The 72089-nt window shown below is 39.8% G+C and overlaps 2 protein-coding genes, 1 non-coding gene and 1 pseudogene across 5 annotated transcripts in view; 2 read left to right on the top strand and 2 right to left on the bottom strand.

The window, feature by feature from the left end:
- Window positions 1-5264: 5264 nt before the first annotated feature.
- LOC103001874 (52 kDa repressor of the inhibitor of the protein kinase-like) lies at window positions 5265-6047 on the bottom strand (annotated as a pseudogene).
- Window positions 6048-30361: 24314 nt separating this feature from the next.
- Window positions 30362-45317, bottom strand: GATM (glycine amidinotransferase). Its single transcript, XM_007169721.2, has 9 exons — window positions 45153-45317; window positions 43444-43662; window positions 37465-37660; window positions 36416-36606; window positions 35302-35439; window positions 34996-35160; window positions 33644-33707; window positions 33066-33182; window positions 30362-31099 (listed from the first exon to the last, which is right to left on the bottom strand). The coding sequence occupies exons 1-9, from the start codon at window positions 45219-45221 to the stop codon at window positions 30987-30989; spliced, it is 1272 nt and encodes a 423-aa protein (XP_007169783.2). The 5' UTR covers window positions 45222-45317; the 3' UTR covers window positions 30362-30986.
- Window positions 45318-52878: 7561 nt separating this feature from the next.
- Window positions 52879-52982, top strand: LOC114236262 (U6 spliceosomal RNA). The gene has a single exon (XR_003622238.1). It is a non-coding gene; the product is annotated as a U6 spliceosomal RNA (small nuclear RNA).
- A 12784-nt stretch (window positions 52983-65766) lies between these two features.
- AFG2B (AFG2 AAA ATPase homolog B) overlaps window positions 65767-72089 on the top strand; it is a 15780-nt gene continuing 9457 nt past the window's right edge. For all 3 annotated transcript variants that reach the window (XR_009007768.1, XM_007169698.2, XM_007169697.3), the window contains exons 1-2: window positions 65767-66917; window positions 67919-68104. Coding sequence is in view for 2 of the 3 variants with exons in the window: in XM_007169698.2 (XP_007169760.1) it covers window positions 65823-66917; window positions 67919-68104 (1281 nt within the window). In the remaining variant the exon portion in view is untranslated. The remainder of the gene's footprint in view (window positions 66918-67918; window positions 68105-72089) is intronic.

Genomic DNA, 72089 nt, shown 5'->3' with positions numbered 1-72089 from the left:
TTCAGATTCACAGCAAAATTGAGCAGAAAAGGCAAGATTTACCATATTCTTCCTTCCTGCCCACCCACAGCCTCCTCCACTATCAACATCCCCCCACCAGAGTGGTACATTTGTTACAATCATTGAACCTCATTGACGTATAATAATCACCCAGAGTCCACAGCATGCATTAGCTTTCCCTCTTTAGTGTTGTACATTCTATGGGTTTGACAAATGTATAATGATGTGTATCCACCATTATAGCATACGGAGTATTGTCACTGCACTAAAAGTCTTTTGTACTCCACCTCTTGGTCCCTCCTTCCACCCTAACCCTGGCAATCACTGATCTTTTTACTATCTCCATAGTTTTGCCTTTCCAGAATGTCATGTTGTTGGAATCATAGAGTATGTAGCTTTTACAGATTGGCTTTTTTTACTTAGTAACATGTACTTAAGTTTCCTCTGTGTCTTTTCATAGCTCATTTCTTTTTAACACTGAATAATATTCCATTGTCTGAATGTACCACAGATTGGGACTTCCCTGGCGGCCCAGTGGTTAAGACTCCACGCTTCCAATGAAGGGGGTGCGGGTTCAATCCCTGGTCAGGGAACAAAGATCCCACATGCCACGTGGCATGGCCAAAAATAAATAACTAAAATGTACCACAGTTTATTGATTTGCCTGCCGAAGGACATTTGATTGCTCCAACTTTTGGCAACTATGAATAAAGCTGCTATAAACATCTGTGTGCACGTTTTTATATACATATAAGTGTTTAAACTCCTTTGAGTAAATACCAGGGAGTGTGATTGCTGGATTATATGGTAAGAGGATGTGTTAATTAACTAGATGGGGAATCCTTTCACAAAGTATACGTGTATCAAATCACCACAGTGTATACTTTAAGTATGTTACAATTTTATATGTCAATTATACTTCAATATAAAGCTGATTTTTTTAAGTATTTTTTTTTTAAGTTTTGTAAGTAACTGTCAAACTGTCTTCCAAAGCAGTTGTACCATTTTGCAATGTATGAGAGTTCCTGTTGTTCTATGTATTTGCCAGCATTTAGTGTTGTCAGTGTTCTGGATTTCGGCCATTCTGGTAGTTGTGGCGATCTCACTGTTGTTTTAATTTGCATATCCCTGAAGACATATAATGTGATGGCATCTTTTCATATGCTTATTTTCCTTCTGTACATCTTTTTTGATGAGGTGTCTGTTAAGGTCTTTGGCCCATTTTTCAGTTGGGTTATTTGTTTTCTTATTGTTGCGTTTTAAGAGTTCTTTGTGTATTTTGGGCAACGGTCCTTTATCAGATGTGTCTTTTGCAAATATGTCTGTCTGTGGCTTCTCTTCTCATTCTCTTGACGTTGTCTTCCACAGAGCAGAAGTTTTTAATCTTAATGAAGTCTAGGTTATCAATTATCTCTTTCATGGATCATGCCTTTGGTGTATCTAAAAAGTTACCCCTATATCTAAGGTCAACTAGGATTTTTGCCTATGTTATCTTCTAGGAGTTTTATATTTTTGCATTTACATTTAGGCCTGTGATCCATTTTGATTTAGTTTTGGTGAAAGGTATGAGGTCTGTGTCTAGATTCCTTTTTTTTTTTTTTTTTGCATGTGTATGTCCAGTTGTTCCCAGTACCATTTGTTGAGAAGACTGTCTTTGCTCTATTATATTACCTTTGCTCCTTCATTGAAGATCAGTTGACTGTATTTATGTGGTTCAGTTTCTGGGCTCTGTACTCTGTTCCCTTGATCTATTTCTTTATTCTTATGCCCATACCACTCTGTTTTGATTACTGTAGCTTTATAGTAAATCCTGAAGTCTGGTGGTATCAATCTTCCAGTTTTGTTCTTCTCCTTCAATGTTGTGTTGGCTATTCTGGATCTTTGGCCTCTTCATAGAAACTTTAGAATCAGTTTGTCAACATCTACAAAAATAACTTCCTGGGATTTTTATTGTGATTGTGTTGAATCTATAGAGCAAGTTGGGAAGAACTGATATCTTGACAATATTGAGTCTTCCTGTCTGTGAACATGGAATATCTCTCCATTTATTTAGCTCTTCTCTGATTTTGTTCATCATAGTTCTGTATTTTTCCTCGTATAGACCTTGCATATATTTTGTTAGATTTATTCCTCAGTATTAGATTTTTTAAGTGCTAATGTAAATGGTAGTGTGTTTTTCATTTTAGATTCCACTTCTTCATTGCTGGTACATAAGAAAATGATTGGCTTTTGTATATTAACTTTGTATCCTGCAACCTTGCTATAATTGCTTATTAGTTCCAGGATTTTTTTGGTTGATTCTTTCACATTTTCTACACAGACAATTACCTTCTCACCATTAAGTATTTTAGTTGTATTCTGTAGATGTTCTTTATGAAGTTGAGGATATTTCCCTCTATTCCTAGTTTTCTGATAGATTTTATTAGGAATGGGTGTTGGATTTTGTCAAATGTTTTTCCTGCATTTATTGATATGATCATGTGATTTTCTTTAGCCTGTTGATGTGATGGATTACATTAGTTGATTTTTGAATGTTGAACCAATCTTGCATACCTGGGATAAATCCCACTTGGTCATGGTGTATAATACTTTTTATACATTATTGGATTTGGTTTGCTAATATTTTGCTAAATATTTTTGCATATATGTTCATGAGAGAGATCAGTCTGTTGTTTCCTTTTCTTATAATGTCTTTGTCTAGTTTTGATATCATGGTAATTCTGGCCTCATAAAATCAGTTAGGAAGTATTTCCTCTGCTTCTGTCTTCTGAAAGCGATTATAGAGAATTGGTGTAATTTTATCCGTATTAAAAGTTTGGAAGAATTCACCAGCAAACTCATCTAGGCACAATGTTTTCAAAATGAAATTTTAAAACAAATTTATTGAAAAGCCAAATCCTTATTTTATTTATATTGAAATAAGCTTATTTCATTGAAATAAGATGAAATAAAAATTCATTTAGATTAAAATAAAATTTATTTTCCTTACTAAAGACTGTTTTATTCCTAAATGAACCACCAAATATTTATTTTTGCAAGTTTTCCAGCTCAAGATGAAGTAAGTGTAGTCAGAGAAAAAGCAGAAGAAAACAGTAAATCAGTTGTATCCATTGCCTCTAATTCTGTCTTGAGCATGATGCAGAAGTGTTTAACATATACCTGATAAAAAGGTTAGGATAGAAGAAGGTGTAGGCTCCACAAAGTAACGTAAATAGCAGCAACCAGATGTGGAACAACAGTGGTGGGCTCTTCATTTGAACTTCAATTGTAACTTGTTCCTTTAGGTTCACTTTATAAAGACAAAACTACACTGTTTAACCAGCTCACAGTTTCTCTCTCTCTCTCTCTCTCTCTCTCTGGTAATTCCCTTCACTGTACATTACAAATGTTTAACAATATACTTAAACCTTCAACTACTCAAAAGTCAGTTGTGAGATTCGTTGTAATATTTTATAAAATGTATTCCTTCCTCCCACACCTCCCCCAAATTTATTCCTTCAAAGAACTGATAACTCAATACAGTAGGGTCCACAGTGATAACAAATGCTATATTGAAATGACTTTGAACAATTCCAGAGTGCCGGTACCAGAGATCACGCAGAAATGAAATGTGACGCTTTCAGTACTATCTTCTGGAAAACCAGATAAGTTTTCAAAGTGTGAGCGTTAAAACGGTGGTTGGGGCTTCCCTGGTGGCGCAGTGGTTGAGAATCTGCCTGCCAATGCAGGGGACACGGGTTCGAGCCCTGGTCTGGGAGGATCCCACATGCCGCAGAGCAACTGGGCCCGTGAGCCACAACTACTGAGCCTGCGCGTCTGGAGCCTGTGCTCCGCAACAAGAGAGGCCGCGATAGTGAGAGACCCGCGCACCGCGATGAAGAGTGGCCCCCGCTCACCGCAACTAGAGAAAGCCCTCGCACAGAGACGAAGACCCAACACAGCCAAAAATAAATAAATAAGTAAATAAAACAAACAAAAAAAACGGTGGTTGTTTAAACAGGTAGATTATCAATGGCTAATGTATTTAGTCAGGGCCCTGTAGGCAAAAATATTCAAAGATTAAGGTGCCTACGTGCACCTTACAGCTTTTCCTTCAAATATTAAATATAGGAGAAAACCTATTTTTAAACATTCTTTTAGGTATTTTGATGGTTTATGAATTATCTGTAGGAAGCATAGTTGTATAGTTTGATATATGTGTCTACCATGAAATCCAGGTCATGTTTTATATAAAAATTCATTTTGAGCAAAACCAAGTTACTTGAGCTTAGGTCTGTCAAAGTGTTCCTCAGGTGTGCGTTGAGATGCTTTCCTCCATTTTCATGGGGCTCATTCTCAACCTCCATCACAGGAAGAATGCAAAGGCCCTTCAGCAATGCATAAACATTAGGAAAAAACTTGAGGCCAGGCAGGTGGAGGGCTTCATAAGGGGTGGATGGAAGCTCTACCTCTGTCCTTCTGTGTTTCTGCTTGATTCTCCAATTGTGGAGCTGGGCTGAGAGTGTGTCAGGGTTGGCTAAGTCACTTGTGTACACGTCAGCATGCTATTCCTCTGATGTGTTGAATTTGAGCTGTGCTGTGACCGATGGTACCAGAGATAAGCATTTACAGGCTTTGGGGTGTTGTTCTGAATATATACAGTTGATACTTGAACAGCTTGGGGGTTCGGGGCACCAACATTGCCTGCAGTCGATCTGCATGTAACTTACAGTCAGCTCTCCCTAACCACAGTTCCTCCCTATCCATGGATTTGCCCAACTGTGGATCACGTAGTACTGTGGTATTTATTATTGCAAAAATCCCGTATAAGTGGGCCCGTGCAGTTCAAACCTGTGTTGTTCAGGGGTCAGCTGTATCTTTAAGTTCTCGAGTAATGTGCTCCACTGTTGGAACACATAGGGATTCTTCAGAGTAAGTCTCAGAGGTTAATTGAGATTCCAGGTTACCTTGCTGAACTCTGTGGAATTTCCCAGGGAGTTTCATTTGAATATCAGGTTTGGTTATCAAACTTATGGCTTCCTCAAACCAAAATCCATGGTAAGTTTTAATATTTTCCATCACCTCATTAGTGAATGCAACGCTGCAATCATTCTACTGACTGCAAAGAAAACGTCAAAGATTTGCCCCCTGGAGATTTTCTCCAAAGACTCTTGAGAAAAATAGAACTTTTTAAAGAGGTTAAGATAGGACACTTTAAAGGACAACAGTGACAAAAATGAAATAAAAATCTGTTGATACACTGCCAAGGACAAATGCTCAGCCAGCTAGACGGTTATTCCATCTAAACATAAAGTAAGTGCTTGCAGGAGATCTATTTAAATTTCAAAAGCATCATTCTTGTCTGTCCACTGAGAATGATAAATTTCCTTCAGGTCATTATCCTTTTCATTATTCTGAGAAGAGACAGAAATTACATTGTCAAGTTCTAAAAGAGTCATGGTAATTGATGGATAAAAGAACAAACTTCCTCAGTTGTTCCCAATGCAACAGGTACGCCCCTAACAGGCACTGATTTTGCCAACCACATATGTAAGGCACAGGAAGAACAGAGTGTGTAGACAGTTTAGGGATACTTCCCTACAAGTCTTAAAGCAACAACTTTCATTTTTGAAGAAAATCTACTGGATACAACGTCTGCCTGGCCATGACAGTGCTCCATATTTAGTCCCAGTGTGAAATTACACAACCAGAATTTCTGTGTCAACTTGATGAGGAAGGAAGCCTACAAATTCTTCTCTTGAGTATGAAATTCATCAGCAAACCTCACCAGGACGGTCTGGTGTTCTTCCCCAGCTATGTTCACACATCGTCATGATCATGAGTCCCTTACTTCCCTGAGGGTTTCTTCCTGAATGAGGCTCTCACGGATCTCTAGCAGCTGATTCTGCTGTTTGCCAACAGAGTATGTTAACTGTTGTTGTCTCAAAATGCCTTCTCAGGACCTCTTCACCAGAATTTTTCTTGCATTTCTACAGTGCTTGAGAGTTATCAGAAGTCAAGAGAATTTACGGGAGTTCATCAGCCTCATGTCCATCCAGAGGTAGGTTTTGTTTTACATAAGAATTGAAATTTCAATACAAACTACTATGTATAAAATAAATAGTAAACAAGGACATACTGTACAGCACAGGGAAATATAGCCATTATGTTGTAATAACTTTAAATGGAGTATACGCTATAAAAGTATTGAACCACTATGTTGTACACCTGAAACTAATATAATATTGTAAATCAACTATACTTAAATCTAAAAAAAAAAGTTCTTTTAAGGAAATTTCAAATAAAGGTTTTTAGGTATTGTTTCCATTCTCTTCAAGAGTTAAAGATAAAATGTCTTCATCCAGTTCTTTACCTCTTTCTTCTGCACCGGGGGTCTGAGCATCACTTTGTATCCTTATATTTTTGTTCCTGTTCAGAAGTTTTGTTGATTTTGGTTTTGGTTTTTATGTTTCAGTGTCATGATTTCACCTTCACTCAATTCTTTTGTTTTCTGTCTGTTAGGCAGATTGTTCAGATGACTGGTGAGATAAAAAAGTGTACTATAATGACTATTTCTACAGATCATAGAGGTCTCAAAGTGTTTGGCACATCACCAATAATGTTTTATCTTCTAAGTTTTATATATATATATATATTTTTTTAAAGTCTATTTATTTATTTATTTATTTATGGCTGTGTTGGGTCTTCGTTTCTGTGCGAGGGCTTTCTCTAGTTGCGGTGAGCGGGGGCCACTCTTCATCGCGGTGCGCGGGCCTCTCACTATCGCGGCCTCTCCTGTTGCGGAGCACAGGCTCCAGACGCGCAGGCTCAGTAGCTGTGGCTCACGGGCCTAGCCACTCCGCGGCATGTGGGATCCTCCCAGACCAGGGCTCGAACCCGTGTCCCCTGCATTGGCAGGCAGATTCTCAACCACTGCGCCACCAGGGAAGCCCGAGTTTTATATTTTTAAATCTGCTTTGCTATGCTTCTTCACCTGCTCTGCATCTGGCCAGGTCCTCCAGGGAACTTAAAGACCAGCTCTGACTCTTCCTTGTGCAGTGGGGGCCATGAAGGAGTTAAGCGTCCTCATCTCTCAAGTCTTGCTTCCCCCTTCCTGTCTCCTCAGGGTATCCCACCCTCAGGCAAGGTTGGGGAGGAGAACCAGCCTAACTCTGCCAACCTAGAATTCTATGCCCAAACTATCAATTAAATATGAGAGTAGAAAAAGACTATTTTAGGTATGCAAACATTCCCCCCCAAATTTACCTCTCTTGCATTCTGGGGTAGGCACGCTTCTAAACTGCCCCCCAGTGATTTTGCCTCTGTGTGTGGGCTGGACCTAATGGTTTGCTTCTAATAAATAGAACATGGCAAAAATGATGGATATCACTTCCAAGATTAGGTTACAAAAGACTGACTTGGTCATGCTTGCATTCTCTCTTGCTTGTTCTGATGAAGTTAGTTCATTGTAATTTAAATGTGACTACTAGCATAGTTCATACTACTTAAAGTTTGAAAGCTTTTCCAGTATAGACTAGCATCATAAATTTTGTTTTAGTATTGCCTACAAAGTATCTGAAACCACAGCAATGTCAAGCATTGAATGTTCTACACATACAGAAACTCTCTTTCCTGAGATTTTTAGCCTTCCACATGTGCTCTTGCATTTTGTTCATTCAGTGTCTGTTCTAATTATTTATTGCTGCACACCAAACCACTTCCAAACCTAGCAACATAAAAACAAAAGTTTTGTTATCCTAATGGAATTCAGATAGGGCATGGTGGGGACGTTTTATCTCTGCTCCACGATGTCCAGGGCCTCAGCAGGGAAGACTCAAAGGCTGAGGGGTGATTTGAAAGGCTGGAAACTGGAATCACATGGAGGCTTCCTCACTCCATGCTGGCACCTGGGCTGGGATGACATGAAGGCTGGGCTGGCTGGGGCTGTTGAGATGAGCACCTATGTGGGGCCTCTCTCTGGTGTGGGCTTCTCCCAGGATGGTGGCCAAGTTCCAAGAGGAACCTTCCTGAGCATGAGTGTTCCAGGAGACCCAGGCGGGAGCTCTGTGGCCTTTTGTGACCTCACTTCAGCAGTCACAGAGCATCACTTCTTCCACACTCTATTGCAGGGGTCAGCAAACAGTGGCCTGATGCCTAATCCATCCTGCCACCTGACTTTGTAAAGAAAGTGTTATTGGAACATAGCCATGTCCGTTCGTTTATGTATCTTCTGTGTCTCCTTTCGTGCTCTGATGCAGAGTTGAGTAGTTGCAACAGAGACCATATGGTCTGCAAAGCCTAAAATATTTACTATGTGGTCCTTTACAGAAAAGGTTTGCTGAGCCCTGCCCTATTGGTTAAAGCAGTCACTAGCTATTCTGTGTCAAGGGGAGGAAACAAACCCCACTCTTGGAGGGGGGGTGTGTCAAAGAAGGTACAGCCATTTAAAAAAAAATCACCATGGCACCTGTTTGCCTCTCAGATTTTAATCCTTGTTTGGTTTTTAATTTTGTAAGCTATTTAAAATAGCTCTTCTATTTGTATACTAAAGTTCTGTTAGAGAAAGTTAAAAAGTGAGAGTCAACTATGTTACTTCAACTTTTATTCTTTTTTTCTTTTCTTTGTTTATTTTTTTTTTAGGCCGTGCCACGCAGCATGTGGAATAGTTACCCAACCAGGGATTGAACCCGTGCCCCCTGCATTAGGAGCGCAGAGTCTTAACCACTGAACCAGCAGGGAAGTCCCTCTTTTTTCTTTTTAAACTTGCTTGTGTCAGCTCCTGTGGGTAAATATTTGGCTGGTAATTCTTTCAGAGAAAGGTTAGAAAGGTTAATCCATGTTCACAGAGTTAATATCAGAGATAAGGAAGACCTTTAGTCCTCTCCCACCCCCCCAAAAAAGTGGAAATGGTAAACAGTTGTCCAGACAGTTAAGTCTCCCTTGGTCAAGAAGTTTCAGGTTTTAAAAATTATTAACTACATATTTATGAAAAATTTTTTTACTTAAATATGCTGTATTGGTGCCATTTTAATTAACCCCCCATTTTCCTCATCTGTAGAATGAGGGGGTTGGGTAGTTGGTGGCTCTCAACACAGGCTGCATATTCATATCATCAGGATCCCCATCCTAGATAATTAAATCAGAATGTCTGAGTATAAGCTGAGATTGAGCTCAATAAATACTAGAGGAGAAAGAAATTCATAAACTTTAAAAGATATTATCTCAATATATTTTCTTGAAGTATTTCCTACAACCACAGAGTTCTGTCAAATCATTCCTGGGTGGCGATGATGTGAAACTATTGTAGCTCACAGCTACTCCACGAAAGGTCTGCTTTTACTTCAATTCGCCACATATTCTGAGCCAAACTGGAATGCCCTGGAATTCTTCAAAGGGAAAAGAAATGCTCAGATGAGCAGACCTCTCCCATTGGAATTCTCCTTAACAGCTGACACAAGACTAAACAAAACCTCTTCCCCAAAGGCTTATCTTCTGGGTCTACCCTGAAGGTAAGAGGTCCCTTAGCCACCCTACAGTTTGTAGACAAACTAGAAATCCCCAATCTCCCCACAAGTTCATGACTGGATGCAGGACAAGTACACCAAAGGGATTCCTTATGATAGTGGCTTCTGGAACACACTACTGGAAAGTTAGGCTACCTTGAAAATAGTTATTGATATTCAGACAGTGTTCCTAGGGATAAATTAGACTAGACCAAAGAATACTGCATTTAGGGTACTTGTGTTCTAGGAATTGAGTGGAAAATTCCCCTGGGGTCCTCATTCCTTTACCTTTGCCTTCCCTAAAGAACCAAAGCACTCGTTAAAACCAGTAAGGAAATGCCTACATACATGGTCAGGATCCAGTACTCTAGAAGGGGCAGTTGAATGACCATATTACATGCCTGATATGCTATATTAGAAGCTTACATTCCTCAGTGTCTGGTGCTCTGGCTTTTGCCAGAAGCTTAACAAAAGACATGTAGACATCCATCACACTCCTTGCAGTGGTAGCAAAGTCACCAGTCATCAAGGCATGGATTTCAGAGAGCAATAGCCTGCAATGCACGGACAAATTAGAAGTGCCGCTGTATGCAAACTAGAACGATAATCAGGATTGGATGTGGGCAGCCACAGATGAAAGAACACCAGCTATTCTGCTCATGAAACAACCCCAGAAGTAGAAGGAGCAAGTTATTTTACTGTGGGAACCTGAATTCGGAGAATTAAGTAGTCAACCATTAGGAAAACCTCAAGTTAACTGAACGGCAGGGATGAGTTTCTATCATTGTGGAAAGTTCCTACAAAAAAAGTTATTGAAAAACCTTCTATACCCAGCAGAGCTCTGGGGACTCTGAGATGTGTTTATAAAAATATCTGAGATTACCTAATGAAAAAGATACATGCTACTTACTATACCCACAAGAATTGTTTCCCGCTGCCCTCAGAGTTTTTGTGGCTGCTATGCCTGAAGTAACCTACATTAACCAGGCAATCTGCAAACAAGATGGCAAAGTAAACAATAAAAATGTATTCTCCTTCCTACTTCCATTAATCCCCAGAACTAAATACTGGTATGATATGGGTCAGTTTTCTGGTCTGGACACTAGTTTTGCTTTGGCTTCAGTGAATGCCCCTGGAATTTACTTTATATGGAGTATATTGGGTTGGCCAAAAATTTCTTTTGGGTTTTTCCATAAGAGTTTACAGAAAAACCCAAACAAACTTTTTGGCCAAACCAATACTTCCCAGGTTCTTCCTAAGGTTCCCCAGTGTAAGGATGGCTACTTGAACCAGCACAGGGGAAACTGCTTCATTTTATTAACACACAGAGTTGACTCAGTTTCCCATTTGCAGATTACCGCCCTGAGGTCATTTATGAACTCAACTAATCTCATCATATTGGCTTTTTAGCCAACCATAGTAGCTGAATTCATTTTTTTTTTTCTAAATTAGTATTTTTATGCCCCTATTGTAATGAAAGCCAAGCCTCTTTGCTCTATAACTATGACAGGAAATTATTAGTCTACAGCAAGCCTTCTAGAGAGTGAAAGAAAGACGGGGGTGTTAACTCATTCTCTAAACTGAGTTCCTTGGAAGAATCAGAAGTCATCCTAGATGCCATCCAGTAGTGGGTGGCAGAGCATTCCCATCAACCAGGAATTTCAGGATAAGAAAGCGGTCTCTGTTACACTGACCTTGCAAACTGACTCTTCATCTTTGCTTGCTGCCTCTGAAATGGCTGCCCCCGGAGGCTTTGCCGTATTGAAACTGATCTATCTGGCAGTGGAAGAGTCCAAATCCAGGATAAAAAGTAGACAAATGGTAGAGGAAGAAAATGAGTAGCTTCTACATTCCACTGCACATTGATATCCCATTATAATAAAAATGCTCTTTCTTATCACAGCCTCTCTGACATTTTACCATACTCATCTTTGGGCAGAGCTTACTCTCTCATTATTTCTAGAAGAATCTTTCTTGTCAGACACTATGGACAGACACTTGGCCCTGAATTCTGCTTTTCCCCCAAATTTCCTTGTGTAAGGTATAGCAGTTTTCTCTCGCTGAGTTGTTTATAGGCCCATAAAATCTTTTTTTTTAAATTATTTATTTATTTATTTTTGGCTGTGTTGGGTCTTCGTTTCTGTGCGAGGGCTTCCTCTAGTTGCGGCAAGCGGGGGCCACTCCTCATCGCGGTGCGCGGGCCTCTCACTATCGTGGCCTCTCTTGTTGCGGAGCACAGGCTCCAGACGCGCAGGCTCAGTAATTGTGGCTCACGGGCCTAGTTGCTCCGCGGCATGTGGGATCTTCCCAGACCAGGGCTCGAACCCGTGTCCCCTGCATTGGCAGGCAGACTCTCAACCACTGCGCCACCAGGGAAGCCCGGCCCATAAAATCTTAACGGTTTTCAGAAAATGTGCCATAAAAATAATTTCTAACACAACAAGGAGGCGCAGAACCTCTTGGCAGCTGCTACCAGTGGAGCATCAGCCCATCCCGTAGCCGCTGAGATGCTGTGGATTAAATTTCTCTGAATAAGTTTGTGGCCTGTCAGTAGTTGTTCCAGCATAAGAATAAATGTCTCTCTGGAATAGAAGAATGGGCAGGGAATGAATAACGGTACATTTCTGTACGTAGGCTACCCACAAAAGTATACAGTCACATCCATACCGGCTTGTGTTAACAATAAAATGTGGAAGAGAACAATATAATCCCCTCCAATGTAGTATGGAAACCAACGCAGGGTTGGTGCCTAGAAATGAAGACAGATCTACGGGAAATGATAATTTGAATTTTAATTCTTTTCCATGTTTCAGCCCGGGCTGAAGGTGCTAATGAGCACTAAAAGTTCTGTAAATAACTAGAGAGCAAAGAGAAAGAAAAAAGGAAGAGCCACAGACTTAATAGCCAGCCCTTTAGAATTGATAATACATTCCTTTCCTAGTTAATCCACCCCATTCCCAGAGTTAGCGATATCACTGGCCCCAACAATATCATATAATAGTTTTCAAATCCATAGTGTAAAGAAGGCCAGCTTCCCTAGCCTGTCAATAAAGGATAGAGTCACTATTCTAATCTTTGACAGTTTCCCATCCCTTAATCTGCGTTTTTCTTAAGTTTTTTTTTTTTTCATATAATTGGGATGATGGAAAGACTTTTGGCAGGAGAAACAGAACTTCTCACATCTACTTTCTCTTTCTTAGTAAAGAGCTTGTTCTTTGTGGATTTGCCAACCTGGGCCCCGGTAGGGGTCATGTGAGAAAACTTGAGTGAGCACAGTAGGAACTCCCCACTTCCTTTTCCTCCTATTAAACCTCTGTAATATTACAGACAATTTTAGAAATGGGTATATTTCATTAGGGCCAAAGTGAAGGCCCTGGTGGAAGATTTGTTTCTATACAATGTAAAGCATGAATACTGAATTTATTAAAATGATCAGGAACCAGGAGAATAGAAATGGTGTCAATTCCCTATGCCCTTGCTAAGTAGATGAACACAGGATTAGTAATGGAAGGCATAACAAAAGGATGTTTCTTAAGAATGTGTGTTGTTCTTCGCTAAAATTCAAAGAAGAGGAATAAGGGGGAAGAGTCAAGAGTTAGATGTTTAGAAGGAATATTTTAAAGCAACAGTTTGGACTTTTGCTCTCACATGATAGGTTTTGGCTTAGATTTGCAAAGTTAGCGTTCCAGAAGTTGTTTTATTTCTACTTAGGTATTAATTAAGCTACCACTAGGTGCCATTCTCACAGACAGTGGTTAAGAGGGTCAAAGACTGATGGGCTTTTGATTTTTTAAAAGAAATAGTACTCTCATAAAGGACCTAGACATAAATAATTCCTAGAATTCTCCTGAAGTGTAAAGCATTATACACAATTGGAAGCACTTTCAAAAAATACCTAGGTATAATTAATTTTATCCCATACTAATTTCGATGTTATCGATTATTGCTTATTCTAGTATTACCTTGCTTACTTCACTTTATCTAAGCCTTAAGAAGAACAGAATTTTCAAATTCACCCTGAACTCTTCTTGAATTTGGTCTTCCAAGGGCCCTAGTCACAGTTCTGGGACCTTCAGCAGCTTTGTCAACTACCAAAACCTGTTACTTCTTCCGCTGAGGCTTTAACTTAAGCTTTCGGCTGGTGTCTGCTAGTCTTGAGCAAGCTTAGGTAACTTTGCCCAGTGCCCCACGTCCCTGAGTACTCAGAGCTGTTTCCTTCCTCAGCTGAAGAAGAGCTGGAGGGAGAACACGCCTTCTTGACTTCCTCTGTGATGGTTAACTCTGTGTGTCAACCTGGCCCAGTTGTTTGGTCAAACACCAGTCTAGATGTTGCTGTGAAGGTATTTTTAGATATGATTAACATTAAATCAGTAGACTTTGAATAAAGCAGTTTACCTTCCATGATGTAAGTAAGCCTCATCTAAACAGTTGAAAGTCTTAAAATCAAAGACTGAGGTTTCCTAAAGGAGAAGGATTTCTCCTCAAGACTGCAATAGAGAAACTCTGCCTGCCTGCCCTAAAGACTGCAGACTCTCTAGCCTCTAAAATTCCGTGAGCCAATCCTTAAAATAAGTCTCTCTTCTCTCTCTGTCTCTCTCTCTCTCTATCCTATTGGTTTTGTATCTGTGGAGAACCCTGACTAATACAACCTTTCTACTAAGAAAGTTATTTCTAGTGAAATAAGTCAGACAGAGAAAGACAAATACCATATAGTATTACATATTTGGAATCTAAAAAAAATGAACTCGTAGAAACAGAACAGGTTGGTGGTTGCCAGAGGTGGGGGATGGAGGGGATGGGTGAAGGGGGTCAAAAGATACAAACTTCCAGTTATAAGAAATAAGTTCTGGGGGTGCAATGTACAGCATGATGACTATAGTTAACAATACTATATTGTATATTTGAAAGTTGCTAAGAGAGTAGATTTTAAAATTCTAATCACAAGAAAAAAACATATGACTATATGAGATGACGTATGTTAACTAGACTATTGTAATCGTTTTGCAGTGTTTACATAAATCAAGTCATTAGGTTGTACACCTTAAATTAATACCATGTTATACATCAGTTACACCTCAGTAAAACTTGGGGAAAAAAAAAAGTTATTCCTCTATCTTTGCTTTTAGCATTTTTTTCTTTGAAACCAGAATTGAGCTTCTAATCTGCATCAGTCACTTGCACTTATTTACAGGCATTTCTTCGTGGGTTCATGGGTTTCCTTAGTAATAGCTCTAACAGATTTCTATTGTGCAGCTTCTTTTTTTTAAAGAGCCTTATCATTCATGTATCTTTTCTAGGAAAGAACATTTCAAAATTACATTTAACAGAAAGTAAAGTTAAAACATAAATACTAAGTGATTTTTTCATACTCCTTTGTCACAATTTTTTCAGATGGAGCTCTTAAAAATATTTTAAGTCTTTGAGGATGTCTGTCAGATAATGTCCCATTTCTTTTTTATCAGAATCACTTATGTATGTTGGATTGTGGGTAGGGAAGAAGAAATGTATTTAAATTAACTTAAGACACTAAAGACTGCAAGGTTGATAGTAAAAATGATGACAGAATACAAATGCCAATTTGCAAAGGAGAAGGCAGAGCTGTTAGTAGTGATAAACTAAGAATCCTATCAGAATTTCTCCGAATAAACTGGTAGCATACAGAACACTTGGCTACCTTAAGTTCCTTTCTCCTCATCTCCCCTGTTGCCTGAAGCCTCAGTGATGTCCCACCAGAAGAGCAACTTTCCAAGACTGCATGAGTGCCTTCTTCACTGGGGCTTGTGTATCTTTACCTGCTTGTGTGGCAAGTAGGTGCTTCTTTGGGTCTTGGAGATAGAAACACATAGAAATATGATTTAGTCCTTAAAGAATAAAGGAACCCACCCAGTTCCCAAGGGAGAGGATAAAGTTCAGAACAATCAGCAACATTTTTTTTGAGTACCCATCACATGCAAAGCACCTCACTCAGGCTCTTGGGAGTGGTACAAAAAAAAGTAGAAAACAGATCTCTTATCTTCAAAGAAATTACAGATGGGCTGATTTTCAAAAAAGCCGAAGACATACTTTACTGTTTAAAAACTCCCAGAGGGATTTGAATTCTACATTCTACCCGTGGGAGCATGTTTCCCCACTACTTGGGAAGCCTCTCTGTATTGATACGCCCCCAGAGGGGGTGAGGCCAGCTCTGTTTCTCCAATACAGGTGCCCAGCAGCAACTATGGCACCTACGTGCTCTGCAAAGAACTTTTCCAGCACTTGGTGTCTCCAGGGCCACAGAGCTGCCCTTTAGCACTCGGTGGGAAAGTTGACCACTTGAGAGTAGAGAATAAAAGAAACGTGTGTGAAAATATTTGGCGTATATAAGTGGTGTGTATAAAGGGAATGTGATGTCCAACCTTGTGTTTTTCCTTCCTTCCTGGAACCAGTTTGAACAATCGTTACCCAGTTAGTAGAAGTTGCAGGTCTGAACAGAAGCTTCCTGGTCTCTCCAGAGGGTGATTATAGCTGATGGTTGGAAGCTTGGCATTTCTAGAGAGAAAGAGGTGGCAGTAGCCCTTTTGCAACTTTTAGGCAGTGGTAAGATTTCTAGGCCTTTATCTTTAAGCATTATGTTGAGCAGACTTCAACGTTTTCTTTCAGCATTTTATTCAAGAGAAAGAGAGGAGTGAAGGACAATGGGTCCAAAGTTTTTAGCCTGAGCCACTGGAAGGATGGAATTACTTTAACTAAATAAGCAGAGGCAGACTCAGGGAGAAGCAGGTTTGGGGGGAAAGATCAGGAGTTCAGTTTGGGACATGAAAATTGAGACGCCTATTAGACATACAAGTAGAAATGTGGGGCAGGCAGGTGAACATATGCGTGTGGACAGGTCAGGGCTGGAAATGTGCATTTCGATGTCATCTACATGCATGAGACTGAATGAGATTCCCCAGGAGAAATTGTAGTCTAAGACAAAGAGCCAAAACTGAACCCTGGAGCAGTCCTGTGTTTCAAGTCAGAGAGACAGGAGGAACCAGGGAGACCGAGTAGCGGCCATTGAGGAGAGAGGAGAGCCAGGAGAGAGGGGTGTCCTGAAAACCAGAGGCAGAAAGTGTTACAAGGGAGAAAAATAAAGTGATCAATTGTCGAGGACACTGCTGATGGGTCAAGTAAGGATAAAGAAGATGTGCCTTAGATTTTACAACTTGGGAGACATTAATAGACCTAACAAGGGCAACTTATGTGAAGAGGTCGGGGTAGAAGCCTGAGTGAGTGGGCTCAGAAGAGAAGGGGAGAGGAATTGCAGACAAGGGGGGGTAGATGATTATTTTGAGGAGTTTTTCTGCGGCAGGAACAGAAATAGAGCAGTCAGCTAGATGGGGGAATGAGGTCAGGAGTGGTTGTTTGTTTGTTTTTTTTTTTTAAGTGGAAGAAATAGTACTATATTTGTATACTAGTGGAAATGTCTAGTAAAGAGAAAAAAAATATGGATGCATTACAGAGGGGAGAATTGCTAAAGCAATTCTCAGAACGCTGAACACATTCTAACCTTGTGCCAGGAGTTTGTTCCCACTCTGTGCGCAATAAGCGCCAGCAATTCTGGTTAAGGAAATAGTTTCTGTAGGGACAGAGTGGAAAGACTTGTGGCGCTCACTTGAAAGCCACAATCGCTGCATCCTGGAGCCCAAGGACAGGATGGGATGAAAATGCTGACCTCGATGTCTCAGCTTTGACCAGACGATACATTTTTTTCTGGGCATCCCCACAAATACCACCCAAGCATCCTTTCTGTGCAATGTAGGTTATAATAAAACCTTCCTAAAACAGATTTGACTATTTGTGATCAGTTGGAGGGACAAAATCAAAGTTTCCCCTTTTACCTTAGAGATAATTGTTCCCATAGAAAATTTAGGCTGTCTACAGAATTATACAGGAAATTTTACTTAGTTTTTTAAAAGGTTTCAGGCATTATCTTCAATGTCTATGCAAATAATAAATTTCAGTTTAGGAATTGATTTGTGGTAAGCCCATAGTTTCTTACATCAATTCATTTTTTACCCCATTTCACCGATTCTCTATTAGGCAATGCTTTCTTAGCCTACTTTGAATACACTAGAGTATTAGAAAATAATAAAACTACTGTTTATGTAAAAATATTTTGTTAGCCTGATTTTTAAATAACTGAGAAGAATTTCTCCCCATAGGTATGGTTTAGAGAAGTTTTAAATAATTGATACCTTCCTAAGCTTTCCTTAAAAAAAAAGAAAACCAGTTCAATCAGGACTTTTCAGTATTTTCCACCAGTTACCCCTCCTAGCAGAGGAGAACAAATCATACTCTGGAGATTACGGGGGTATGGCCAAAGTAGCCAATAAAATCATTAAGTTTCTTTGAAGTCTCTTTTTGAAATATTAAAATCAAGTATTTCATTTTATACTATAATAACAGCATATTTTAAAATATATTAAAATGTTTTAAATTATCATTCAGGGAAAAAGAAATGTTCCGCTTGTATCATTGGTTCAATGAAGAGGCTGCTTTTCTTGGATTCTGTCCACGTCAGAAAACTGGGCTGCACCGAAGGCAGCTGACACCAATATCAGATTCATCATCTCAACAATGTCTCTTCTCTATTTTGGAGTCCCAGTGTCTCTAGAACCCACATCCACAAAAAAACGGCAAACAGTTTTTCACTGCTTTATGGGCTATAAAAGGGTAAATGCTGAAAAAATATTTGTAGGATGCTGCTGGAGAGAGAGTGATGGTGCAATATTTTCAGGTTCCTGTGATAAACAATTCTGAGAGTTGCAACATCCTGCTCACAGGCCAAGTAACCAGTGTCATATGATCTGCTCTCTGACCCAGTCAGCCTTTTTTACTATTTCCACAGAATTCTTGTCAAAACACTTTTATGTTGAAGAAAGATGAGTAATGATGTTTTCTATTTCACTAAAGCCAAAACTTTCACTATGCTTAAATGAACCGAGAATCTCAATGATATAGTCCTTATGATTTCCATCTAACTCTCAATCTTTATTATTATAGCAATTTTATTGGTGTTCACAAAAAAAAAAAATTAACAGTTTTGCTTTGCAGTTGTTATCTGAAATTATTTATACTTCAAACAAATAAGCCAAAAGCTATTAAATAAGAAAATTGAGTGAGACTTTCTTTATCACCACAATGAACAAGTTAGTCAAATTATCCAGGTTTTTGTCTTTGGTCATCACCTCTCTTTTCTTGCCTAATGAAAAGCAAGTCGACCTTGAGTTTGAAACCTTCCCCCATCCCATATTATTTTGAACCAAATCCTAAATATCATATGATTTTATCCAGAAATATTTCAATATACCAAAACATTTGAGGGCAGTTATATCAGGAAATGGAGCTGATTTGCAGGAGCCAATGGTTTTGTGTATAATCCAAGTAGTAACAATGATTTACGAGGTGAGAAACTTATAAGGTAGATAAATATCTATTGTACAATAGATATCTCAGCCTTCTTGGACTCACTGAGAAGTCACATGTTCAAGTTTGTCTACTCTGGTCAAAGTATAAACCATGTGGGCCACAGATACCCACAAAATTTGTTCTTGCCTCGTGTAGCGTCTTGCATTCACTTAAGGAGACTCCAGAGCTAATATCAATGGGTTCCCCGATTACACCAAAAAATGCCGGAGTTTTCAATCACTCTCTACACATAAAAAATTTTCTACTCTACAGTATGCATTCAAGAAAAACACAAGTTTGACTGACATGGAAAAGCAGAATTTTGCTAATTTTACTTGTACATGTGTCACAAAACCCTTTTAAGGGGCAAACATTTTAAACAGTTTTTCTCCAAATCCTGGAATAAAATTGACACTCTCTGAAAATGTACCATAGTTATCCTGGAGCTTTGAGAACTGCAGTTAGAATCCTGCAAGAATAAATATGCCCCTGCTTGAGAAGAGAACGAATCTGAAACCTTTGTGGTATGTGTGAAAGCTGGCTAGAGAAGGAAAGATGAAAAATGCTCTAGGGCATGATGTGTGTTAAGACTTCAAGTTGATCCCTCTCCGTGTTAGCAGATACAGTATCGATAATATCTGCTGACACATCAAGAGCCAAGGAAAACCACTCGAAATCATTTGCCTTCTTGTTTAATTGATTATTGATGTTGCTCCCAATGTCCTCAACTCTTAGAGCAACGCTTCACACCAAATGGCTAATAGTTTTAAGCAAGTGTGTGTTTTCTGGACAGATTCCTTCAGCTGCTGCAATCCAACATGATCTAGTGAACTTACCAGCAGTAAATGGCTTTCCTCGCTTGGCTAACAAATGAGCCAGTAGGAAACTGGCTTTTGTTGCAGCCTTATTTTCATTTTTTATTTTTGTGAAGAAATTTTTCGGTGGTGAGATATTCCATTTAAGATTTTCCAATTTTTCTGACTGTTCCTCTCCTGTGAGGTTTGAATATTGTGATCAGGCTTAGTCTGGTAATGTCAGCACAGCCTTAATGTCATTGTATAATGAACACAATGCTTTGCCATCTAATTTGATCAAAATAACCCACATTCCACTGTGCCTTAGAGGCATGACATTTGAAGTCCACTTTTCTTGTTTTGACATGCTGGGTATGCAGTGGCAGTGAAAAAAATAAAATGTCACAGATACAGTGATACATAAGGCACTTGAAACACTGTCAAGTTCTAACTGTGACAGTGGGATCTGTCAAGTTCTAAGTGTGTCAGTGTGATTCATAGGCCGCGAGCGGCATTGCAAAGCAGTGATAGCAGCACGTAAGGCCTCTGTCCCAACTTACTCAACTCTGCCATTGTGGCACCGAAGCAACCATAGACAATACAGAAGTGAATACACGTGTCTGTGTCCCATAAGCGTTATTTATGGACACTGAAATGAGAATTTCATGTAATCTTTCACATGTTGTGAAATCTTCTTCTTTTGACTTTTTTCAACTATTGAAGAATACAAGGGCCATTTTTAGCTCCAAGGATGTTGAAAACATTTGCTGAATCCTGCTCTAGAGGATGAGCCAAGGGAAGAGGTTTTTAAGAGAAAGTCTGGAAAATGGCACTGGAACTCTCACTTCTGTGCTGAACTCGGAGGAGGCAGTTTCTGACAATGTCGTGGGGCAAACTTCAGGTATAAGTGGATGGTAAGAAAATGATTATGGGAAATACAAGCAATCCTTTCATGAAATTTCCCTCTGCATGGGGGGAAGGAAATGAGAGGTAGCTGGGGGATGATGTGATTTAAGAGAAAATTGTTGTTGTTGTTGTTGTTAAAATAGGAGAGATTTGGACATGAGCACTTAACCTTTATTTTCTCTTCCTTTTTTAATAAGAAAAATAATACCTATCTTGAAGTTTTTTAGAAAGGTCAAATGAGATAAAGCATGTTTTGTACTCAAGATGATGCCTAGCTTATGGTAGATTCTCAATAACTCATATATTAATATTCATATATGTTCATTATTTTTTTTTGGTTAAAAAACCCAACAGAGTCTATGCTTCCCAGATTACTTTGCTATTAGGTTCCTAAACTATCTTATTTAAAATCAAGACTGTACTCTTATTGAGGTGTTTTGAAAATGGTTAAATAAATTGGAAGTTGACCAGTTAGTCAAGATTTTGTAACTTCAGTCATTTTGATTTTGTAACTTCCTCAGCTTTCCTTCTTCTAAACTGAGTTCAGTGAATTTAGTCTATCTTCACATGAGAGCCACTTTGCCCTTCAGATCCTTTTCATCGTCTTTTTCAAGCCGTAATACAGTCATACCAACTATTATACAAATGAATCACACAAATCATACACTGATTTGGTATATTAGTAGGTTTATTTTTATTCTTAATAGTTTTTTTGGGGGGGGGAAATGTAAATTTTTTTAAAATTTAATTTTATTTATTTTTTTATACAGCAGGTCCTTATTAGTCATCAATTTTATACACATCAGTGTATACATGTCAGTCCCAATTGCCCAATTCATCACACCACCACCACCACCCCCCGCCGCTTTCCCCCCTTGGTGTCCATACGTTTGTCCTCTACATCTGTGTCTCAATTTCTGCCCTGCAAACCGGTTCCTCTGTACCATTTTTCTAGGTTCCACATATATGTGTTAATATACGATATTTGTTTTTCTCTTTCTGACTTACTTCACTCTGTATGACAGTCTCTAGATCCACCCACATCTCTACAAATGACCCAATTTCGTTCCTTTTTATGGCTGAGTAATATTCCATTGCATATAGTTACCACATCTTCTTTATCCATTCGTCTGTCGATGGGCATTTAGGTTGCTTCCATGACCTGGCTATTGTAAGTAGTGCAGCAATGAACATTGGGGTGCATGTGTCTTTTTGAATTATGGTTTTCTCTGGGTATATGCCCAATAGTGGGATTACTGGGTCACATGGTAGTTCTATTTTTAGTTTTTTAAGGAACCTCCATACTGTTCTCCATAGTGGCCGTATCAATTTACATTCCCACCAACAGTGCAAGAGGGTTCCCTTTTCTCCACACCCTCTCCAGCATTTGTTGTTTGTAGATTTTCTGATGATGCCCATTCTAACTGGTGTGAGGTGATACCTCATTGTACTTTTGATTTGCATTTCTCTAATAATTAGTGATGTTGAGCAGCTTTTCATGTGCTTCTTGGCCATCTGTATGTCTTCTTTGGAGAAATGTCTATTTAGGTCTTCTGCCCAGTTTTGGATTGGGTTGTTTGTTTTTTTAATATTGAGCTGCATGTGCTGTTTATATATTTTGGAGATTAATCCTTTCTCCGTTGATTTGTTTGCAAATATTTTCTCCCATTCTGAGGGTTGTCTTTTCATCTTGTTTATGGTTTCCTTTGCTGTGCAAAAGCTTTGAAGTTTCATTAGGTCCCATTTGTTTGTTTTTATTTCCATTACTCTAGGAAATGGGTCAAAAAAGATCTTGCTGTGATTTATGTCAGAGTGTTCTTCCTATGTTTTCCTCTAAGAGTTTTATAGTGTCCAGTCTTATATTTAGGTCTTGAATCCATTTTGAGTTTATTTTTGTGTATGGTGTTAGGGAGTGTTCTAATTTCATTCTTTTACATGTAGCTGTCCAGTTTTCCCAGCACCACTTATTGAAGAGGATGTCTTTTCTCCATTGTATATCCTTGCCTCCTTTGTCATAGATTAATTGACCATAGTTGCGTGGGTTTATCTCTGGGCTTTCTATCTTGTTCCATTGATCTATGTTTCTGTTTTTGTGCCAGTACCATATTGTCTTGATTACTGTAGCTTTGTAGTATAGTCTGAAGTCAGGGAGTCTGATTCCTCCAGCTCCGTTTTTTTGCCTCAAGACTGCTTTGGCTATTCGGGGTCTTTTGTGTCTTCATACAAATTTTAAGATTTTTTGTTCTAGTTCTGTAAAAAATGCCATTGGTAATTTGATAGGGATTGCATTGAATCTGTAGATTGCTTTGGGTAGTATAGTCATCTTCACCATATTGATTCTTCCAATCCAAGAACATGGTATATCTCTCCATCTGTTGGTATCATCTTTAATTTCTTTCATCAGTGTCTTATAGTTTTCTGCATACAGGTCTTTTGTCTCCCTAGGTAGCTTTATTCCTAGGTATTTTATTCTTTTTGTTGCAATGGTAAATGGGAGTGTTTCCCTAATTTCTCTTTCAGATTTTTCATCATTAGTGTATAGGAATGCAAGAGATTTCTGTGCATTAATTTTGTATCCTGCAACTTTACCAGATTCATTGATTAGCTCTAGTAGTTTTCTGGTGGCATCTTTAGGATTCTCTATGTATAGTATCATGTCATCTGCAAACAGTGACAGTTTTACTTCTTCTTTTCCAATTTGGATTCCTTTTATTTCTTTTTCTTCTCTGATTGCCGTGGCTAGGACTTCCAAGACTATGTTGAATAATAGTGGTGAGAGTGGACATCCTTGTCTTGTTCCTGATCTTAGAGGAAATGCTTTCAGTTTTTCACCATTGAGAATGATGTTTGCTGTGGGTTTGTTGTATATGACCTTTATTATGTTGAGGTAGGTTCCCTCTATGCCCACTTTCTGGAGAGTTTTTATCATAAATGGGTGTTGAATTTTGTCAGAAGCTTTTTCTGCATCTATTGAGATGATCATATGGTTTTTATTCTTCAATTTGTTAGTATGGTTTATCACATTGATTGATTTACGTATATTGAAGAATTCTTGCATCCCTGGGATAAATCCCACTTGATCGTGGTGTATGATCCTTTTAATGTGTTGTTGGATTCTGTTTGCTCGTATTTTGTTGAGGATTGTTGCATCTATATTCATCAGTGATATTGGTCTGTAATTTTCTTTTTTTGTAGTATCTTTGTCTGGTTTTGGTATCAGGGTGATGGTGGCCTCATAGAATGAGTTTGGGAGTGTTCCTTCCTCCACAATTTTTTGGAAGAGTTTAAGAAGGATGGGTGTTAGCTCTTCTCTAAATGTTTGATAGAATTCACCTGTGAAACCATCTGGTCCTGGACTTTTGTTTGCTGGAAGATTTTAAATCACAGTTTCAATTTCATTACTTGTGATTGGTCTGTTCATATTTTCTGTTTCTTCCTGGTTCAGTCTTGGAAGGTTATACCTTTCTAAGAATTTGTCCATTTCTTCCAGGTTGTCCATTTTATTGGCATAAAGTTGCTTGTAGTAGTCTCTTAGGATGCTTTGTATTTCTGTGGTGTCTGTTGTACTCCATTTTCATTTCTAATTTTATTGATTTGAGTCCTCTCCCTCTTTTTCTTGATGAGTCTGGCTAATGGTTTATCAATTTTGTTTATCTTCTCAAAGAACCCTTACTAGTTTTTTTTTAATGTAACTTTTTTTTTTCTTTCTGTAAGTAGTACGTGGAGTTACCATATGACGAAGCAATTCCAATTCCACTCTGGTATTGCTGGGTCCACACAAAAACTTGCACACAAATGTTCACAGCAGCACTATTCATAACTGCCCCAAAATGGATACAACATAACTATTCACCAACTGATGAATGGACAGATAAAATGTGGAATATCCATATAATGGAATTTTGTTCAGCCATAAAAAAAGAATTAAGTGCTGATATGAGCTACAAAGTGGATAAAACTTGAAAACATTTTGCTAAGTGAAAAAAATCCCATCACAAAAGACCACATTTTGTATGATTCCATTTATTAAATTTGCAGAATGGATAAATCTATAGAGACAGAAAGTAGATTAGTAATAGCCTAGGGCTTAGAAGAGAAATGGAGAATGACTGCTAATGGGTATGGGGCTTCTTAGCGGGAGGGTACTTTATAGTCTGTTGTCTGATAATCTGATATCTGGAGTCTCTGTGGATATATTTCTGTTGAATGTTTTGCTGAAAGGGTCTTTACTCTTCGTGCATCTGTCTATCTTTGGTTGTGTATGGGACTTTGTATATGAAATCTTATTTTTAGAAACAATCTGAAGCCTAGACAGATGTTACATTCCCTCAAAGAAGAATTCTGATTACTTTTTTCAGGCACCTGGGAGTGCCAGCAATCAAGTATCACTTTAATCCAATTCCAAGCTAGAGATTTTCTGGGCTACTCAAATGATGTGAAGCTGAGCTGCAGACGGTGCAAGGACTGGTTCACTTCCATTTCACCTTAATTCCTGGTGTGCAACCAGGTTGTGCGATTTGGGGGAAATTCCCTCAATTTCTTCCTTTATCATGCTATTTAGAATTAACTGTCTAAAGACTAACACATGATTAGGGACTGAATTGGATTAAAAATAAACATTTATCTTCACTTTCCCCTGAAACTGCCCTAAAATGATAGTAATGGAATAACACGGTAAAAACCCACAAGGACTAAGAGAAAAGAGAGAACAGGGGATGAGAGCTGCCTATAAATTTTTGGAAGACAGGACAGCTGATGGAGGAGTGATACCTAATCCAGATAGCAGGGTAAAGGAAGCAGAGACCAATGTGGGCCAGTTCACCACAGAATCCCACAGAAAATGTGCTGTTCCCATTATCAGTCGACAGGGGGAGGCAACCACAACTTGCATTGACGTGTTATGGTCTGTAATACACAATTACTGTATCACATCAAGGATATTTGAACTTGCCCATGTATTTTCACAGTCTGGTCAGGTGGGCCCTAGATCTAATACAACTGGACAATGTTCGAATATGCTATATTGGTGATATTATGGTTATCTCAAAATCTGAGGATCAAGCTAAAAGAGACCTTACTGAGGTCATAAATCATATAACTAATTGGGGATAATTGATTAACTCCAAAAAAGTCCAGGGCTGTACACAGACTATGAAATTTGGGGGGACTGCATACTGTAGACAATGAGCAATAAATTATTGCTTCCCACCTCTCAGGCTATAGGGACTCAACACCTAGTGGGTCTGTTTGGCTTTTGGAAAAATTGTATCCCTCACTTAGGGATACCGTTAGTTTCAGTTCATAAGATTACCCAGAAAAGGGCTATATTTGACTGAGGAGCTGAATAGCAGCAAGGCTTCTTAAAACCGCAGAGGGCTGTAGCCCAAATTATCCCATTAGGACCTTATGATCCTAATGATGAAATAAAATTAGAAGTGTTGGCTGCCTGCACTCATGCCAACTGGAGTCTCTGGCCAAAGGCAATATCTATTGCTCAATGGTGAACTGGACTTTTGAACTAGAAAAGTACCAAATGCTACTCTCTAGTATATTCCTTTTGAAGACAGTTACAGGCTTGTTATTGAGCATTTATGGAACAGCTCCAGTAACAGAAGGATATAAGATTATATTAAGACCTGAAATACCAGCATGTCATGGGTGATGTTAGAAAAGCATTCCAACAAGAAGGACAATGCCCAAACAAGTTCCATCCTAAAATGGATTTGGTACACAATGGGAGCATGTTCCTGGGAGTTTCCATGGGAGGAACTCACTGTAGTCACAAGCAAGTAGGCTTTTTTCCCCTAGGACTGACTATAGAGCCTCCTGAAGAGGATTGGCCAGCTGTTATTTGGCCCCTACTGAGCCTCAAACTCTTAATAAAAATTGCCCTATTTGCCAACAGGAAAGGCAGAATTTTCGGTTCCTCTGGGGAAGTATTCCCAGGGGAAAAGGTCCATCATATAGCTGGCAAATAGATTACATTGTCCCTTTACCTATTGTTTGGCAACTTAAATATTGGCCTTAAGGGTTTGGTTTCACATACCAATGGCTAAAGTCAGTGTTGCAAATTCTGTCAAAGGACTGCAACAACCACATAAACACACACATGTATCACCTTCCTGTTTGGCTCTCCTAGTTACATTTCATCAGATCAGATCAAGACACTTCACTGCCTATATATAGAGTGAAACGGTAGGCAAAGAAACATATTCAGTAGGCTTAGCATATTACTTGTCACTCTCAAAGTAATGGGTTAATAGAAAATGGGGATAAACAAAACATATGCTTTTTAAACTGAGGGAAAACAAGTGATTGAAGGGCCGTTCCACAAAATTATAGGACTATGTCTTATAACTTGACCTGAGGTGGATTAAAGGTAGAATTACATTAGATAATTGGGTAAAACTAATATTGTAGAAGCTAATAAAATGTATGATAATACTGATATTGACAATCAAATGTGAATGTTGGGAGACTGAACTAAACCCCTTTAGGATATTATCCCTGTGGAGAAGAACTGGCATGAAGAAAATTTTGACCTGAGCAATGGTAGGTCGACTACAGTCCCTGAATCCCTCAGCAGATACATACCATAAATACAATGGCTGTAGAAGAAGTAGACAAATTGTAAAGTTAGTTCAGAAGTACGACAAAGTTTATGCTGGAATTTTCAGCTATTTGTTTAAATCCATACCAGCTGCCCACGGATTATTACAAATGCATGGAATTTTCATGTACATTTTGATCGTCTACTTGATTATATATCATCAAGCAAGTAATGGCTCTCAAACCAACAGTGACCATTTTGTCCTAAAATGGTCTTGACCATGGATGAGGGGGATAGACCGTGCTGTGAGGGTTAATTCCTGCAGACCTGAAATTGGCCCGAACTGTTTTACTAAAATAAGAAATGTACCCACCTGACACTGACCTCTGGTCCAGGCATAACATCTACTGATTATTAGTGCTGTTTTGTAACCATGGGTGGGAGGAGTTTCAGGGCAAGCTGTTGACATTGTTTATTGATAACAGTGAAATTGACTTGCACCTGGTCTGAGACACCCAGAGGGTTCTGTCATTGGAACTGGTTACATAGCAAGTATATGCCCACGTGACCAACAGGGGATGAGAAACCCTGGTTGAGACTCTGTCTTGGGCTCCTTGGTTCTGAGATGGTCCATGCTCATACTGGTGGTTCCAGATCTGAGAAAGTGTGTCTAGACAGCCCTTACAGAGGGCTAACAAATGCAGGGCTTGGCTGCCCTGGACTCTTTGCTGTGAGATGGCCTTTGGCTGTGATGCATATCCTTACTTTAATACTATTGCTATATTGTGTCCTTTTCCTGCAATAAACTATAGATTTATAAGCACTGTCATTTTAAGTCCTATGAGACTTTAGCAGTCAAACCTCGTTTAACTGTTACTGTTAGTGCACTGTGATGGGAATCTAAGTGTTTTTCATATTCTTCTAATTTCTCAAAAAAAAAAGATCCTCTACATCCAAAAAGTTGACCAAAAAAAATCTGCGGTAGTGTATTTTTACATTCTTCTGAACTATTGGGTGGTATTCCTATGTAGTTGCAAGTTAACACACTAGAGTGGTCAGATCCATGAACTTTATTTTTAATTTTGTTTATTTATTTTTTTAAAATTAATGTATTAATTTGATAGCAATTGTGTGGTGGACACCAGGCTGCTTCTGTTTTCCTCCACAACTTTGACAAGAGGGGACACCCACAAGCAGTGCCAAGGATCTAAAAATAGAGACTTTATTAAATCATTCAGTTGAGCTATCTTTGTTGAAGTAATTGTCTTATTTAATAACCATGCAAAAGGCCAATGGAAGAGACACGATGAGATGAGGAAGAGGGAAGAGTCCAGGATGGCTTGGCCAACTGAGTCAGTTGTGATAGTGTTGAGCCTGCGATGCCTTTGCACATCCAGATAATGTCCACAGACAGTTGGGAACAGGACCTGGGGCTCAGGGCCAGGCCTAGACTAGAAGGTCCAGGCTTAGGGCCTCCCCTCCCACGTAGCCTCTGGGAATTACTGGTGGATATGCAGAGGGGAAGACCTGTGCACAGGTGAGATAACCCGGGAGGATCCAGGAGAGAAGAATAGGCCCCAGGGAAGCACCCTGTGGACATCCATCCTTAACAGAGGAAGAATACAATCCAGTGGAGGAGGTTGAAAATCAATAAGAGATGGGAGAAAGCGGTATCTCAGAAACCCAAAAGAGGAGAGACATTCAAAGGAATGGTCGTAAGGCCTGAATTGTGTCCACTGGAAATGACACTTGGGTCAGGGTTCTCAGCAGTACACTGAAGCAATAAGGTAGAAATCAGATAGCAAGAGATTGAGGAGTAAATAAAAGGTGAAAAAGTGGACATATCAGTAGATGTATTCTTTCTGGAAACTGAGCTCTAAAGGACAGTGACATTGCCAGAGGGATAGTTTTTGTTTTGAAGATTATTTTGAACATGACTGTTTGCTGAGGGAAAACACACACAGACAGAGGCTGGAGTTATAAGAAAGATGATAACTGATGAAGCCAGTTCCTGAAAGAGGAGAGAAAGATTAGAATCTAAGGACAGTTGTGTGGATTAGACCTGGTCAAAAGGTTCACCTCTTTCTCTGCAGCAGTGAGAGAAGTGTCTTTGTAGAGCGTTGAGAAGTACAGTTGAGTGATGAGAGGAAGACCCGACTTTTCTCTTTAGAAGCTTAGCTAGTACAGGCAAGGAGAGAGAATTTAACCAGGGAATGCAAATGCAGGTAAATCTATAGAGAATTGGAGCAGAAAAGCTGACGGAACTGACACCTGACGGCCTCTTATTTTCTCTGTGAAAAATGAAACAATATGATCAGATAAGAGAACAAAGTGAAGGTTTGGAATAGCCACTGAGGAGAATGTGGAGGGTTGTGTAATAGAATTGCAGAGTAGTATTTAGACCCGGGAATATATCCCCTAAGTGTGCACCAATCCACATGATTGTAAGGTTTCTTAAGCAGGATTCAGTCGAGCGTAGAATGGGCAGGTATTTCTGTGGTGTGTGAAAAAAGACACTAGGCTACAAAGGCATGGTCGAAACCCATGACCACTTCAAAGAACACCTCCCCCCATCCCCACCCCACAGATTTTTCATGGGTCAAAATACTGAGTATCTAGAGAATGGAGACTTTTTTCCTCTTCTGGGGCCTAGGATTAGTCCCTTATATTCAGAAGACATTCAGATATTGTTGACTGATTGGATTAATTAATAAATAAAATCTGACTCTGCTAAACATTTCTGAACACAAGCATTAGGTTTAAATTTTTATCTACTGGAGGTGAATATATTGATTAATTCAAAGCATTAGAACACTGTTCCAAGAGCTATATTCCCATAATTTACTTATGCTTAAAATGATTAAACTGATGCCAAACTCTAATAAAACCCATTCTGTAACACAAAAGTTTATTAGAATAAAAATATATGTACCGTATCCGACATTAAAATTATTTCACATCGCATGTAGGTTTTACCTCCATTAGTTTTTTTTTTTTAATACTTTTAAAGTCTGTGCTTCAAATAATTTGCACATCTGTAAACAAATCTTAGATTACCAAAGATGCAATGTATCCATTAGATACTGAACATCAAAATTTAGGAATTGGAACTGATAGTTATATCCTATTGCACTAAATATTCCTCTAGAATTCTGGACAGAGAAGAAAAAAGAGATTAAAATAAATCACTTGAAATGAGGTAAGTTGTATGAAAAGGTTTTTAATAGCAAATATCACCAATGTTGAGGTGAGAATATTAAAAATATTCATGGAAAATTCACTTAAATGTTTGCATAGTCTAGGTTATTTTTTAAAACAAAAAATTAAAAATTACCAAAATTCCTTATTAGAAAAAGAGACAATTACTGGTTCTATAACATCTGTGTACATACTGAGTCTTTTATTTAGAAAAAAGAAGTGATACAAACATTCACAAGTTTAGCAAAAAGGAAAAAAAAGTGACTATTAGGACTAACATTTCAAGCTGCCTTTTGGAAAGAAAATTAAAAACAGAGGTAGATGGTTAAATGTATTAGTAGCCAAGTTACTCAAATGACTAATTTTTTGTTTTGGTAGACATTCACCAAATTTTTATGCTTGAAGCCAAACAGTAAAAAATTTAGGAGAAGAGAGTAAGATCTAGCACAGGTTATTTTCCTTTTATCAAAGAAAAGTAACAAAAATAAACCAGGCTTAAGACCCCTGTTATGGATATGATTGTATAAAGCACTACAGTTCATGCACTTTTTAAAGCAGGAGAATGAACCTTATCCCTAAGCTTCCTAGGTTTATTTGAGGCCAAGCCCCAAGCCCCAGCAGGCCTGGTCAGTCAAAGTAGGACTGTAGGGTGCCTCGGCGCCGGACATCGCAGGTCCAGCAGTGGAAGCCTCCTCCCAGGGAATTGGCATTACGAATGTTAACCTTAATGGTACTGATACCTGCATGGAAAGAGAGAGACGTGGCCAGTTAGATGGACTCACATGAAGATTCTTCTATAGAAATGAGCCTAAAAATGGGTAGGAACCCTGTGGTTCTAACCCTTAAGTCCACCCCAGGATAGTCTTTCAGTTTTATTCATCAATTATATTTCATCTAATCTATTCCACTGCTAATATAAAACCTTCACCAGAAAGTCAGCAGAGACTCTGAAGTCTATTTTGTTCTATTGACTATTCACAAGTCAACAGGTTTCATGAGCGGATATATCTGACAAACGTTCAGAAACAATCCAAACAGTAAAATTTCAAGGCCTTTTAGAATTATGCTTTAACTACTTTGTCAGACTGTTTCTAATTTACCACATCAATTTAGTAAAAAAAAGTATAATTTAGCCAACCTGAAAAGTTGACTTTACCTACCCACGTATAAGCAGAGTTTATCTAACACAATTAGCTTGACCAGCCCACCTTAAGGAAACAATGGAACAGAGCTCATCTGGGTTGTATGGTCATACAGGTATCAAAGCTACTCAGGCAATTAGTTTAATCCAGCACCATTTGTATTAATATGGTTATGATGTACATGGCCCAGTCAACCAATGGTATTTTGGAAGAATCTGTTGTGTTTGGCATAATGGGGTTTTAAAAAGAAAATCTATTCTCCTCTCTCGAGGAATCCATTATTTTGAGAGGAAAGCTAAGCTACAGAGTTGCTAAAGGGTCCATTGGTATAGTTAGAAAGGCAGCATGAGTCATCTGGAAAGCCTTTCATGAGAAAGTAAGACTGAACAGGGCTTTGAAGAGTAAAAATAGGGTTTGGACATGGGTTCAGGAGTGGGCTTGGGATAAGAAGTGGGCTTTTAACCATGAGCATGGGTTTCCTGATAGAAAGACATATCTATCTTAGTCAGATGGCTAGAGCCATATTAACCCTGAATTGGAGAGAATTTAATTTGTTTTAACAAGTTCCCTATGTTCAAAAAGACTTTATTAAAAACAAAATTATAAATCAAATATTTGGTACTTAATAATATTTTAAGTTGAGAAACAATAAAATCTTAATGGACAAGGAAACTGAACCCAAGCAATTGGCTTATTTAACAAAAGCCACGAAAAAAAAAGTGGGATAGCATTAGGGGTGAAATCATTAGATTGGGCTCAATCTAAAACTAATGGGCTAATCTTTTTAAACTGATACTTCATTAAAGAGGGATGTTTCAAAGGGGCAAACAATATCTTCTGAGTAGTACACCTGAAACATAAGACATAAATCAAAACATGACTTGATTTCAACAAGTGTACCGCCTGGCTTTATTTGACACTTAGGATATGTCAAGTAGAATGATAGTGATAAACACACACTTCTGCACCCTAATAATAGCCGTATGAAAATTCTTTCAACGCTTTTCTCAGTATAGAATAACTGGTCTAAATTTTGAATACCACGATAAGCAAATTCCCACCCAAATAATAACCAGTTCTGCTTTTTAGTTGGAAGCTGAAATGATTTACTGACATCCTCTATTGTATTTCATTACTTTGTTCACAGTGCTTATCACACATATGTCACTTCTACATCTGTATCCTTATACGTCCTTTAAAATATGTAATGACAATTAAATTACTTTTAAAGGACCCCAACAATTTCTTATTTGGTGAAGGGCCAAATCTATATGCTCATCTGCAAAGGGGTAGTTCTCCACACTTGGGCACCAGGAAGTTAGATAAGTCACAGAAGATTGATAAACTTATTGCTAAGGGGGTGTCTGAGGAGCCTGGGATGCATCTCCAACCTTTTGAGGTTGTGATTGTTGAAAACAAATACATTGTCCATCTATGAAATAATAACTTGGTGCTTCTAAAAGGAACAGAAATTTAATTAGATAAATCATACATCAGACCTAGCATGTCATTTCTTCTCATTTAATATTTTTGAATATGAACATGTTTCATTTATTGTACATACCCAGCTTTTCAAACATCTTTTGAATCGGGACTTCGTTGGCATCCACCATAACACGCTTTTCATCTAGCATTAAGACATTCATGGAAAGCCATTTGGATGACATCCAGAGTGGGTGATCTAAAAATAGCAATAACTGTTAAATCATGTCTGCTGTTATTCTTGGTTAAAGCAAGGATTCAGAAGTGAAGAATCTTCAAGTGACAGCTCAATTCTTTCAATAGTTCAGTTTCCCTGTGAAAATTTATTTTAATCTTAAGACTATCTGTAAATGTTATGAATCAATCCATACTCATTACACATTTGAATTTCATCTTGTTGTCTTTAAAAAGCCATTTCTTGCTTTCTGTGATACTGTTTTATACTGATTTTTCCTGTACTTTCATTTTCATTTTCTATGGAAGGAGAGGTTGTGAACACAAGTCCAGCCTTGTTCTAGTACCCGTAGTGCCAAGCACCAGTTTACTGCTTACCAGGGAAATATTCTAAATTGCTAATATGCAGGCTGCTGTCTATAAGTGAAAGATTCTTGGCCACTGAAGTAATTATTTTAGGCTATGAGTATACAAAAGTAAACATACCATCTGGGATGACTGGTATTGGAGGAGTAACTATGGTCCATCCTGCTTTCTTGAAAAGATCAATCTGCAAGACCAAAATAAAAAAAAAAAACCCCCCAAACCCAAAGAGGCTTAAATCTATAGATACTATTCTTATCATTCTTGGTCTCTGATAGCCCTTATGATTAATAATTCTTTTTGAGAAGCTGTCTTCTCAACTGCCAAAATTAAAAAATTAAAATTTCAAAACATTTGGATGATTTTGTCTGAATCGTAGTTAAAATGTACACAAAATCCTCAGATTGCCAGATTAAAGTTAAAAAGTAACAGAAATGTTAAAGCTTTTAAAACTATTCTTGTGCTTTTCACAGGTTTCAGAGATTTTAAAAGACCACGAAGATATTTTCCTTGAGAAATCCCCATTAAAGAAAATGAAAATATTTCCTATTACTTAGTTATAAGAAAACAAAATACGACTATGTCAAACCCATAGTCCATCCACTTCATAGTCTGTCACTTTGCGTCTGTGACCATGGTATAAAGACAGGTGTTAGGAATATACTCCCAAAGAACCATAACTGTCCCTAGTGACCTATTATAACCCAACCATCCCTAGTTCACATACCCACTTAGTATATCAATAAATTATATTAAATAAATATTTAATAATATATATAATTGATTTATATAAATTATATATAAATAAATTAAAATTAAGTGAATAAGGAATCTTGGTCATTGGGTCTAAATATATAGACTAGAAATGAACAGTGATGTGGTAAAATAGTGAATTTTGCAATGGCGCACTGCAGCCCAGCAAATAACACAAAATCACTCACCGCCCAGCTGGAAGTAGGGGGCAGCGGGCAGAAGTAGGAGGCTGCAGGGGGGATAGACCTGCTGCAGTGCAGTGGTTCTGCCCCTCCCCTGCAGGGTGGGCCTGGCTGAAGGGGGCCCCACTGGAGAGGGAAGAAGACACCCACTACCTAGTGGTGTTACCCCAGACATGCAGAGAGCATCTTGTTTGCAATTCATCTGCTGAGGAACCTCAGCTGCAAGTTATGAGATAATACCACTCTGTTCAATAAAAACACACACATACGCACAAACTTGAGGCCCTGACAGCAGCAAGCAGCCAAAGTCAGTCTGATGACACTACACTAATTATCACGGCTATAGTGTATATTTCTGAGTGTTGGACATCTTGTAGTAAATATAACATAAGCAATCCAATGTTTGATCATAATAATGTGAGCATTGCTGAATCTGTCATTTAGAACCATTAGGAATCACGGGAGTGCTTAAAATAATAGTGGCAATTCCTTCAGTTGCCGAACTCTATTGATTTTCCAGAGTCCTAAGAACTCCCCTACCTGGTGACATGGTCGGTCAGGATTGGAAAGCACAAGACCGGGCCCAATGATATTGAAGGTGGCATCAATGTGCATCGGATTGGGGTCTTTAAAGGAGATGATATGTACTCTGTAGTCTGGAGCGAGATGCTTACGCATCCATTCAATGCCCATGTAGTTTGTCACCTGAAAATAAAAAAGGAGACATAAACCTATAAACATTTGGTTGTATGTTCAGATAACTAAAAATAGGATGAAAATATTTTAATTTCAGAAATTTAAAATATAATAATAAAGTGAGAAATTTCCCAGGTAGCCTTTATCAACCTGGCTTCTCTGTGCAAAGATGTCTCTTCCAGCTCGAATGAAGTCAGCAGCATCAAAGCATGGCTCGAACTCAGTCGTCACAAATTTTCCCTGAGCAGCCAATTTGTGTCTGTCTTCTACAGAATGGATGGGGTAATCCTAATTGGAACAAGAATGAACACACACAATGCCTTGGTTCATGAGGAGATGACTGATAGGGCCTTCATTACTAAGAAAATTAGTTCAACATCATCATTTCCTGAAATACTACTGCCCTGTTCTAGACTGAAACATGCATGGGAAGATGTAGGCCCATGCTAAGCAAACCAAAATAAACCAAACCACCAACAAAAAAAAACTAGGCATGACAAGTTCCTCAAACTTGGAAGCAAGTGGTACTGAGGCAGTAATGAAACTGAAAACATTCCATGACCCATACAATGATTTATGTGTCTATCTACAGTATTGAAAATCTGCAAGATGAAGTCATTCTGTTCATTTGAAAAAGGAAGTTGGCCCTGAGCCTAACTCATACCACAAAATGCGATGCCATGCATCCCCTACCAAATTTGATTGGGTGTGCGGTTGGGTAATAGATTCATTACTTACTTCTGTCTTTAAACCCCTAAAGGGTTTAAAGAAATTTTCATTTTTTGATTCTTCTATAAGTGATCAAATAGTAAGTGATCTAATAAGAGACATATACTTCCTTTCACTGTGAATATGGCCTACAGACCAAATTCTTTTTCTAGAAGAGGCTGGAGTTCAGCCTAGTACTGTTCTGTCTCCACCAATGAATAGCTGTGCGCCTTTAGACAAGTTTTCCTCCCTGTAATGGAATGAAACTACTCCCTCATGGGGTTGTTGTGAAAAATAAACAGGACTGAGGATGTAAATAAAGTACTTAGTTCAAGATCTGGCACATGGTAAACACCAGTAAGTGTTAGCTATTATTATTACTGTTATTATCACTTATCATTTACTCTTATTTTCATCATAAAACAATCAGTTTTCGAAAAGTAGGTGATCTCAGCTTCTGAAATACATAATAAATACAAGGTATCAGAGACTCTCTCAGTCTCTGTGGATTATTTAGAAAAGTTACGAATAAGCTCTCCCATAATTGGGGACTTACCTGGTCATAAAGCTCATCAGCCATTGTGGGCTTAGGAGCTGTTGTCCACTTGGCCCCGCGGCGGAAGTAGTCTTTGATAATTGCTCTGTATGCGCGGTACTCAAAGAAGCGAGCGCGCCAGGCCATGGGAGCCTCGATAATCTCATTTCCCACAACTATCAGGATGTCTCGAGGCATTGCACCATATAAACCTGTCAGGCCAGAAGGTTCCAGAGCAACTTCAGTGATGCTAACTTCCAAGACAGAAGAGTCTATATAATGTGATTTCATTCTTTGGTAAAAAAATAAAAATTACAGAAAACCTATATGTGTATATGTATATCATTATACGCAAATGAAAAAATATTAAATGGTACATGCTAGACTGTTAACATGAATTCTGTGTGGGGATGGTGAAGCCAGGCCAAACAGAAAAAAAAAAAAGAAAAGAAAGGAAGAAGAAAAGAGAAAAAGAAGCATCTCTTGTTCAAAGAGATCTTGAACCACCAAGTTTTCACCTTTTGTAACTCCTAACAGAGTTTTTCAGGGAATATCAGTACCACGAGATGAAAATTGGGCCAAGGATCACTTACAACTGTAAATTAGAACACACCGAACTCCGCAACTAAGGACCCCACCTGCCACAACTAAGACCCAGCACAACCAAATAAATAAATATTAAAAAAAAAAAAAAGAACACACTGAACTCAGGCACAAAAACAATCCTGCAGCAATGTCAGTTAAAAATAAGATGGGAATGTTTCTGTTCCCCTTTTAATTTCTGTTCTTGAGGAAAATTAAATGGAATCCACTGGTCTTATGTAAGGAAATGCTCATGAAGTTTAGAAAAACTGCTTCTTTCAAGGAAATTCTAGATTTACAATGGAGTTTAGAATGTGTACATCTAAGTCTTACCAAAAAGAACCAAACTGTTCCTAAATAATCTTTAAAGTTTTGAAGGATTATTAAAACAAAGGGATCTCTGAGAAATAATCAGAGCTTTCTCCTTACATATTGAGAGAAATAAAAAAATTAAGACTCTAGCAGTTTAAGTATCCAACATCACTTACCCGTAGACTCAAAATCAGGAGTTTTATACTTCAAGGACCAGTCAATGGTGTCAGGCCTCCTCACTGTCACTCCTTCCATTTTTAAAATATTGCACATTTCTTCAATTTCGGCAACAGCCTTTTTCAAATGATCTTTGGGAAAATGATGGCCCCCATACTTTTGGTAAAAAGTCCAGTACTTTTCATATGTGTTGGCCTAGAACCAGAAGAAAGTAAGTGAAATAAATACTTACAGGAAAAAATTACAGCTCAAGATAGATTCATAGGTTGTGAACAATTACTTGTATAACTTAATGGAATTGAGACTGAGACCACACCTGGTGCAGTGTTCATCCCCAGAACCAAGCACACTGACTGTGGGAAGACACTCAATATTTGTTGAATGAAGATCTCTAAATTCTCTGGATGTTTTGAGACCTTTTGTTCCTTCTGCCTGAGATCTTACCATGTGCCTTACCACACACAGCATGTCTGCCCTCACATGGACTTGGAATGCTCTTGGGCCAGTTTTTACATGCTTCATAGACAAAATAGGACATGGACGCTCCCATTAGACAGTCTCAATGAAATCAAATAAGAGAACAAACAAAATAGCTTAAGAGAATAAAAGCACACCTATACGAAGATAAAACCATGGGCTACCCAGGCATCCCAGAATTCTGTCTAAAAAACAGCACTTCAAGATACTTTGTAGGAAAATAGGACACTGCTCCCTTAAAGGTTAGGGACATACTCTCAACTATGCTTTGTTTCTCTTAAAAAGCCATTACTGATTATTTTCTCATTCAGCAGAATCACCACTTGGCAAACCTGTGCAGCGGTGCAAGTCTACCTTTAGTGCTTCCTACACTTCCCTGCCAAAGTGTCTCTCCCCACCAACCTCTCTTCTCCCCAATCCGTCTAAGCTCTCATAGTGCTTCAGCTCCTTTCACCATAAAAAGAAGTGATTTGATAAGCAAATCCCCGAATTTTTAAGTAGCTGAAAAAAAAATCTTAACATTTAGAAAGTGTCCAAGGGTTATACGCATTTTAAAAGACAACTGAATGGAGAGCAGTTGAATGCTTTAAAAAGGCTCAATCAATTTGCTAAAAATTACTGTTGAATTAGGGTAGGTACAACAACTATAAAAGACTGGTTTTCAAAAGTGGAAAAGTCTGGAAGGATTCTTCATTCAGATTGTTTTCCATGTGCAAAGTTCTTAGTCAAATTAAAAAATGCGTTGGGAAATGTAGGAGACGCACATGGATATAATTTATCAAGACACATAAAGCAGAATTCCAATCAGAAGATCCAAATGCTAAGTAAAAGCCTTGGACCTTCATCAAAAGATTGGCAAAGCAACGTACATTTATATGTTTTAAGTTTTTTTTTTTTAACATCTTTATTGGAGTATAATTGCTTTACAATGGTGTGTTAGTTTCTGCTTTATAACAAAGTGAATCAGTTATACATATACATATGTTCCCATATCTCTCCCCTCTTGCATCTCCCTCCCTCCCACCCTCCCTATCCCACCCCTCTAGGTGGTCACAAAGCACCGAGCTGAGCTCCCTGTGCTATGCGGCTGCTTCCCACTAGCTATCTATTTTACGTTTGGTAGTGTATACGTGTCCATGCCACTGTCTCACTTTGTCCCAGTTTACCCTTCCCCCTCCCCGTATCCTCAGGTCCATTCTCTAGTAGGTGTTTTTAAAATGTTTGCTTATATCATTGATTAACCAACCACTAGTCCTAATCATGTCCGATAAGGTTTCCATTATTATAAATCAGATAACTTCAGACAGTGGTAAGTGCCATAAAGAAGGGGAAACTGGGTAATGAGATAGACTATCTAGATGTCTAGCTCTTTAATGTCAAAGACCATGTCTTTTCCAGATTATATGTCTCTACTTCCACTTTCACCTCAATATTTATTTATTTGATAAATATCAAACATACGGAAGCAGACCTGCCTCTTGTTAGTTCAATACCTAGGTTCACATCAATTAGGCTGGAGCTGAGTCTTCTGGGGAGGGAATAAGAATCTGAAAAACAGGTCTTCAGCAAACAGGGAGATGCCAGTGAAGCTCTAAAACAGGGGCTGGCAAACTAAAGTCCACGGGCCAAATCTGGACTGCTGCCTGTTTTTGCAAATAAAGTTTTATGGAACATAGAAATACTCATTTACATATTGCCTGTGGTGGTTTTGCACTACAGTGGCAGAGCTGAGAGTGGAGTAGTTGTGACAGAGACCTATGGTCTGCAAAGCCTGAAACATTTATTATCGGGCCCAGTAAAGAAAAACCTTGCCAAACCCTGTCTAAATGATCAGTTAGTTGCTTTATTTTTGAAGATCTATAGGTAAACAATAAGCTCAGTTTCTGGCCCATGAAAAATGTTATCAGAATTAAAAATTTGATTGCTTGTTAAGATCAATCCACTCTTTTAAAGAACAAAACAAAACAAGAGCACTCTGTTGTTTTGTACTCCTAGGAGGTCCTGCAGTAGCAACCAGAGGAGAGGATAATAACGACTCTTTATATTCCCCTCAGACATCCTGGTACTACTCATCCATTCACCACTTCCTCCTTCTCATGCCACGCACATCTCGTACAGCCCACGAGGGGACAAGAAGTCTTTGAAAATTTAACACTGGGTTAAATAGTTTCTGCTGCGCAGCCATGTTTTTTTGCTGGACACATTCCAAAGTAGCCCATGTGACTATTCGTGCAGAGTGAAGCTTGCTTGATAAATATAAAGTAAACTTTCCTGGGAGAAAAAAGTTATTTGAACAAGTGTGAATTCTCTTGTATAGTTCATTACTCTGGCTAAGGTTGGACAAAGTCTGAATGATCAGGCCAGGCTACATTTTCCAAGAGATAGTTGGAAATTATTTACACTTCCTTTATAACCCTGCTAAATAAGTTAGCAATCATTTACCAAGTGTCTGCAAGATAAGAAAACACTATATTAAATGCTTAGCATGTGATGTTTTTAATAATCTGTTGCAGACATGTAGCTGCATTCCTAGAAACTTGATAGTCTTTCAGAGCCTAAAATCTTTTAGGGGTGTTTGCCAAATGAATTTTAAATACTGTCTTTGGAAGGCTAGGAAATCTCAATAGAAACATTATTTATCCAGCTGCAAACTTATATTACATTAACCTTGATCGACTTTGTATTTTTTTTATTAATTTTTATCGGAGTATAGTTGCTTTACAATGTTGTGTTAGTTTCTGCTGTACAGTAAAGTGAATCAGCTATACGTATACATATATCCCCTCTTTTTTGGATTTCCTTCCCATTTAGATCACCACGGAGCACTGAGTAGAATTCCCTGTGCTATACAGTAGATTCTCATTAGTTATCTATTTTATACATAGTAGTGTGTATATGTCAATCCCAATCTCCCAATTCATCCCACTCGACTTTGTATTTTTAAAAGGTCCTTTTATCAAGGGCTTTAGAAAAAAAAGACAAAAGCAAAACAAAAAGCAGATATTTGATGGAAAGTATTCACTATGTTTGCAGAATAAAAAGCCACATAGCTTTCAAAAATTGTGCTTCCTGACAACTATGTTCCTCATTCCCATAAAATTTTTCTAGCACTTACATCTTCCAACATATCGTATGCTCTAACTGCCTATAAATGGTTTACTACGTTATTTTATATTTCATTGGTCCCAAACAGATTAATATATCTGTGTCATTCTTCTCCAACTAGAAGGTAAGACCTTCTAGTTGGCCATGCATGTCTTAGATTTAATTTCCTCTCCCTCGATACCTAGTTTCTTATGTGTCATAAAGCAGAAATAACCAGACAAATGAATGAAATCAATACTGCTAAAGCTACTATTATCTACAATCATTATACCCTCAACACACTTGGCAAACTGCATCCGTACAACTATAATGAGTTGTAGTTTTGTCCTTTAAAAATAAGTAACATGTAACCTTTTACCTTCCTATTTAATCTCATTAGGTAGATAGCAACCCTCTTAATATCTTCATTTTAGTGAGGCCCAGAAATTTGTGGAATCAAGATCACAAGGTCAAATAGCTGATTAACTGAGATTAGCTAATAAGCTTTTATCAAATACCTAATTCAATCCTGATCTCCTGACTTCAGCCTGGCACCTTCCAAAAGTCCATGAAATTTCAAAATCTAAAATCATAGATCAAGTGACAAAGAACTCAAAATAATGTCTTAGAATTCTGATTCCGTAAGATCACATGATATAAAAGTCAATTATTCTAAAGACAAATAGAAGGATAAACTATTGCCTGAATTTGAAATTTAATTCCACCCAATTAAAGTGGTTAGGGGATGGGACTTCCTTTCAAGAAAAGACTTAAAAGATTGTGCCTTTTTAAAACATGTGGATGATACATAAATTAATCTGTTCATCAAATTTCAAATATCAAAACCAAAGGTAGTTTCAGAACAACTAGAAGAAGTTATGACTTTTTCTATTACCTTCTCTTCAAGGTCTAACTCAAGAATTATTTTCTTCGTTTAGGAAGAAGACTTCCTAACTATCCAGCATTTGGTCATTGCTTTTCCCTTAGCTCTCCTGGTATTTGAATTCAACTGCCTTGTGCTAGTTGCCATAAGATACTTAGTATTAGTCTTCACTTCTACGTAATAAACATCATACCTCTCCAGATGGAAAGCAAGTTCTTTTGTGCTAATAACTCTGGAGCCCTGATACAAGGTAGGCAACATTTCTGATGATGATGACAGTGATGTAACAGAACTTATTTCCTCAACCCACATTACAAATAAAAATGTTAATATTCAGGAAGAATTTAAGTACACTGAAGATATATTTGTAACCCATTATTAATGGAAGCTTAAGCTGCATCTGAAGTGTGGATGGAACCCTTATGCAGTATATAACCGGAATACCAGCCCACAGAGACTCTGGTCATAAAAATATTACAGATAAAGAGCACTAAGAGTTTAAAAAAAGGAAGATATTACTTGTTACCAGGGAAGTCCTGGAAGGCTTTGTGGGAGGTGCCACTGGAACTAGGTGGTAGGAAGAGGGGGAGGTTTAAACTGCAGACAAAAGGGGTGCAGGAGGGTAGGTGGGAGACTTCTAGGTGGGAGAAAAGGCCTGAGGCTTGTTTGGTAGTAGTCTAATGTGGCTGTTTATATGGTTATCTTATAAAGTCTGCTGAAACCTGGGTGAAATTATTAGAGGAGAGAGGCTAGCAAAATAGAGGATTGATAGGAGCAGATGAGTAACAATATTGAATTTGGGTTTTAAAAAATTACTCTGTTAGAAGCTAGAGGTGGTTTAGAGAGTACAGCAAATAGGGGAGACCAGTTAGGAGTTAACTGCAATAGTCCAGGCAGTAGATGAGATCCTGACCTAAGGCAGTAGCAGAGGGATGGAGGTAAGGTTCATTTTGATAAAAGACTTGTTCGATCTTGGAGAATGGATGTGGAGGATGTGACTGAAGGAGAAATAAATAAAAGTTTTAGCTTGAATAAACAGGAATGCCAAAAACTGAAAGGAAGGAATGAAGAACGTCCCAGTGTTGCAGAGTGGCTCGCAGCTGAACTCAAATGTGCCACGTCTGAGGTCCAGTGGCAATATCCAGCAAGGAATTTAACGTGTTCATATGGACAGAATTCAGGAGAGAGATCTAGACCAGAGTGGAGGGGTGGGAGGAAACTATGAGAACAGCTACAGTGAAATTCTGTTCAGCCCAACATTACAGACCGTAAAGGAAGATGTGAGGAATAGTGAAAGAACTAATATCCCCCCCACCCCCCGAAACTGTCTCCCCAAACCTGAAGGAGGGAGTAATCATTGGTGTAGATAGTGTCAAATACTGCAGAGATGCCAAGTAAGATATCATCAGCCACTGGATCTGGGTGGTCTTGGGTAAGCTAAAGTGAACGCAGTTACAGAGGAGAGTGGGAGCAGAAGCCAGACTGCAGACCATGAGGAATGAACCCGCTCAGACATGTGAAACCCCGGCTTTACCTTCACCTCCACAGTGAATGGTGGAACACAGGCATTTTCTGCTCTGCCCACTATCACTTCCTCTAAGGGGTCCCATTCGTTGTAGGAGGAGACAGGGCAGTCCTTGGGCAGAGGATCAGTGGCCTTGTCGTCAGCTGCACAGGAATTCCGGGAGGAAGCCGTAGCTGCCTGGGTGCTCTGGAAAGTTCGCTGCACCCATCCTGTTACAGTTCTTCCAAGCTTCCAAGAACAAAGAAAAGATTATTGTGTGGTCCTGCACAGTACTTGGGGGAGGGGGAAGTAGAGGTGGGATGAAAACCCAGGATAACACAGCCAGGCATTTAAAATCTTTTAGGAGAATGTAAACCGAGATGTTAGTGGATAGGTGGGTAGTGGGGTTACAGATTTTACTTTTGTGTTTATTTATACATTATCTTTTTATCTATTATGTTAATTGGTATAACTCTTTAAAACTTCTCAGAAGATTTTGTCCCCAAAGACCATACACCCCCATTTATATCTCGGAATGGTTTTCTGCAATCAAGCCTTAAGCAAGTTTTCTGCAGATGATGGGTCACCCTTCTTCCCAGAAAACTACAGACAGTGGCTCCGGATCTCCCTGCCAAGTCCAGCTGGGGGAGGGAGCCTCCTGTCCCTTTCAGTACCAAAGGTTACTAGTGTTAGGATCCTCTCCCCCCGCCCCACGCAAATGAAAATACAGAAGCATTTTAAATGACTTTATCTTTCAGAATAATCAGCTTCAAACCATCAATTTGTCCTCACTGACACACACTTCACATTATTTGGCACTGCAATTATGAGAGAGTGACCAAGTGCCATGGGCTTATTTTACAGATGGTCCACAGTACCCTAGCCAAGATAAGGATTAACTAACCCAGGTACAAACTTAAACAACTAGGAAGGAGATCTAAGAACTTCAAAGAAAGGCTTTTGAAAATGTAGAGCCCATAAACTCTAGAGCAGGGAGAGTCCCGCATACACTGGGCAAACCTCAACCCCACAAATCTCTATCCGGTTCTGTGAAAAGCCTTAGGAAGGAGGCAGGAGGGGAGCCAGGGTGGAGACTAAAAAGCAGGAGGGAGTGAGTGACAGCTGTTCTGAAGCCAATTGCTGGGGGAAACCAAACTGCCTGGCTATTCCTGTCCCAGGAGCTAGAGAGGGTTTGCTGCAGGCGCGTGCTTCCATACCAGGGAAGCGGAGGGCAGGACCGGGCAGAAATCTGGGTACAGACCGAATTCGCTCCAACTCCTCTCGCTACTCAGGACTCCGTTACACTTGGAATGAGCCTGCTCGCTCCCCCTCCGTCCCCGAGTCCCACTTCGCCCCTTCTCCAGTCCATCCACGGTACACGCATGCCCAACTCTCTGCCCACCCATAGCGATGAGCCGCCAAAAGGCCGCCCTTTTTCACTAATCGGTGTTGCTTGTCGCCCTCGCCCCCTCCGGCTGGGGAGGGCGGCGCCCCCCGCGCTGACGGCCAACGCAGCCCGAGGCGCGCAGACCGCAGCTGTGCCCACTGGGTGTGGCCCCAACGCACGCCCCCTTCCCCTGGGACACCGCCAAGCTTCCGGCAGCCGGCAAAGGCTCCTGAAGACGAGCTTCCAAGGGGGCCCAGAAAGGACAGGGTCGTGCAAGGCCGGAGGGGGAAAGCCAGGGAAGGAGAGGGGGAAGAGAGCACGCGGCCGCCCGATGAGGCGGCGGCGCACGCACCCGAGACCCGATGTAGTGCACCGCTTCGGCGCCGCGGCTCCCGCCGCGCAGACACCGCACCCGCAGCATCGCCTCGCGCCCGCTTGGTCCACAAGTCGACTGTTCTCAGCCCTCGGCCACCTCCTTCCGAGTGCCCCGAGAGCGCGCCCGCAGCAGGGTGTCCCGGTGCGCGGCCTTTTGTAGCCTCGCCCCGCCCCGGCCGCCACCCCGCGCGCCCCATTGGCTGCCGGGAGCAGGTGGCGGGGCCGCAGAGCGCACGGCGGCGCGCGGGGCCGCCCGGGAGTTAGGAAGGGCAGGGAGCGCGGGGGACGCGGGGTCAAGTCCCACGGGCTGGCACTCTGTTAGCTTGTCAGTCCTCCCACGGGTTTCTGCCGAGCTCTGCCAGCCCCGCCCGGGTCCGCCGTACCAGGCCCCCTGTCTCAGGGACGGGGAGGAGGACGCGATTTCTGACGAGTCAACGTAATGATATATACAAGTATGGTTTTAAATTTACATTTATAGATTTAAATATGCAAAGCGTGAGTACAGTCTCACGTTTAAATTCATCTCCGTGTACTGACCCAGTCCCCTCATTTTGCAGTGAACAAAACCACCTGAAGTTTAGGTGGCTTCTTAGGGCAACACCAGGATGGAGCCTGGAGGGGACCAAGTCTGGAACTCAGGTCATCCGCTCCCCGGGGTGCTGCGTGCTCCACCCACTAGCCTGTTACGTGTTCTTTGGAATACTTGTTGTTTCAAATAGTCTTCGGCCGTGGTCCCTGGCTTGAGAAACTCAGTCATGAAAATAGAGATAAATGTGGGCCAGAAATAAGGGAGGACTACAGGGAGTTTTTTCCCTTCTATTTCATGTATTTAAAATTTTGTTTCAATTTGATAAGGATACATTTGTTAGAAAAGTAGCTCCCAAACAGTGCAAAGTTTTAATTGCTGAGGATTTGTGCAAAACTAGAGAACTCGGTTTAACATTTATGTTGTTAGAAGGAGAGGGGACAGAGAGTATTTCATGTCTGTGCCTACAATATATGTAATTATTTATTTTTAATGAGCTGTCTTTTAAACTGTGGTGTCTTTCACTCATTTTCCAGTTCAGGCGCTAGACAAGCAGGATAGCATGGTGGAAACAGCCATGGAGAGGGAATTGGGAGAATTGGTTTCTGGTCTTGACTCTGTTATAGACTACCTTGTGTCTTCTTGAGTTGCAATCTTCTTATCCTCAAAGGGAGAACAATTGCATTTATTGTCCCCAGCACACAAATGGGCCAAAAGGAGAGATCGTACACGTAGAACTTAATGTGGCACTAAAAGCTATACGAATTTGAGGTAATATTTTACCAGCCCTAAGAATAAGGAGGCCTCCAAATGTGATAATCAGGTGAAAGGAGTCAATAAATCTAGGTTCTTGTCTTAGCTTTGCTACTAACTTGCTGTGTGACCTGGAATCAAATTCTTTCCTCTTTCTCATGAAGGTGTCACACTTCTAGTAAAGGCTTTGGGAAATCTCTAACATTTCTCAAACTTTACAGGGTGCCTTCTCCCAGCAATTAAGTGCAGCCACCTCTAAGTTCTAATTCTCTCAGTGTACTTAGCGTGGCCAGAGATGTGCTGCTCTTCAATAACGGAATGTAAGGGGACAGTAAATATACACAGCAAGTGGTATTGACCTTACTTGTTCCATTTCTGTCTGAGATCTGAGGACATCCTCAGGTCACTCATTAAAGGCACTATTTTGATTCTGTAGATGTAAGAATTGGGAGTGTCTGGAAATAATAAGGCCAGGAGGTTATTAAGTTTTACATTACAAAAAAAAACCTCATTATAGTCATAGAACATACCTTTATCTCCTGGAATCCAGAGGAAAGTGTATGGATAGAGCCACCCAGACCAGTCCTACCACTGTAAAAGCAAATCAAAGCACTTTCCTCACCCCCTAATTTTCCTTTCCTATTAATTAATTAATTAATTAATTAATTTTTAATTTTTAATTTTTTAAAATTTATTTATTTATTATTTTTATTTTACTTATGGCTGTGTTGTGTCTTCATTTCTGTGCGAGGGCTTTCTCTAGTTGTGGCAAGTGGGGGCCACTCTTCATCGCGGTGCGCGGGCCTCCCACTATTGCGGCCTCTCTTGTTGTGGAGCACAGGCTCCAGACGTGCAGGCTCAGTAGTTGTGGCTCACGGGCCTAGTTGCTCTGCGGCATGTGGGATCTTCCCAGACCAGGGCTCAAACCCGTGTCCCCTGCATTGGCAGGCAGATTCTCAACCACTGCGCCATCAGGGAAGCCCCTTATTAATTTATTATTCATTTGTTTTTTGCTCTTGAAAAAGTTCCGTAACAATTTTTAGATTGACCTTATCAGTTGGAAGCACACGTCTTCCACACTGGTTTGTTTGTGTACTGCTGAGCCAACTCTGCAAAGTATTCGATGGTGATACCTGTTAACACCTTGGTCTTTGGTTGCTGCTTTTTTCAGAAGAAATGGAATACACTGTGAACTCTACCGTCTTTTCCCTCATTGGCAATAGGTTAGTATGACACCAATAACTTTGACTGAGCCAGTACCTGTAGGATCTTGGTGGTCTCGTAGCTAATGGTTATGCATATTCATGTCTAATAGTAGTATACTCTTGTAGGTTAATCTAGAGGCATAATTTAGGGTAATGTGGCAGATGGGGGGGGCAGGTAAGAGGACAAGGAATAGAAAACACATCAGAAGCATGGCAAATTCTGCTTTCCAATATCTCCCTCATTACTGTTGCTTTGGGGATATGCCCAACTCTACCTGGTTCCAACCAACAAAGTACAGAGTTTTTGAAACGTGTCCTGAGATTAAAACAAAAAGCTAGTATAGTTATAGGGTCCAGAAAATAAATAACAAAAGAGCTTATTGTAAGAAATCATTATTTCACTATCATGACTGACATCAGAATCTGTACATAGGAAGCAATCATAATGTGTTCCTAGAACTTAGAGATACAGATACTCTGTGAAGCTCACGCTCACACACACACACACACACACACACACACACACGTACACACATGGATGAGATTGGCTATCGGCAGAAGTTACCCACTCTAAGAGACATTTGTACCTATAGTTTAAGAGACAGGATATCTCTCAAATGAAATCAAAAAAGTGGCATTACTCAAATTCAAACAAGGTGACTTAAATATATTCTCATGACTGGAATGTAATTAAAGGAAGATGCAATTTTTAAAAAGTATTATTTGGACTGCATTAATAAAATATCTCTGGAAGGGTACACAAGACACGGATAACTTAAGTTGGCCCTGGGACAGGGACCTGGGTGACTAGGGGACAGGGCAAGAGGGAGATTTTTCACTGTATACCCTATTGTACTTTTACATTTTGAACATGTGAATGAATTACCTAATAAACAAATAAATATGTAAAGGACTGCATTTATAGAGGTATGATTGCCAAAATGGAGTTTTTACAAAGGAAGCCAGAGTGTACCATCTATCAGAGTCTATTCATCCAGCTCTATCTAAGGATGGAATCAGAATATTCTGGTGTCTGGAAAGGTGATATCTATTGAGGACAAGAATGATTTCATGGGTTTTGATGAAATATCCTTTAAGAATATTCACCTCCTTCAGATTCTGAGTTTACCAAGCAAGCTTCCAATTCCTGGGAATGGGGACACGGGGAGGGCGTTACCCTGCAGGATGAGCACAAGTGAAAGATAAGGCTGGAAAGACAGAACCTTCATTGTCAAGTATTAAATCCTTTGTCTAGCTTATCCTTCACAGTCTGGTGAGTGTGGTTAGTGTAGCTCAGTCCTTGTTGTCAAGGTATGTTCTCCTTCTTAATGTTCTCCCTTTCCAGCCTGCCTAGTCAATTCTGAGTAAACTGATAAAATTCAGTTTCTGGACCTGAAATGCTGGGGGACCAGCTTGGCCCCCACCGCACCCCATTCTCTTACCTCACAGCATCTGTCACACTGCACTGGAATTGCCTGCTGATCTCTCTCTCACTGGGCCGTTGGCTCCAAAAGGGCAGGGAGCCTCTTTTATCTGCCACTGTATCCCGAGCACAGTGCCTGACAAAACATAGGCCCTCCATCAATCGTCCAGTGAAGGGAGGTGCTGCTCTGAAAGTCCAGGCTAGGATCACCGGACCTCCCTCTTTGAGTCATTGCAGTCATTGATTTCAACATCCTTTATGTCTCTAGAAATCCTCTCACATAACTTCAGCTATCCCCACTATTCAGCTGACTTCCGAGTTGTTCTTTCCAAGTAGCAGCGCTTTCTCTCCTGAGTGTCTGATCTGCATTTCCAACTACTTGCAGCTCAGAATGTTAACCTAGTAGCTCTGATACCAATTTTCAGCTATACCTTGGGCAAGTCGCTCGCCTTCACTCAGCCTGAGGTTTCTCATTGAAAATAAAGGCACTAGTCACTAGATAATCAATATGGTCGCTTCCAGCTCTAAAAATGCTATACTTCTACACTGGTGTTTTGTCAGCAGCACCTCAAACTCAGTGTGCCTGCAGGGGAACTCACACCAGCCCTTCCTGCTAACTCTTGTCAATGGCTCCGTCATATTTTAGTCATTTTGGCTTGAAACTCTCTGGGCATTTTTGCCTCCTCCTCCTAATCTAGTCCTCCATATCCAATGAGTTGCAAAATTTTATGAAAGCAGCCTCTGAAACACTGTCCTCTTACACATCTTTTTAGGATTTTTATTAGTTGTCAACAGCAGGGTTATTACTGCCCAGCATTTCTCAGTGTGGTGGAGTCTTTCATCAGATGACCACTGCAAACCGTAGCTCCAACTAAGTTAAACCCAGCTTTCTCCAAGTATTTAAAATAATCTTGGCTTAAATCGGCATTCAAACTGACCTGGCTTTAAGAAAATTAAGGAAGAAACATGTAGCGTCTGCTTCAAGAAATCTTCTAATTTCTTTCACTTCAGTCTTTAGTTACCCTCTGGAATTTAAAAGCAGTAAGCACTCTTCTACTCTTTCAGGTCCTAAGTAAACTTAAACTAAAAGGCAAAGGTCATAATGATAATATGTGATAATGTCTTGATACATGAGTATATGGCAGGCAATTTTTGTTAACGGAAAAACAACTGCACCTGTTCCAGCCCAGTCTTTTACTTTTAAACAGCAGCTTTATTGAGATATAAATTCACATAGCATAAAGTTCACTCTTTTAAGGAGTACAAGTTGGCGGTTTTTAGTATAGTCACAGCGTTGGCCATCTATCATCACTAATTCCGGTACATTTTCGTCATCCCCAAAAGAAATCTCCTGTACTCATTAGCAGACACTCCCCTTCCACCTCCTCCCAGCCCCTGGCAACCACTAATCTGCTTTTTATCTATTGATTTACCTATTCTGGGCATTTCATGTAAATGGAGCCATGCAATATGTGGTCTTTCGTGTCTGGCTTCTTTCAATTAGCATAATGTTTTTAAGGTTAATCCATATTGTAGCATGTATCAGTACTTCATTCCTTTTTTTTTTCTTTTTAACATCTTTATTGGAGTATAATTGCTTTACAATGGTGTGTTAGTTTCTGCTTTATAGCAAAGTGAATCAGCTGTACATATACATATATCCCCATATCCCCTCCCTCTTGCATCTCCCTCCCACCCTCCCTATCCCACCCCTCTAGGTGGTCACAAAGCACCGAGCGTATCTCCCTGTGCTATGCGGCTGCTTCCCACTAGCTATCTATTTTACTATTCCTTTTTAAGGCCAAATAATATTCCATATCTATTCTATCCATAGATAGATTTACCACATTATATTTATCTATTCTTCAGTTGATGGACGTGTATAGTTTTCATTTTGGGCTATTATGAATGATGCTGTTATGAACATTTATGTACAAGTTTTTTTGTGAATGTATTTTTCATTGATCATGGATGTATATCTAGGAGTGGAATCGCTGTACCATATGTTAACTCCATGGTTAACACTCTGAGGAACTGGCAAACTGTTTTCCAAAGTGGCTGCACGAGTCTTACATTCCCACCAGCAACGTGTGAGGGTTCCAGTTTCTTCACATCCTCATCAACACTTGTAAGTCCATTGTTTTTGATCATATCCATCCTAGTGGGTGTGACATGGTGTCTCACTGTGGTTTTAATTTGCATTTCCCCAGTGACTAATGATGTTGATGGTCTTTACATGTGCATATTGGCCATTTGTACATCATCTTTGGGTCACCTCAGTCTTAGGACAGATAAAAATTAAAATACCTTTATTTAGAGAGGAACTGATGCCCGTTTATAGGAACCAACAGAATTCTTTCAAGTGAGGCCAAATTAATAGTTGTTTAAAAATGCAAAGGGGGAATACGTCTTTAACTATATAGCATAGGACTCTGGGGTTAAAAACACACTTTTATCTTTAAAAAGTTACAAAAGTTAACCTCAAAGCTAAGTGATTTCTCTTAAGGAAAGCTAAGGAAATTTCTCTTTTAGAGCACAAAAATAAATAGTAACTACTGCTCACATCAAGAATTAAACAATGGGCTTGTAAGAGACATTACCACCAATATTCCTATCTTTTGGAGGAGCCTCTGAGACTTGCTTAGGACTTGGTAGATAATGTAACAAATCTGCTGTTTCGAAAAAGATAAAGTTATCATTTTAATATAAATGAACCCACAGAGAAAAACTCAGTTCACATGAAAGATAAAGTATAAGGGGAGGGGGGCTATCATACAGCGCTGCCCCTGACAGTGCTCAATTAATATTTGTTGACTGAATTAATTTGAAAATAAGATCCACTCTACTTAATAATAGCTACCATTTACTGAGTGCTTAAATGTGCCAGATTAAGAGCTTCATGTATGTTATCTTCTTCACTCATCTATGAGGAAGTATTCTTTTTTTTAAAAATAAGGACAAATTTTATTTATTCATTTATTTTTAAATTGTATTGATTGATTGATTGATTTTTGGCTGCGTTGGGTCTTCGCTGCTGTGCACGGGCTTTCTCTAGTTGCAGCGAGCAGGGCTACACTTCGTAGCGGTGCGTGGACTTCTTATTGCTGTGGCTTCTCTTGTTGCGGAGCACGGGCTCTAGGCGCACGGGCTTCAGTAGTTGCAGCACGTGGGCTCAGTAGTTGTGGCTCATGGGCTCTAGAGTGCAGGCTCAGTAGTTGTGGCGCACGGGCTTAGTTGCTCCGGGCATGTGGGATCTTCCCGGACCAGGGATGTGTCCCCTGCATTGGCAGGCGGATTCTTAACCACTGTGCCACCAGGGAAGTCCTGAGGAGGTATTCTTAAAATAATCTCAAATCTCATGTAGATGAAGAAATTAAGCCTTAGGGAGGTTAAATAAATTGCCCAACGTCAAACAGCTGCCAAGTGACTGATAGAGGCAAATTCAAACGCAGGCACAGACTTCAAAGCCTGTGCCCTTACCTTTCATACCTCTTGATTTTCTCCAAATTCTCAGGGAAATACGTATTGCAACACAAGGTATATGTGTAATCCAACTACTTGCAATATCAGATTCTCTCCTGTAAGCTTCATGTTGTGTCACGTGCTTCCATTTATCCTTCAGGATATCTCTGAGTGTTTTTTCTGGGAGTTATTTATCAGATAACTGCCCTTCTTAGGATAACACTGTACCTATAAAGATTGCATGGTAGAGCCTTTGACAAACTGAGCTTGTACAGGTCAGCTATAGCTGAATGCCAAAGACAGGGAAAGACCAGAACATAGTATGAGCACTCCAATGCTCGCTTCGGCAGCATGTATACTAAAATTGGAACAATACAGAGATTAGCATGGCCCCTGCACAAGGATGACATGCAAATTCATGAAGCGTTCCATATTTTTATGTAAAAGGACGAAATTAGAACATTCTCTAACACCATACACAAAAATAAACTCAAAATGGATTAAAGACCTAAATGTTAGACCGGATACTAGAAAACTCTTAGAGGAAAGCATAGGCAGAACACTCTCTGACATAAATCGCAGCAAGATCTTTTCTGATCCACCTCCTAGAGTAAAGAAAATAAAAGCAAGGATAAACAAATGGGACCTAATGAAACTTAAAAGCTTTGCACAGCAAAGGAAAGCATAAAGTATGAGCACTCTAAACAAGCACAGGAATGGCTTAGGTGTTTTACTGAGAACTCTACAGAGGCAAGAGAAGGTATTTTAGCGTAGGTGTAGCTGTTGCCCCTGCACTTCAGTCAAAGAGGGGAGAACATCAGGAAGGGGATGGATGCGCCACAAGGGTCTATCCCATGGGGATGGTTCTGGAAATAGACTGCATATTCATCCCCACTTGAGTCCACCCTTAAGACTTTACGCAGGGGCTAAAATAGCTCCACTCACCCTGCTGAAAAAGGTGCCTCACATTTCCCCCTGAGTTGGCACTTCCCTTTCCTAACCCAACAGCCGCCAGCACTGGTGGTGCTGGCCAGGGGTGGGCCACCTCTAGTCAGCACCCAAGAGTGAGGAAGGCATTTGGCCAATTCCAGAAATGGTGGAGAAGTTACTGAATCACCATCATTCAGTTATATAATGTCAGTGCCACAAAGATTTCTTTGCCCATGAACAATTCCTGATTTTGCAGGAAATATCCTTGGATGCCTTAGTGGTGGGAGAGCAGCTTTCACTGGACCCTCTCCCTCGTCTCATTCATTCAGCCTAAACTCCTCTCCCAGTATTTTTTCAACCTTCTTCTTAACTCTGACTCCCTATTTTCACGTCTGGCCTAGATCCTCAAAAAAAAAAAAAAAAAAAAAAAAAAAGCTATGAAATAAGAAAGGGATTGAGTGATCAACAACTAGCGGATGGGTAAGGAAATTAAAACACATTCAGCACTGGACTCTTAAGTGAAAAAATAAAAAATTTTAATGAATATTTCTTAAATGAATGAATAAATTTAGGATTTAGAGTAAATAAATTTCATCATAGGATAAAACATGCAGCCACTAAGAAGAATGTTTACAGAGAATTTTAATAACCTAGGGCAATTCTTCTGTCATAATATTAAGAGAAAAAGAACAGAATATGAAATTATACATATAGCATGCTCTCAACCGTGATGAATACCTATGCATGTAAAATCCTGGAAAGAAATTCACTAAAATTTTAATAGTTACTATCCTTGGATAGAGCTATAATGGGTGTTCTTTATATTCTTCTTTCTGCTTTTCAGCAACTTGTGCAGTTTTCTCTATGAGCCATTCTTACATTTATAATCAGGAAAAAAAACCCATAAATGTCAATTTTTTCTTTAGAAGAAAAGGATTCTGTGTATACTGCAAAGAACTCTCTTAGTGTCCCAGATGTTTTCCGTCACAGCCCCAGGAAAACTGTAAACCCTGCTCTGGGAGAACACCTCCCATGGCCACCTGGCTTCTCTGTGTCCACACAAGTGATGATCTGGCAGGACGCGGGGATTAGCATGGGAAGGCACGTCTGTCTGTTGTGCACTTTGCCCAGCTCTCTCAGATCTGTGCTTGCTGTTTCACTCCCATCTGTCTCGCTCGTTGCTGGTGAGGAATCTCCCCAAATTATCACTCCCAGCAGAAGGTATTTCTCTAACTAGGCCTTGGGAAATGGAGACGTAACATTTGCCAGTTTTCTGTACCCCTCTCTCGGGTTGGCTTGGGCAACATCCCAGGAGAAAGCACTTATCCCCACCCCCATCAAGATCATTTAAGTGGCAAAGCTCCCCCCACAGTCATGTCACGTTCTCACTAAAGAAAGGCCTGCCTAAATAGAATTATTCAGAATTTGCAAGCTTAGGGTCCAGGTAGGAGCCAATTTTGAATTTTTGCTTAGGAATCCTACATTTCCATTTCTGCCAGGCTGTTCAGAATTTAAAAGCAAAGCTATATACTAAGACTGAGGATTGTAAGGCCTGAGCCACAGATGTTCAGCCGTAAGATGGAAATGAAATGATCTGAGAGGCATGAATGTTTAATGAGGCCTGATTTAGAAATGACAGAATATGTAGCCCACACATGGCCTTTTCTAGAAATTATCTTGTTCATGTGAATGTTGACACATATCAACATTCTCCAGAGAGCGCATCTGCCACGTGAGACGGTGTACTTTTCTGGCCCAGCTCTGTAGCAGCCGAATTACTGACTCAACGAGCAATGTATGGCTGGGAAAATCCAGTAATCCCAAATTCTCATACACAGCCAATTTAAATAAATGTCTACTACTATAGGACAGATTCTTCACTGACTCTGGTTAGATCAACTTGTAATGTTTCATTGTTGTCCTTGTTTCTCAGGTCCAAAGCCGTCTCTAGCCTCCACAGGCAGAGAGAAGCAATTCCTCCCTGAGTACCAGTGCACCTTGTTAATACCTCTTTTACAGCACTTGTTACATGCCTGTAACAGCTTGTTTCCAGATCTGTCTCTATCACCAGACTGAGACCTCTGGAGAGCAAGGGCTATAGGTCCCGTACCAGAGCACAGTGATTGCCGCTTAATAAATGTCTGTGGAATTAATTGCCTAATCAAAATGTTCATTGTTTTCCCCTCTCAGAATCGATACCGCACTTTAAACAATGTTTAACGTATTTGAGAGAGGCATATTTATAGAATTTTAGAACCGGGAGGGACCTCACTTTGTCGATGGGATAACCACGGCTCAGAAAAGCCCAATGACCCATATGAATCCATCAAACGTTGCTGAGATCAGTGCAATTCTCTTTGCGAGAGTTAAATGAGCTTTAGGAAAATGGACTTTTATTTTACGTTCTGGGAATTCAAATCGGTAAAACTTTAACTTCCAGGCTTAGCAAAATGGTGCTAACAGGCCTCAAGAAGTATTTTAAAGGTGAATAGTATAGGTCGGCATTTGGCCCAAGTCTGCCCTCTAAACTTGCAGAAGATACGTATCAAGAGAAATCTTACTTTAATGTGTTAAAACTATTCTCATGAGTTTGTGGGACATTTTATTTTCCATTACAGGTTTTAGATTTATAGAAAAGTTACAAAGGTAGTACAGAGTTCCTATATACCTGTCACCCAGTGTCAGTTCCCCCTAATGCTGTCATCTTACATTACCGCGGTACATTTGTCAAAACTAAGGAACTAAGACTGTGTATTCCTATTAATGAAACTCCAGACTTTATTCAGATTTCACCAGTTTTCCCACCAATGTCCTTTTTCCATTTCAGGATCCCATCCAGGATACCACATTGTGTTTAGTTGTCGTGTCTTCTCTGGTCTTCTCTGGTCTGTGACAGTTTCTTAGTCTTTGCTCTATGGCAGTTTGATTGTTTTTAGTTTTTATTGGAGTATAGTTGATTTACAATGCTGTGTTCATTTCAGGTATACAGCAAAGTGAATCAGTTATACATATACATATATCCATTCTTTTTTAGATTCTTTTCCCATATAGGCCATTACAGGGTACTGAGCAGAGTTCCCTATGCTATATAATAGGTCCTTATTAGTTATCTATTTTATATATAGTAGTGTGTATATGTCAATCCCAATCTCCCAATTTATCCCTCCCCCCCTTACCCTCTGGTAAGTATAAGTTTATTTTCTACATCTGTGACTCCATTTCTGTTTTGTAAATAAGTTCATTTGTACCCTTTTTTTAGATTCCATATATAAGCGATATCATATATTTGTCTTTCTCAGACTTACTTCACTCAATCTCTAGGTCCATCCATGTTGCTGCAAATGACATTATTTTGTTCTTTTTTATGGCTACCATGATAGTTTTGAAGAGTACTGGTTGGGTATTTTGTAGATTGTCCCTCAAATTGGTTTGGTCTTATGTTTTCCTCATGATTAGACTGGGGTTATGTGTTTTTGGAAAGCATACCACAAATGCCAAGTGCCCTTCTCATCACATTACATCAGGAGGTAAATGATATCCCCATGCTATCACTGGTGAGGTTAACCCTGATCACTTGGTGAAGGTGGTATGTGCCAGGTTTCTTCACTGTAAAGTTAGTATTTTTCCTTTCCATTCTCTATTCTTTACAAGTGAGTCACTAGGACCAGCCTGGAAAGGAAGAGAGGTTTATCTTCATATAGTATTTGGAATTCTTTCATTAGGGAGATTTATCTCTTATCCTCCCTTTATTTATGGAGATTTTAGTTTAGTAGATAATAGCAATTCCTTGAATTTGTGGGAAGTTAAACTAAAATTATAACTGTATAAGACTGTAAGTTTGGGTAGATATAAAGTAAGCATATGGTGTTAGAATATGAATTTAAGAGATAAACACCTCTTTGGGGGACACCACCATGGCTGAGAGAGTTCACATCAATAAACTTTCCAGATTACTAAAATGTATTCCTTCAGTCACCAAGAGCTTTTTTTTTTTTTAATATATAAATTTCTCCCATTCTTCTGGCTGCCTTTCTACGGTATATCATATGCTTTTATCTTCTTGAACAGAATATCCTGAACAAAAATTTAGCCTTTTTACAAAAATTGATCATGATACTGAAATTCACAGCAATGATGATGGTTAAACTTGATGACCTCTGAAGTTTTTTCCAATCCAAGTTTAACAACTGTCAGACAAGATTAATGAAGTTACGTCCCCAAATAACCAAAGACTTCTTATTTTAAACCTAAGGTTTTTACTTTGGGCTGGAGTACAGTGGTCTCAGCCTTACTTCTAGACCAGAGAGAAGCAACAGGTGCTCACACAAGAGCAGGCAGGACAGCTCATACAAATCATGTGGGGGAGGTTGTTAAAAGCCAGATTCTGATTCAGGCCTGAGATTCTGCATCTCCAACAACCTCCCAGGTGATGCCAGTGCTGGTGGTCCATAGATCATTCTTCGAGTGACAAGGACCCAAGGAACCCTACATACCCAACTTTGTAGTCTGGCTGTTGGCAAGGCTTTAGGAGGCCAGGAAGTTCCTGGGACAGGGCAGAACTTTTCTCTCATGCTGCAAAGAGCTTTGAATAGACATGGATCATTCAGAAAGTACAGTCAGAGCTTAGAAAAAGAAGGAGCTAGGTGACAAGAATAAATAACTCATTCTTCTAAAATAAGCCAAAAGAGGGAAAGAGAATTCTCTTCCTTAAGAGAACTACTTTAGAGGCAAACAGTTCTTGGACTTTCTGGTTCCTTTGATGTTGAAAAGAAGCACCCAGACTACATCAAAAGGACAATAAGCTAGTTTTACATAAAGATCAGTTTTGTGGAGAGAGGTCCACTTCTAGAACTTGAGGCTTCTTATCCTAAAATTACACTTGAGGATTTTAGGATGACACTAGTGTACATTTTATATGATTGCTTCTATTTTCTCACAAACACAAGGTGGGTTTGTCTGTTCTTCAAGATCTAAGCCACAGCAGCCAAACCCTTAGCTGCTTTCAAATTAAGCTAATATGCATATGGAATCTACCTATTTAAATCTAAAGTCATTCCTCACTATCCAAGGGGGATTGGCTTCAGGACCCCTGTGGATTCCAAAATCCATGGATGCTCAAGTCCCTTATATAACATGTTTGCATATAAACCACACACACCCTCCTGTATATTTAAAACATCTCTAGATTACTTATAATACCTACTACAATGTACACGCTATGTAAATAGTTGTAAACACAATGTTAAAACCGTGTGAATAGTTGCCAGAGTGCAGCGAATTCAACTTTCGCTTTCTGAAACTTGCTGAAAATTTTTTTCCAAATATTTTTGACCCGCAGTTGGTTGAATCCACAGATGCAGAAGCTGGGGATACAGAGGGCAGACTGTACAATGAAATTATGATTCCTGAGTGTAATGTAGTGTCTTTATTATGGCAACTAATGAAGGGTTTCTTGACTGTGAAAAATCTTTCACATCATCGTATGCATTACAGCAGCCTGTCTGAGATAGTTCTAGTCAGAAATGCAGTACTGAGGAAAGAACACTGTGCAGGCTAATCTGGAGACCTGAATTCTAGCCCCCATTCAACCAGTAACCATTTGGATAACATTAACTACTTGGGCAAGTCACTTAACCTCTCCAGGCTTAACTGTACAAACTAAATGATTTCAGGGTTTCTTTCAAGCCCTAGTCTTTCACCACTCCATTCCCATAGCTCAGAAAGATATTTTGCATACATTTCAAAATGCTTATCCCTGTTTACAATGTCATTAATAAAGCTGATTCTGCCAACTTGTGCCTAACCCTTGAGCAAGTTGCAGCTTTAATGTTATATCAAGTAATCATCAGAGGAAAAATAGCTGAGATTTGACCTCATTTCCCGAGTAGATATGTTTGTGGTTGTCAGCTAGCTAAGCTAGTGGTTTAGTTAATATTATACAGAGTTATTGCTAAACTCTTCTTTTCCCCAGATAATGACTAAAAATCAAAGTTTATAGCATGAATTATTACCAGTTGATAAGATTCTGAATTTATCGTACTGGGTAACAAATATTATATGAGTTGATTTAAGTAATTAATTTATTTATTTATATATTTTTAATTTTTTGGCTGCACTGTGAGGCATGTGGTATCTTACTTCCCCAACCAGGGTTCCAACCCGCACCCGCTGCAGTGGAAGCACGGAGTCTTAACCACTGGACCACTAGGGACGTCCCCAGGGTTGATTTTAGATGAAAAAATGACTCTGGTATCATTGACTGAATTATAAAAGGTAAAGAAGAAAAATGTTGACTGCTGCCTGAAAAAACTTAGCTTGGTAAATATATATCTAAGACAGTGGCAGGCACTATGGCAGGGTGAGATGCAGTCAGCATAGTAGTGGGAACATGGGCTCTAGAGCTGTACTTCCAGGTGTGAAGTCTGACTCTACCACTTGTTGGCTGTATGACCTTGTGAAGTTGTTTAAACCCTCTGGATCTCAGCTTTCTTGAATGTATCAGGAATAATACTAGTACATAACTCACAGAGTTGTTATGATGATTAAATAATATATGTAAAGCACCACTCACTACACGTTCACTATTGTTATTATTATTCATAGGAACTGGGGGACTTCCCTGGTAGCGCAGTGGTTAAGAATCCACCTGCCAAAGTAAAGGAGCTGTTACAGTGGAGGATTACTGGACTGAATGTCAATATTATGACATAGTATGAGTGTGTTTCATGTTTGGTAATTGCAATCATTGTTGCTTTTGTTGTGGTCATCCATTTACAATGCTTGGTGTCAGTCTATTTATCTCTTGTAAAAATAAAATACAGTGTGTGTGTGAGAAAAAAAAAAAAAAAAGAATCCACCTGCCAATGCAAGGAACATAGGTTCGAGTCCTGGTCCGGGAAGATCCCACATGCCACGGAGCAACTAAGGCCGTGCGCCACAACTACTGAAGCCCACATGCCTAGAGTCCGCGCTCCGCAACAAGAAAAGCCACCGCAATGAGAAGCACGTGCACCTCAACGAAGAGTAGCCCCCTCTCGCCACAATTAGAGAAAGCCTGTGAGCAGCAACGAAGACACAGCGCAGCCAAAAATAAATAAATAAAATAAATTTATTTTTAAAAACAGGAACTGAAATGGGGAGAAGGGGAACTAGTCAAGACAGGAAGGCAAGCGTGGCCACATTAAGAAAAAGATGCTGAGAGCAAGTTCAGAAATGGGGAAGATAATACTTTCCACATCTGCTTTCTACATCAGGTATTCTCTGGACGTGACTACAACACTCTTGTATATAACTCTTCACTATTTGCATGTGTGTTTGTGTGTGTGTGTAATATTTCAAAGTGATTTCCTATATATCATTTCATTTGATTATCAGCAATCTAGGGAGGTAAAATCTCTTATGCAATCTAGCAAATACTGCTGACTCTCACAGTATGTGGGTAAGGCAAGCACAGGATGGACCCTCAGGGCACCAAAGTACAGTGCAGGAGAGCACAGTAGAGCATAGCAGGCCATCCCTTCCTGTCTGGATTACCAGAGGTGTTGCTGGGCTCTTTATATGTCACTGGAGATGTAATGTGGAGCTATTTTCTTTCCCAAGATGACCTTATTGTACATTTCCTGAAAGGATTATATTTGATGGTCCTCACAGCTTCACATTCATCAAATATATTGGGTTGGCCAAAAAGTTTGTGTGGGTTTTTCTGTAAGATGTTACAGAACGAACTTTTTGGCCAACCCAATACTTCATGTTCCTTGGTAGTAAGCATATATTTTGCATGCCTCACCCAGCCTTAGCTATGTATCAGAAAGTAGCCATTTAAAGCACTTTCTCTGTTTAGCCCTGAGAGATGCTTGTATTGCTGTCTTGTTTTGTTTGTTTTTGCTATGATAGCAAGGCAATATCCTATAGAACAGTGCCACAAAAATATTAAAAATAGAATTAAGGGACCAGTAGAAATGACAATATGGTGATGATCAGAACATAATCTCTAGCTGAGTAATAGGAAACATGTGTCAGAGAAGTTATTGGCTTATTGTTATTAATTAAAACAATAATTAACATTGGCCACTTACCATGTGCCTGGCAGTATGCCAAGTGTTTTATGTGACTATAATCAACGTGATATTGCAATATGCCCAGCATATAGCAAACAGGAGGAGTTTAATAGATATTTGTTGAGTAAATAAATCTGTGAGATAGGAATTACTTTTATCAGTTTTACAAATGATGAAAATTAGGTTTAGAATTTTAAGCTTTGCCTAAGGTCACATAACTAAGAAGTAACAAGTGAACCTAGCTGGTAAACCGAAATTTGATTGTAGCATAACATAGTGTAGTGGTTCAGAGTGGGAACCACAGAGCTAGTTTTGAATCCTAGCTCTGCCACTTACTAACTGTGTGACCTTGGGGAAGTTACTTAGCCTTTCTGTGCCTCAGTTCCTTCATCTGTAAATTAGAAATAATCATCCCAACCTCCCAAGATTATTGGGAGGATTAAATGAGATCACACATGTAAAGCACTTAGAATTGTGACTGGCACCCTCTAAATATAGCTATTACTGTTTAGTAGAGCCTTATGTTACATACCAATAGTTTTCTACTTTTCAAAAGAAATTTTTATACATTATAACGTCCTTATAAGGTGGACAATAATCATTACAATTAAGATAATAGAACCTCGTGGAATATAATCTATAAAAATATTGAATCACTATGTTGTACACCTGAAACTAATATAATATTCTAAATCAACTATACTTCAGTTTAAAAAATAATATTATCTCACTTAATCCTCAACAATAATCCATTTTATAGATTACAAGAATCAGGCTCAGAAAGGTTAAATGGATTGCTAAGGATCATACAGCAAGTAGTTAGGCCCTGTTGAGAAAAGGTAGAATGAAAGATTAAAGATAACACACAGTGCCAACTCTTAAAATAAGAAGGGAGTAGAGGGAAGACAGGTAGGAAAACAACTAGCTCATTCAAGGCATAATGAAGCCATGTACTAAAAGGGGTGCAGGTGACACGCTGAGGAAAGCCAAAGGAAGAATTGATGAATTCTGTTTGGAAGTGGTATGTTTGCCTAGAATCCATCCCAGTGGCACCAAAGCAGGTCAGACACTGTTTCATGGCAATGAAACATATTGAGTCTGCTTGAAGTCAGAAAAGTTTGAGGGTCTGGGAGTAGGAGAGAAACATGGAAAGAAGTTTCCCAAAGAAAATTTTGAAAAATGCCTAAGCATTCATGACTACTCCCACACAGTTTTGGACGTGGGAGGGAAACAGTGACCTTCATTTCAAAGGACAAATGAAGTATTCAGTACCGAGGATAATGTGAACAATGTGGGAAGTGAGTTATACCTGGCCTGAGGCATGTAGAAATTATGTGAAAATAAGTAACTATATAGTCAACAGATTGTTTCATACACCTGGGTGTGAATCTTGGGAAAACCTAGAACCACAGTTGAGAACACTTCAAACTCAAAATTTTACAGCCTTAGGGCTTATTTGGTTCTGGACTCCCTCTAGTGGTTCAACCTTTGGTGCTTTAATTGCTACTCTTCAGTTCGTAGAATCATCAAATTTTGGGTCATATTAAAAACAAGCAAAAGGACCACACAACTCCTATTAGAGTGGTTTCCCACAAGAAGAAAACTATGTGATTGACTGGTATGATAATGTGGCTATTAAGGTAGTTGAAATAATAGTGTTGCAAATGGTCTGACCTAAAGGGACACAGTGGATTTCACTGGCTGACTAGAAAAGCCAGTTATAGTTCTGCTGAGAATGTGTGGATAATAGCTGAAGGTCCAGGAACAGGATTTCTGTTTGCTTTTGTTTGCAACCTAAGGTGAGAATTCAACCTTTTAGGGATAGAGAGAAGTGACTATTTTCTGGGTATATGGGTCCTACAAGGTCAGAGAATTCTAGCTTAACCTTGTATAAAGTCAACCTTTCAGACCAATCCAAAGCAACATGTGGTTTCCTTCATATCATATCCCTAATACTGCAGCCTATACATCTGTTTTAAACCAAATTCAGAAAATTCTAAGAGTGATTTAACTTTATTTGCTTCCCTATATTGGCTTTGGTTATGCCCCTTGGCTATGTCTCCTACTTCTTGCACATGACCACATGAGGAGGCAGAGTCTTGTGTTCACTCCATTAAACTTTCACTTCCTGGCCAGTTCTGCATTATAGATATACATAAATCTGCCAACTCTTTAGTATGACGGCCCTTTGCATATTTAGGACAGTTATCATGTCCTGTCTTCTTTCCCTTTTTTGGATCCCCAAAGCTTCTTGGAACCAGAATAAAAGAACCTCTGTGAGGTAGAGGTATCATAATTGAATAACTTAATGGGCATTATGTTCACATCTTCAGAGGTAAAAACATTGGCTTTTTAAAAATTTTTTATTGGACTATAGTTGATTTACAATGTTGTGTTAGTTTCAGGTGTACAGCAAAGTGAATCAGTTGTGCATACACACATATCCATTCTTTCTTAGATTCTTTTCCCATATAGGTTATTACAGAATATTGAGTAGAGTTCCTTGTGCTGTACAGTAGGTCCTTATTAGATATCTATTTTATATATAGTAGTGTGTATATGCTAATCACAATCTCCTAATTTATTCCCCCTCCCCCCCCCCCCCCGCCTTCACCTTTGGTAACCGTAAGTTTGTTTTCTCCAACTGGGACTCTATTTCTGTTTTGTAAATAAGTTCATTTGTACCCTTTTTTTAGATTCCATGTAAAAGAGATATCATATGATATTTATCTTTCTCTCTCTGATTTAGTATGATAATCTCTAAGTCCATCGTGTTGCTGCAAAAAAAAAAAATTGGCTTTTTATTTCAGAAAATACAAAGCTGTTCTTGAAAAGTCTGAGTTTAGAGTCTTTGTTCTCCAAAGAGAATAGAAGGCAATACGATTAAGAGAAAGAAGCAAACAGGATGTAATGGGTGATTTACCCATTTCAGGACCTCCTCTTATTATGCTATTTTCTAATTCCTTTTAAGTTGTTCCAGCACAGTAGTTGGAAACATACAGCAGAGATCTGATAAGTGACTGTGGACTCCAGAAGTTAGTCATAGTGTCTGCCCTGAGGTTTGGATAGAGTGAGGCCAGGAATGGGCATTAGTCATAAGATCCCAGATCTGACAGTACTTTCCACTGAGAAGAGACCACTATAGAGTCTGCAGCTGATTATTTGCATAAGTAGGAAGAAAAAGCACTCAAACCCCAGTGACTTAAGCATTCCATCTGCAATCTCAATTTTGTAATCACATAAATTTGGGTTTCAGTGAAAGTGGGAAAAACAGAGGTAGAAAGATGTGAGTAGGATAAAAAACAAGGCATATTATCTTGACTTTGAATATCTGTAGCTCTTTTTGATGAGCAGAATTTAAAAGGATAGGAGGAAAGAGTAATTCCCGGTGGGGAGGGGAGAGGAGAGGTGGAAAGAGAATATTAGGTGGAGGTCTTAATAATGTAGACAGGCATTGCCTCTAATACAGGACTTAGTACTGTTGTGCCCCAGATAGACAATAAGGACTTAATCACATGAACAGAAGAGGTTATGATAAAGTTGTTGTCAAAGAACATCCAAAGGAGAAGTCAGGAATATGAACAGAATGTACTGGTGTGCCACAACTAAGTCAGATGGCCTGGTTTTCCTTCTTTCCCTTCTTCAAGGGATTTAAAATGCTACACTGTGATTCTCTTTTGCTCGGCTGGTGCTTTTGTATACGAAGGACATGCATGGACTTTACAAACAGGTTGGAACCCAGGTTATTGAAGGTGCCAAGGCTGTATTTCTCATCCACTCCAAGTCACCTAAGACATTAGCGTCAGAGCACTCCAAAATACTGTGCCCCTGAGGACTGTCGAGGTTTTTTCACAAAATAGCAAAGTCTCTAGGCTGATACTCCAAAAGCGCAGATGGTGATGCTCGAGTCCGGGAGCCAGGGAAAGAGAATGCTATGTGGCGACTCCCCAAACCACCAAGGTACATGCTTAATGACCTAGTGAAGGTAGCTTACGCTGCCTCCCAGACACCCGTGACGAAGGCCTTGTCCGTAAAGCTATGGAAAGGACGACTGGAGTTCATCAATCCCAGCACCACAGCAAACTAGCCCCGAGGATCCGAGCGTTGTTTAACTTCGTCTAACTTCATCTAACTTTCCGATTGGTCCTTTCTGCCTCCTGTAAGGGAACGGCAACTGATCCCTGGCGCATGCGCATCTCGTGCTTCCGGCAGAGGAGCTCTGTGTACCGGTCTTTCTGGCCCGGGTGGAATTCCTACTCCACTTTCCTGGGCCTTGCGTCTTCTGTGAGCAATGGCTCCGGACTCAGGTCCCTTTTCCGAAGGGCCGCTCTTAAAGCTGCTACCCGTCGACGCTAGGGACCGGGGCACCCAGCGCTGTCGCCTGGGCCCGGCGGCCCTCCGCGCCTTAGGCGCGCACCTGGGCTCGGCGGTGGAGATCTCGCTGCCTGACGGCGGCTCCTGCCTCTGCACCGCCTGGCCGCGGCGGGATGGAGCGGACGGTTTTGTGCAACTGGATCCGCAGTGCGCGAGCCCGGGGGCGGCAGTGGGGGGGCCGGGGTCCCGGGGGAGTCTCAACCTGAGCCGACTCCGGTTAGTGCCCTGCCCACCCCTTCGGCATCTCGCCGTGTGGCCGGTGTTGCGGGAGCTGGCGGGCGTGCCCGGTGCCCCAAATCCAGCTGCGGTGCTGGAGGCGGCGCAGGAGCTGCTGAGGAACCGTCCGGTCTCTCTGGGCCACGTGGTGGCCGCTCCTCCGGGCGCTCCCGGCCCGGTGGCCGCCCTGCACATCGTCAGCGGGGCACCCAACCCGAATCCGGCCGGGCTGGTCACCCCTCGCACCCACATCAGTCTGAGCGGGCTCCCTCCGTCGGAAGCGGAGCCGCAGCCCGAGGTGCCCCTGGGGGGCCTTTCCGAGGCGGCCGACTCGCTGCGGGAGCTCCTCCACCTGCCGCTCCGCTACCCCCGCGCCTTGGCCTCGCTGGGGCTAGAAGTGCCACGCGGGGTGCTCCTGGCCGGCCCCCCCGGAGTGGGCAAGACCCAGCTAGTGCGGGCCGTGGCCCGAAAGGCGGGCGCGGAGCTGGTGGCCGTGAGTGCCCCCACGCTGCAGGGCTCCCGGCCCGGGGAGACCGAGGAGAACGTGCGGCGGGTCTTCCAGCACGCCCGGGAGTTGGCCAGCCGCAGGCCCACCCTTCTTTTCCTGGACGAGGTGGACGCCCTGTGTCCCCGGCGGGGCGACCCACACCAAGCCCCCGAGAGCCGCGTGGTGGCCCAGGTGTTGACGCTGCTAGACGGCATCAGTGAGGGCCGGGAGGTGGTGGTTGTGGGATCCACCAACCGGCCGGACGCGCTAGACCCAGCGCTGCGCAGACCTGGGAGATTCGACCGAGAGGTAAATAGGCTCAGCCAGCTAGCCCATTAACCCTGGAACCCCGGCCTCTTCTGGCCCTGGTTGGCTGCCCCGAGGCGTTTGCCACTTAGGTTTGGAAGTCAGTGAAGCTGGAGTGGGGCTCTGTAAAGCAGAGAACCCATTCTCTGCTCCACAAATGATCTGTGAGCCAGGACCCTTTCCCCCTCCAGAGTCAAATTGTTCTGAGAAGCAAGGGGGCCGTTAGGGATGAGTTGTGCAGGTCCTGAGAATGGGGAGTACTATAATCAGTAGTGTTAGTTTTTAAGGGAACTAGGACTGCTACAAACATATTAAACTCTTAAGGATCTGGAATGAGAATTTAGAGTAGGATAGCCTCAAGAAACAAATGTATTGAAATAAGGGGGAAGGCAGGGAAGGACTAAATAATCGCAGACATTTAACTCTTCTAGATTTATTCATCCCTTGTCCGAACGCCAGCCTCCTATCCCACAATTGCTCCCTGAGTTGCCAGGAAGGTTGAATATTAAAAGCTGTCCTATTTTATAAACTTCAATCCTAAATTCATTCTTGATTTCTACTAAATATTTTGAATAGTGATTATTTAAATGATGTTTGAACTTTGTGGTAGGATTCTAAAGAGACAGGTGATAATTGCCCACTTTAGCATAAACTGTTTAGAACTTGAGTGGATTTCTTCCTCCACCAGGTAGTACCTGTCTCCTGAATAAGCTCCATAAGGGCAGGGACATAGACTATCTAGTTTACTGGCTCCTAGAACGTGGTAGGTTCTCAAAAATAACAAAAACTTATTAAATGACATATGTAATTTTAACTGTGCAACTTTCTAGCCAGTGTTACTCCTCTGGAAGATAAGGATTTTCATGTATTCAGAATCTAAGGTATGCTCAAGAGTACACAGTAATAGTTCCAAATTTGTTCGCTAAATTATTATACATGTTTGTGAGGATTAAAAAAATAATATTTTAAGCTGTAAACTGTTTCTTTCCTTGCTTTGCACATAGGTTGTCATTGGAACTCCCACACTTAGACAAAGAAAGGCGATTCTACAAGTGATTACCTCAAAGATGCCCATCTCCAGTCAAGTCGATTTGAGCCTCCTTGCAGAAATGACGGTTGGCTATGTTGGCGCAGACCTGACCGCACTCTGTAGGGAGGCTGCCATGCACGCTCTGCTTCATAGTGAGAAGGTAAGAAGGATTGATTTATGACCTTCTATGTGAACCCTTTTATTAATGTAACAAGTTAATTTGGAGATTAAAAAAAGGGGTAAGTAAATTTTCTTCAAACTTTTGATACCATTGACAGCTGTTTCTTAACATATTTTTTTAAAAATAAATTTATTTATTTATTTTTGGCTGCGTTGGGTCTTCGTTGCTGCGCGTGAGCTTTCTCTAGTTGTGGTGAGCGGGGGCTACTCTTTGTGGCGGTGCGTGGGGTTCTCACTATGGTGGCTTCTTTTGTTGCAGAGCATGGGCTCCAGGCATGCAGGCTTCAGTAGTTGTGGTGCATGGGCTCAGTAGTTGTGGCTCACGGGCTCAGTAGTTGTGGCATGCGGACTCAGTAGTTGTGGCTCGTGGGCTCTAGAGCTCAGGCTCAGTAGTTGTGGTGCACGGGCTTAGTTGCTCCGCAGCATGTGGGATCTTCCCAGACCAGGGCTCGAACCTGTGTCCCCTGTGTTGGCAGGCACATTCTTAACCACTGCGCCACCAGGGAAGTCCTCTTACATATATTTTTACATCTGAACTCCATATGAATAGTATATGACTGAAAGTAGGGACAGAGAGCTGAGTTCTTCAGGTTTGCCCAGAGCGTTTTCCCCCACTCCCATAGTAACTCTTTAGTGCTGAAGCCCAGAGCCGTCAGGAAAAAGAGAGTGTGGCCCCAGAAGAAGCAAACCTATTTCTTTTTAATTTTTGTTTTATTTTGAATCTATTTCAGACTTAGAGAAAAGTTGCAAAAATAGTACAAAGAATTTTTGTATATCCTTCACACAGATTCGTCAAATGTAACATTTTACCACTTTTGCTTTATCATACTCTCTTCATGTGTATGAATGTTTATGTGTGTGTGTATATATATATATATACTCATACTCTCAAATGCAGCCATGATGCCCCTTTAGCATTGAAAATTTAAGTGTGTATTTCCTAAAAACAAGGACTTTAAAACCACAGTACAATTATCAAGATGAGGAAATTAACACTGACATGATACTTCTACCTAATCTATATAGACCTTAACCAAATCTCACCATTTGTCCCACTAATTTCCTTTGTAGCAAAAATTTTAAAAGGAAAAAAGAAAAAAATATTTTTTAATCCAGGATTACACATTGTATTTAGCTGTCATGGTTGCTTAATCTTTAATCTAGAAACATTCTTCAGTCTTTCTTTTACGACTTTAATTTTTTAAAAGTACAGTTCAGTTATTCTGTAGAATATTCCTCAGTTTGGGTTTGACTGATGTTTTCTCATGATTTGATTCAGGTTTTGCATTTTTGGCAGAAATATCACAGAAATGATACTGTGTTCTTCTCATTGCATCTGTTAGGTAGGAAATGATATATCTTTGTCCTATTACTGGTGAACTTAATTTTGATTTCTTGGATAAGGTGGTATCTCTGAAAGTTCTCCATTGTCAAGATACTATTTTTCCCTTTGTTGTTAATAAGCATCTTGAAGGGAAAATAAGCTTTTCTAACTCAGGAGACGATTAGGTGCCTGGAATTTTATTTAAATTCATCTTGGACATTCAAATCCTTAATTCATGACTGCTTTTCTTAAAAATAGTTAGGATATTATCTTAAATATAGTAGTTATCAACACTATAGATTGGAAAATCTGTTCACTTTTATGTAATGTCATCCTGAATCCCTAAACCCCTTCAGAAAAAAATTATTTTCAGCATGCTGAGGATTCTGTTGTAACGTTAAAATTGTTCTTTGACCTTATAATTTTTTAAAAACTAATTCTGAGTTTGTTTAAGCTATAAAAGGATGATTTATCATCCTAAATTTTGAAAACCTTTTTACCTAGGTCATTTATATCCTTCCTCATTTTCCCTTCCTTTATTTTTACTCTTACACCAAAGGTGGGGAAGGAGTTATGTGAACTTGTAAGTCCTCATCTTTTCGGTTTAGAACCAAAACCGCTTGAAGATTTAATGACAAGTCCCATGTGTGAAGATTTGAGGATATATGCCTCTTGAGGGGAGGGCAAGAATACCAGGGTGTGGGAAAGGAGGTTTACATTTAGAATTCCCTCTGCTTTGAAGTTCCAGGTTTGACCTTAAGCACGTTGGCTTAGGTGGACCATCCAGCTGCAGCCGTCCTAGGGTGGAGCCCACTGCTACTTCAGGAGGGGCCTGCCCAGGCATAGTTACCACAGGTGATGGCTCAGTTCATAAACAACCAGGGGAAGTGGAAGAAAGAAAGGCAAAAAGGAAGAAGGGACAGAGGCATCTGGGAAGGTACTGGCTCCATCTTTTTCTTCTTTCCCTCCCCAGGCAGCTGAGGGGCTGCTGCCGCCTCTGTCTGTGCCAGGGCAGGCAAGGGCGCATCACAGTTTGTTCAGCTTTTTGTCAAGTAGGCCTATTAAAGGGTTAGAAAGACAGTTTAACACACACACATATACACATAGAGGGGAAAGGATTTTTACCTGCCTGAAAGGATTATGAAAATCAAGTGAATAGCGTACACACAAGTAATCTGCAAGTGTACATGGGATTTTCAAATGTTAGTTGGTGTTACCTAAAAATTAATTAGTATTCAGTTACCCAATATCTAATACTACTAGCTAGTTAAAAAAAAAAAAAAAAAAAGCACTATTTCAGAAAACTATTTAATAGCATTCTTTGTGAGAAATTAAACAAGATAAAAATTATAAAGAAAGTAAAAATTGTCTGAAATCTCACCTCCCAGAGGTTACAATTATTGACATTTTTTAGGAACACTGTTCAGAAAAGCTCCACGTATACATATTCACTTATTTAATCTTTCATAAATGGGATAAAATAGTTTGTTATTGAAAATGGGAATTTGGGGATAACTAAATGTTCAGAATTTGATGTAAGAGGGCAAATACTTAAATATAATACAGATATTACAAATAGAAATATAAGTTTTTAATAACCAGAAAGGAAATGATTTACTGATTTGACCATTTTAGAATGGCAAAACAATGCTATTAAAAAAAAAAAAAAGAAAGAAAGATGACAAGTTCAAAAGCAAAACAAACGAATAAACAATACTATAAGCAAAGGCAAGACATGAGACAGACTGGGAAAAATACTTTCAGCCCATGACAAAAGACCAATTTCCTTGGTGTAGAAAGAACTCTCACAAAGCAATAAGAAAAGACCAACAATCCAAGAGAAAATGGGTAGTAAGATATGAACTGATAGTTGACAGTAAAAGGATTATAAATGGCTTATACACATGAAAAATCCTCAACTTTCTTTAAAAATTAGTCTTTTGATTCTTTTTCTTTTTTAAAAACTTATTATTTTGAAATAATTAAAACTTCAGGGAGAGTTATGATATAGAGAACTGCTAAATCCTTTATCCAAATTCACCAGTTTTTAACATTTTGCCAAATTAGCTTTATCATTCTCTCTTTTCTCTTCTTCTCTCTGTACAGTTGCCCTTTGAACAACACAGGTTTGAACTGCACCAGTCCACTTATACATGGATATTTTTCAATAGTAAATACTATAAGTACTGCACCGTCTGGGGTTGGTTGAATCCACACAGACGTGGGGAATGGCAGATATGGGGGGCCACCTCTACTTAAACGGGGATTAACTCCCATGTTGTTCAAGGGTCAACTGCCTAGGTATACACATTTTTTTTTTTCTGAATCATTTGAGAAGGGGTTGCATGCATCTTAACCCATTAGCCCTTAATATTTTAATGTCCATTTCCTATGAACAAGTATGTATAATCTCATTATATTCAGGAAATTTAACATTGATCAAAATGTTGTCAGATTTACAGTTCCTATTCTAATTTTGCTAACTGTATCAATTTTTGTAGCATTCGTTTCCTCCAGTACAGGATCTAGTCCAGGATAATGTATTGTGTTTAGTTTGTTGTTTCTTTTTATCTTGTACACTTCCTTAGCACTTTTTTGGTATGTGTGCGACATTTGACCTTGACATTTTTCAAGGATGCAG

Source organism: Balaenoptera acutorostrata, chromosome 3 (genome assembly GCF_949987535.1).
Source record: "Balaenoptera acutorostrata chromosome 3, mBalAcu1.1, whole genome shotgun sequence".
NCBI classification, from domain to species: domain Eukaryota; kingdom Metazoa; phylum Chordata; class Mammalia; order Artiodactyla; family Balaenopteridae; genus Balaenoptera; species Balaenoptera acutorostrata.
The sequence above is the reverse complement of the archived record's forward strand: the minus strand, read 5'-3'. Positions and strand labels throughout refer to the sequence as shown.

What these genes read in the sequence shown, in the direction of transcription:
- GATM (XM_007169721.2), bottom strand. Translation starts at nt 45,221, where the DNA reads ATGCTGCGGGTGCGGTGTCTGCGCGGCGGGAGCCGCGGCGCCGAAGCG. An exon ending in TCTTTGCACAGAGAAGCCAG is followed by an intron (nt 35,161 to 35,301) that starts GTTGATAAAGGC and finishes TTTTATTTTCAG; the next exon opens with GTGACAAACTACATGGGCAT. An exon ending in AAAGATGTTTGAAAAGCTGG is followed by an intron (nt 31,100 to 33,065) that starts GTATGTACAATA and finishes CTTTCCATGCAG; the next exon opens with GTATCAGTACCATTAAGGTT.